This window comes from Nipponia nippon, unplaced genomic scaffold (assembly GCF_047370975.1).
Source record: "Nipponia nippon isolate SJK-2023a ecotype South Korea unplaced genomic scaffold, ASM4737097v1 scaffold_8, whole genome shotgun sequence".
Classification (NCBI taxonomy): Eukaryota; Metazoa; Chordata; class Aves; order Pelecaniformes; family Threskiornithidae; genus Nipponia; species Nipponia nippon.
Genome location: NW_028262402.1, coordinates 1,728,044 through 1,800,132, shown reverse-complemented (window position 1 = coordinate 1,800,132; position 72,089 = coordinate 1,728,044). Strand labels below are relative to the sequence as shown.

Genomic DNA, 72,089 nt, shown 5'->3' with positions numbered 1-72,089 from the left:
ATATAACAAGCTCTCAGTTCTGTAGTTTAATGAGAGTCACAGGAACCGGGTTAGCTTTTGATACGGTTTGATTGCAATCCATATTAAAACTGGTTTCTCTAAATTCCACAAAAGACCACATTTTGCCCTGTGATTTGGCAGTTTGTCTGTGTTTTGGTGGATTTTTCTTCCTCATATTGAATTAAAAATTATTCTCATTTACTGTTATCTTTTCCCTTTTTTTAAAAACAGTTTAAGACAATTTTCAGCCAATTTGATAGAATGGCATTTGCACATTTTATCGCTATACAAACAGAGGAGGTGAAGCTAATAAATTACTGATTAGGCAGAAATGTAGTGAGTGCTTTGCAAACCCAATTAAAATGTGAGAATGGTACTGCTGGATTTTGACATTTGACTGCATTTTTACAATGCCCATCAATCAACTCAACATACAGAGGTGACTGTACCTTAAATGATTTAAAATAGCAGTGTGTGCTCAACTTTCTAACTGTATTTAATGTGCATACCATGACTCAAATATTTTATTCCAGCATTGTAATATCTCATGTTAACAACAGAAAACCTTTTAGTATGGATGAAGATCTGTGAGTGGTGGGTAGGCCAAAAATATTTTGGGGTTTTTTTTGGCAGATTAGTACTGCCAGCGCCATGCTGGAGAGGGATGCCACTGTATAAAAGTTCCCTTAGTAATAAAGATGGTTTATTTTAGGTTGGCTTCATTTGTCTCTAAGTTAAAGATGCCATCCAGGAACACAATCTGGTGCTGGACACCAGTCCATCTTTAACATTGCTCAAAAGTACATATTTGATTAGCCAACATTGAGTGTAAGTGTTAAATTAAGCATTTAAAGACATTAGACAAAACCAGCATAAAAAAAAAAAATGAAAAAAACAACTGTAACACCGCTGTGTGTTAGCTATGCAGCAACCCAGAGCTGGAGGATTAGTAAAACTCTGATGGATCTTTCCTATTTCAATAGCACAGCAGACAGGAGACTAAACCCTCAAGATCAGGGACACTGAATGAATTCATAACTAGATTGCTACTTCCGAAATCATTTTCTAGAGCTAAGGCACTGCAGGTCTCAGCTTTGGGGTCTAGTGATTTATAGAAATCTGGAATGGCAGCTGCAGTCAGATCAAGGACAACATCACAGGGACTGACAAGTGACACCAAGCCTTAGTCTCCCATTATCTCCCATGAAATCCTTTTGGTCCAGCAAAATAGTACTCGTAAGGGGCAACCTACACTTTTCCATACTTCCTTGCTGAAACAGTAATCCAGTTGTTTAGCTCTAAGTCCTTTAAGAACCAGTGTGTGGTTTTAGATATACTGGCTATCTCACTATAGGCTGTATGTGTATTTTACCACTTCTATGCATGAGTAGCAAAATCATATTGATTTCCTAGTTGTGTAATGACTCAATGATGTATTAAACATATCCTGAGGAAGTTGATATCTCTGCTTTGCCCCTCTGCCCCTCTCTGGAATGGTGACAAACATCACAAAACCCTTCAGAGACATTTTTCAAACTATTTTGTGGCAAACTCTAGGATCACTCTGAACTTACAGAGAAATACCACTATCTTATGCACTTTGATGTCCTGGTGAAAGAGTGAGGTGTGTTTATAAACTGCATCTTCTCAAATATATACAACTTCATACAGCTGAATTACCATTTCTTCAAGGTAAAGGTTGTTATCTTAGATATTCAATCGTGAAGTGATTTTTCATCTCACGATACAGCTCACACAAGCAGAAGGTGTGGCCCCACTGGCTCTAAAAAACTGAAATCATCCTCCTAAATCTGTGCATTATTAGTTTACCATCTTTGCCCAATTTAACACAAGCTAGAGCACCACGTGATGAGAGGCAGCTGGTGACACCGCAGCATTTGCCTAATTCCTGATGCAGGGAGGAAGCACGTTGCTGTCCCAGCCAGGCACTGTACTCACGGGACACAAGAGCCACATACTGGTCTTTATTCCAGTGGTTTCCTCTACCTGTGCTCATGCAGTTAGTATCATCTGCCTTTCAGCCCCTTCAGAAACAGAGCAAACTGGACCAGTCAGAAGGCTGTAAACTGGAGGAAATGCGAGGGATAAAATGCAGAAGCAGTAACAGTGTGAGAATTAAACAAAATTAATGAGCTAGGGCTTGAACTTCATAGCTGGGTCAAGCCATGTGAGATGGAACTGGAGCTAGCATAATAACAGAAACGAAGAACAGGATTTGAAAGTCAAAAGGCGCATGACTTTTTTGTGAGATGCTGTCCTCACCTACAGCCACATTGCTTCATCCCCTAAAGAGACATTTTAGGTCTTCAGATTGCACAGTATCTTTAGGATCAATCTCCCACCTTTTATGATGATGGCTCAGTGCCCTTGTTTTTTGATAATCCTTTAGACAGTAATTTTGAGGTGAAAACTGCATAATTTCTATTTATGTCTTTCTGCTGTCTTTCAAGGGAGCCTAGATTATTCTGGAGGGGAGGGAAAAAGCACTCTTCACTCTGCTAGCAACATCCATGGTACAAGTTTCTTAACATTAAGGCAAATCTTATTAGCAGAAAAATGCTCAGTATTTTGAAAAAAAATTGCTAAAAGAGTCCTAAGACTTTGAATTTCAGTTGGATCTTCTTGCTTTCAGAAATATTCTAGTATCTGTAAATATTCAAAATCTGACTCCAGTGCCTACTAGGTCTTTTTATTTCAGAAGAGCTAAGGGTCTTTTAGAACTGTTTGAATGGGAAGTTAATTTGTCTATAATTGCTTCTAAACTTTCTCCATAGCTCCTGTACACAGCTTAACTGTCAGCTAAAATGGTAGCTCTTGGGTATTGTTTTTTTTTGTAAGGACATGATGTTGCAGCTATCAAATTTAAGGCATGATTTATTTTTCTGCATGCATAAAGATGCTGGCATAAAATTGCAGTGTTTACAAAATCTAGTTTTTAGTATTAGCCACAAGGACCTGATAAGTTTTTCTTCTGGCTGTGCTGAGCTATATGCTGGCAATTGCTGTTGAGATGAAATCTATGAAATCTTGCAAGTTTGGGGATGGTGGGATTGGTACATATACCAAATTGGCTATCTTTGTCCTTTTGTTTTTTGTTTTTGTTTTTTTTTTTAATTTGAAATCATGAGCATCTGGGGACTGGGAAAGTTTCCTTTCTGCAGTTGGAAGGCACAATGTCTACCATAGCAATTAACTGTGAAGTATTACTGACTCCTCTCTATAGACAGACTGCTTTCTTTCAGAAATTGGGATGAGGAGGGGAGACAGCCAGGGATTTAATTTGCCTGATTTAATAGGGACTGGTTAAGAGATCAAGAAAGCAGAAATGGTCCTTTTTTTCTATGGTATTTCTTCTCCTGAGCTGAAAACGTGACCCACACTTCTAATGAACCTCTGTCTTCTTGGATCTCCTGGGGTCCGGCCACCTGCGCCCGCAGCAGCAGGAATGAGACAAATCCTTGCAGAAACGGGCTGGCTGGTGCCTCCCGCATGGTGGTCTCTGACCCACTGATCCTTCCCACCCCCACAGCACCCAGCAACAGGGTGAGTCAGAGCTACTTGCATTAACTCCTTTCTGCACTGTTTGAGACCTGCTAAAGAAAAGCAATTAATTGGGAACAGCCACTGACAGGGACCTGATCTAACTCTTCATGTACCAGAGGCAAAAAGGAGGAAGTTTTTTTCCTGTTTGAAATAGGATTTAAGATATCTAAACTTTTTTTCTGTCCTTGGAAAATACATAATTGTTTTTCTGTTCTCTTTCATTTAATGTTTTAATTGCTTCCAGAGTCAAGAGCATTGACGCAGCTGAAGCCTGGTCTGCTCACCCTATTTACCTGAATGGCTTCAGGACAAAAAAAGTCCACCACCAACTGCAGCACACTCCTGATCTTGTGTCACTATGCTCTGGCATAAATGAGGACTGATTGTGGTCACGAACTAAGCGTAATGCACTGTTATGGACTAGAATTTGCTCAATCTCTCCATGGCATTTCAGTTATAATACTAACCTTTCTAAAGCACTCATTGAGTTTCTACTCAGAAGTGTTAAAACATTTTAAAATGGGGCTTTTTCTCTACACCATGTTTCAAAAGTTTACAGTTTTCTTTCTTTCCAGAATCTTTTCCCAAACAAATGCAAGATACAACTAACAAATCTATAAGACTCTCCAAGTTGACCACATTTTTACTCCTTCATCCAATTCAGAAACACTGATACTGACAAAACCTTTGGACTGTGATAATTTTTCTGCAGACATTACCTTGGCTTCCTGCTCAACGCCATAATTTCTTACAAAACACTTTAAAACTCTGGGGAGTTTTGTCTCTTTTCTGTCATCTCCTGAACTTTCCCTGCATTGGGGATCTTCTGGAAGGGAGCACCCTCATGTGCCCTGCTCCAGTCTCTTCCTGAACTATGCCTCGTATAATCTTTAAAAAAGAGGTATCAACTATTAACTAATACATTGTAAAATTATTTCATTTTTATAACTCAGGAAATAATAATCCCCAAACACCACCCAGGCCACACAGCAACAAGGACAGACTTCTTGATTTAAATTTAATTTTAAATTCAGCCATGTGCCTTGGCAGCAGAGTTCCTCACACAGAGCACCAATCCTCATCCTACTTGCTTTAAGAGATACTGTTATCAGCTCTGGGTCATCAGGGCTTTCTGAGCCTGTGTGTAGAAAGGTCGTCCACCTCTCTTAATCTCTTAATTCTGATTTCTGACGTTTTCTCAGTTGTCATAGAATCATGGAATGGTTTGAGCTGGAAGGGACCTCTAAAGGTCATCTAGTCCAACCCCCCCCTGCAACGAGCAGGGACATCTCCCACTTGATCAGGTTGCTCAGACCTCCATCCAACCTGACCTTGAATGTTTCCAGGGATGGCGCATCTACCACCTCTCTGGGCAACCTGTGCCAGGGTTTCACCGCTCTCATCGTAAAAAATTTCTTCCTTATATCTAGTCTAAATCTACACTCTTTTAGTTTAAAGCCATTACCCCTTGTCCTATCACAACAGTCCCTACTAAAAAGTTTGTCCCCATCTTTTCTGTAGTCCCCCTTTAAGTATTGAAAGGCCACAATAAAGTGTCCCCGCAGCCTTCTCTTCTCCAGGCTGAACAACCCCAGCTCTCTCAGCCTTTCCTCATAGCAGAGGTGCTCCATCCCTCTGATCACTTTGTGGCCCTCCTCTGCACCCACTCCAACAGGTCCATGCCCTTCCTGTGCTGAGGACCCCAGAGCTGGATGCAGTACTGCAGGTGGGGTCTCACCAGAGCAGAGTAGAGGGGCAGAATCACCTCTCTCGACCTGCTGGCCACCCTTCTTTTGATCCAGCCTGGGATACGGTCGGCTTTCTGGGCTGTGAGCGCCCATTGCCAGCTCACGTCCAGCTTTTCATCCACCAGTACCCTCACGTCCTTCTCCTCAGGGCTGCTCTCAGTCCCTTCATCTCCCAGCCTGTACTGATATCAGGGGTTGCCCTGACCCATGTGCAGGACCTTGCACTTGGCCTTGTTGAACCTCATGAGGTTCACACGGGCCCACTTCTTGAGCTTGTCCAGGTCCCTCTGAATGGCATCCCGTCCCTCAGGCATGTCAACCGCACCACTCAGCTTGGTGTCATCAAGCTGATGACTTATATCCCAATCGTTTACAAAAGCTAAGTTGCTTACAATTACACTTTCTGTTTTGCTAAGCTGCTGATAGTGCTGTCTTGCCTTGTTTTTGATGTTACCTGTGTAATACAGCAAGGCTTATTAAAGCAGTTAAGAATAACAATACATCTAAAAAAGTGTGCCCTGCCCCTCCTTTGTGAGGAAGCAGGGAAGCACTTTCTGATTACACTCTACCTTGCTCTAAAAACTAATATTAACTCAGGAAGCTTTGAAATGTGTTGTTTCTCAGCACAGAGTAGAGATGGGATTTGAATCTTCAGCAGGGAAGGAGCAAACCAGCTGGGCAGTTGTTGCAATTCCCATGTTGCTAGATCTTACCAGCCTGGTTGCCTTCATGTCCTGCCCACCCCATCATGGAGCAGCACGCCGTGGTTTTTCCCTCCTGCAGCTTACTCCCAGGTGTGCCCCTTGCTCCTTGCCCCAGGGTCACCATGCTAGGAGCTCTGGCTCTGGCGGCTCTTGCTGTATGAAAATGCCAGTGCTGGTGAGTGCCTCTCTGTCAGTGTGAAAGCTGCAACCAGGAAACTCTTCCACAACCTGCCACTACAAGGAATTAAACTGATTTCCATACTGATTATTTTGGGTGGATGTTTCATAGAAGACAAAAAAGAAAAAGAAGAAAAAAGTGGTGTATTTCCTCATGCCTCTCAGATGAAAAAGCACTTTGCTGAATTTTTCGCAACCAAATTTTCCTTCCCTCCCACGGCCAGGTACTGTGCCGGTGCCTTTATCTTGGTGCATATGAACAGCTGCTAGTCCCCTGTGCCACACGTCCTGTCTAGCCAGCTCCAAGTTGCGTAAAGGGTGCCTGCACCCCGCCGAGGTCAGGGTGGAAGGCAGCACTGCAGAGCGGTGAGCACAGGCAGGGGACAAAGAGAGCAGCTGCCATTGCAAGGCTGGGTGCTCACCCTGCAACTCCAGCACAGTGCTGCACCCCTCTGCCTACCCAGGCGAGGTCCTAGCATTGGCTTAGGAAGTGGGGTGGGAACTGTGGTGGCTGTTTGCAGGATCCCAGCACAGACCTCTTTAGTTGAGGTTAGGGCGCTGTCATGCCAGGTCCGCGCTTGTGGAAACACCAAGCATGCCCCTAACCCAAACACCCTGAGCAAACAGCACCCAGCTTCCATTCTGCTGGCAGACCCTGAACACCTCTGACTGGGCCTGCAGAACAGAAGGAATGAAAACTCAAGTGTTATGTAGATTGTATTTTATGTTAGGCTTATTGTTCCGAGAGATCACAAGGGATATTTGAACCGGCATTGTGCCCAGGTGGCCAGGAGGGCCAATGGCATCCTGGCCTGTATCAGGAATAGTGTGGCAAGCAGGACCAGGGAGGTGATAGTGCCCCTGTACTCGGCACTGGTGAGGCCACACCTCGAGTACTGTGTTCAGTTTTGGGCCCCTCGCTACAAGAAGGACATGGAGGTGCTGGAGCGTGTCCAGAGGAGGGCAACGAAGCTGGTGATGGGTCTGGAGCACAAGTTTTATGACGAGCGGCTGAGGGAGCTGGAGTTGTTCAGCCTGGAGAAAAGGAGGCTGAGGGGAGACCTTATTGCTCTCTACAACTACCTGAAGGAAGGCTGTAGCCAGGTGGGGGTCGGTTATTCTTCTCCCAAGTAACAAGTGATAGGACAAGAGGAAACGGCCTCAAGCTGCGCCAGGGGAAGTTTAGGCTGGATATTAGGAAAAACTTCTTCACCGAGAGGGCAGTCAGGCACTGGAACAGGCTGCCCAGGGAAGCGGTTGAGTCCCCATCCCTGGAGGTATTTAAAAGAGGTGTAGATGTGGTGCTTAGGGACATGGTTTAGTGGTGGACTTGGCAGTGCTAGGTTAACGGTTGGACCTGATGATCTTAAAGGTCTTTTCCAACCTAAATGATTCTATGATTCTAGGAAAGGTGCCACAGGAAGAACCAGAGAAGATGACAGCAGATGACAAGCCACAGAAATGTTCAGGTAGAAATGAGCCAGGAGATACAGATCGAACTGGCTCACATAAACACATGCCAGCAAAATTAGATTAAAAAATCAGGTGTAGAGTGAACAGAAATGGGATGACAAGCTAGCAATGCACCTGCTTTCCAGTCCTGTCCTGGGACTGCTCTGCCCCATGCCTCTGTGCTGCAGACCTGGGGTTTCTGCATGCTGGGCAGGGCACTCTGCATTTGTCCTTTTTTTTCCTGTTTTGCAGCTGAATATCAAAAAGATGAGCAAGACTTACCCCTGCCAGGCCATCTGTTAGTGTTTCTTACCATCTTGGGGCAGTCAGCAGCTCTGGCTCTGATCTTGCTCTGTTTTTCCTACGCTTGCTGCAAGCCCCCTCCTCTTTGGGTCAGCCCATGGGTTCTGCCCTTGTAAACCTCAGAGCATTGCTCTACCTGCTCCTCTGCCTCAAGGGCAACACACAACCATAATGCAATCTAGAAATGCAATCTAGAAATGTACAAGAAAAAGCAAGATGTAGGCAGATTTACTTTTAAGGGAGGAGTCTCTGGCAGCGTAAGCAATGCTAGCAGGCTCCAGAGAGAGCTGTTTAAATTTGTGGCATGTCCCTGATCAGATAGTTGCTAGAAAAAAATCCATGTGTGGCCAGGGGTACTTTTCCCCTCGAGGGAGACTCTTGTTTTCAGTTTCCCTCTTTGGCAGTGCTGGGTGACCTCCCCAGGACTGGCTGCGGTCCAGGACCTTGCTGCTGCAAAGCCGCAGTGACTGCGTGGTATCAGCTCCCCTGGGAAAAGCCTGGGAAGGCTCAGTAAGTCACACCATTTTTAGAGAAACTGCTAAGAAAGTTCGAATGCCTTTATATAATTATTGTGACATGAACAATTCAGCAGTTCATTTATCTTCTCTTTCTTTTATTTTTCTCTCGTTAGCTCATATATTCTCCCAGTTCAATACTGTCAACTCTTCCTTTCGGAGGAAAACTCTTTAGTTTGCTGCCTGCTAGCAGACACCAAGTACGTAGCTACGTACACAGAGATTTGGGTTTTAAAAGGCTCCCAGAAAATACATGTTTAAAGCCTTGCTCCTGAAAGATGCTGACTGGCTCCATTTCTGAGCAATTTTAGGTTGTTCCTAACCTCCTAGGATACCACGTCCATTAGCCCATGACCTTCTGTGTTAATAAACCCCAAATGATATACACCGATCAATGTACGCCAAGGCAGGCAGGGTCACCTTCTGTGTGCAAAGCACCACATACCCTGAGCAATCCCTTTCCCTGAAACAAGCCAGCCCAACAGGGTGGCTACAGCTGGTGCTCCCCTGGTCACTCCTCTGCCAAGCTGTAATGCTCCCCTGCCTCTGCCTGCCTGTGGCAAACCCTGACCTCAGGTGGACAGCAGGTATTTTGGTATCCTGGACGCATGAACATCCACATGAAGCTGTGGGCCCAGCTTCAGTTTTGCAGATGTAAATCAAAAGTTCTTGTGTTACAGGCATAGGGGTTAGCCTTGAATTGGAAATGGGACCAGGCTTAGGTTGCTGTTACCATAATTTAGATTGTTTTTCCCTTGAATGGTTAAATAAATGCTCTTTTCAGTTGCATCACAGCCTGCAGGTGCTCCCATTAATTTGACCTCATGATGTAGGAGTTAAACTAGGCTGAAAAAGAATACAACTTGAGACGCTGCCCCGGGATTCCCCTGGGACACAGAGTTTACTTCTAGCCACAGACCCAAAGAGGCTCTGTTCTGCTTCACCTTACGAGAGCCATGCGTGAAGAGTTTGCCTTTGCACAGCTCAGGAAAACAGCACCTTTGGCAAACACCACACAATATTACTGTGACAGGATTTCTGAGGAAAGTCCTTGCAGAGCTGATTCGTGTTGCTAAAGGGCAGAGAGTGAAAACAGAATCGCTGAAGAGTGCTCCGATGGAAAGCAGCTGCACGAAACGGAGGCTCCTGCAGGATGCTTTTGCTGTGGCTTTTTTTATTGCTTCCAAAGGTTTCTCAGGCCTCACAATCTGAGCAAGGTAGACATTGTGGCCCTAAAACGAACCCTCTGTTTGTCTTACCTGTGACATTACACAGGAATCTCCACCCCTTGTTAGGCTCACTGCAGCCCCTGGGGTTTTGCACAGGAGGGAGCCCACAAAGCTGTTCTCAGAGCTCTTCCCTACCCAGCATCCTGTCTTATTTCTCCTTGATGCCCAGATGTGGTCTGCAGCTTGAATCAATACCATTTCACACCCTTGCTCTGACACAGAAAACATGTGATGGTCATAAGCTGGCTTCATGTCTGTTGCGTGGCTGTGATTTACACTAACTTGAGGGCATGGTGGCAGGTCACTTGATGGTATATTAAAGACTGAGAGGTGCCCTAAACCATGTCTCCCTGCTTTCATCTTTCCTTCCTTCCCTGGGACCATTTTACTTCAAAGACATCCTGGCCTAGGGAGTGTTTTCCCTAAGAGAAAGGACTTCTTATAAAGCAGAGTTCAGTATCAGTGCAGGAGCCAAACCCGCAGGAGGCAAAGCACACCACCGCAAGCAGAGCTGCGCCTGGCTGGTGGCACAACGCCGGGCACTAGTTCCCTTTCCATTTTTACTGTCTGCCTCATTGAATTCATACCTTTCCTGTGATGAACAGAATGGTGTGACACTCAGCCACAGATCAGGAGAACAAAGGCTGCAGTCAGCAGAGAGAATCACATGAGTGGGATTTCCAGAGATGACCAGTTCTGTTGCCAGATGCAACTGAATGTGGGCTGAGCTCTAAAAAAATTAAACAAAAAGGCTCAAACAAACCAGACCCATACTGGGCTTTGTTTTCAGATTACTGAAAAAGAGTTAGCAACTTCTATGCGATGCTGGATGAACTGATGAAGATGCAAGAAGCGTGCTCTTAGCCTCTATGCTGTAGAAAGACTGGCTGCAGTTTGAAGAGGACCAAGCCTCCTCCTCTCCTAATGGCTTTAGCTGAAACCCTTTCTCACTCGTACTCAGGATTAAGCAGTCCGGCTGTCTGCGGATCTGTTGGATGTGCTCACCCAGTGGTATTTCCTGAACCAAATTAAATCAGATTTATCACAACAATTTAAAAAAAAAAAAAAAAAAAAAGGAAGGCAGAATAGAAATCTCAAAGAGAGGCATGTTTAAGTTTATGGAAAATTTGGTGGTGCTGGGATAAAACTAAGGGCACACTAAGGGAGAATGGGAATTCAGCTTCATATGGCTTCAAAACAGCTTGGAACACGTGTGCATGTTTGTTGGAATACGGTTTCTGCCAGACCAAACCATAAAGATGTGTGTGGTCCCTGACAGTTCAAGGGAAGCAGCTGGAGCAGGCAGGGAGGCCAGGTACAAGACGTGAGGGTCGTGGGGAAGAACTGACCCTCTTCCAGCAGAGCTACTTTGCAGCAAGGCTGACCAGGGTGATCAGGCTCTACTGGCCTTCACAAGCACTTCCAGGCATTCTTACTATGTGAAGAAAATGTAAGACACTCCTGTGAGTCTGCTGGGATGCATTTTTTGGACCTGAGCGTTCATTGGGGCAGCACCCCTCAAGGGAAAAATAAAATTTCTGGCCATGGGGCCTGGGAAAGGGTCTTGTCTTAGAAGAAATGCTTCAGGAGCCTTAATATCTGCACAACATAGCTTGTGGCTACTAATGTTTTTTTCCTAAAAGATGTTCTCTTTGCTGGATGCAGAAAATTCTATGACCTCTCTGTGTTTCTAAATGGCAAAACATGTGCCTACGTGATGAGCCTGTGTATCCTAATCCAGAGGGTTTGCAGTGCTGCTTTTAACAGCGTTGTGCCATGTGCACTACCTCAAGCCTGCTTCCTATATTAGAGTTTGTCTGTTGCTCATCAGCCTGCTTGTATTGTTGCCAGACCTACAGCACTGAAACAATAAAGATGATGTTAATGTTCCCAAGCTAGTATTTACTCTGTGAAAAACCTATGTATAAGGGAATGCCTTAACCGTGCTAGGGTCTCAGTGGAAGAACAGTCATAATCACCCGTATTGCACAGAGTGGGAATGGAGACAGTGAGGGTATAACACTTACCCGAAGGAGGTGAAAGCTGAAGACTTATGGAACAGTTCTATAGTGACTGCTCTGCTGGCATAGGACTCACAAGTACCTCTTTCTGCTATGTGCTTTAACAATACCCGTCCTCTCCAGTTCACCTTTTTTAGAGGTTACTTTTAAGACAATGGCTAAAAGTATCTCAGCAGCTAAGCTCCCTGTATTCAGTTTACCACCCTCCCTCTAGTAAGAGAGCATTATTAAGTGCAGTTCCACATCATACAGAGGTGTTGCAATGAAAAATAAACTACAAGTGCTGTGCAATCAAACATATGGCAAAGGAAGCCATATAAATACATTATATGCAAAGCTAGTGCAGGACACAGGTCTGCAATTGTATCCACCATTCATCCCTTCTCCATGTACATGTATGTATATTAAAGGGACACTGGAAAGCTAATAATCAAGAAATGAATTAGAAAAAAAATCATCGCTAAGCAACCATTTCTGTGGTTTGGGCATCATCCCATTGGAACTAAAGGGAACTGCTCTTTTTATGGATGTGCTTTGGCTCACACACTTTGAGCTGTTCTTTGCTTGACCCTTTCCTGCTGGAGAGTAATAACTCATTCTTCACTTGTAACGCCAGAACTTTCTAGGCCTTTAATTTTCTAGCTTGGGTGCAGTAGCTGTACCTGTTATTGTTGTTTTCAGTTCCTGTAAAACTTCTTCTTGTTTGTAGGCACCACTGAGACTTTCAGCACTTCATCGAGAAAAGCAAAGATGGCAAAGCGGTCCAGAGGTGATCAAAGAAAAGCTGTGCCATGGCAAACTGGAGTGGAAAGATCTTGTGTTTCTTGGCAAGTGCTATATCAAGCAAAAGGCAGGCTTTGAATTTGCAGCGGGCACCTTCAGGGATTTTCTGGCAAGACACAAAGTTTCCCCTTGACAACCTCAAGGGGCAGAATGAAACATGAAGTATCTCCCACCTTCCTGAGAAATCTGCATCAAAGGACATCAGATCAGGTCATTTGGCAATGATCTGGAGGCATGCTGGAACCTGGAGCTCTCCCAGCTACACCTGCACCTCAGCAGTGGTGCAGGTATGCATCCTGCCCTCTCAATGGGCTTTCAGCAGCGCAGCTATGTTCTTAGGGATGTGGTGCTGTGATGTGCTGGTAAAAACGCCTATGGAGGAGTTAGAAAGCCAAACTACCCCTTCTTTTGCTACAATTTAGAAGACTTCAGGGGTTGAAAGTAATTTCATGCAGTCAAAAACCTGTTTATGTAACGGGAAAACCTTTTATCAGAGGCAAGGAAATGCAGCATCAATACATTTATATATGCAACTCACAGAGACCAGCAAACACGCATTCCCTCAATGCCTGTGGCTATAAAGGATTAAGCATCTGCCAGCACAAACACCCATTAAACAAATATTCCTCAAGCACCTTCCTGCATCTCACAGTTCGAAGCTGGTGAAACCTGCACTCTTGGTTGGCTTGGTCCAGCTTTTCACCAGCTCCACTTCCTAGGGAGAGTGTTACTGGAGTGTCGCTCCAGTCCAGAAGTGCCTCTTGAATTACTGTCATGTTCACCTTTACTGGCAGTGGGCTAGGGGACTTCTCCACCTCCCTGTGGGGCTCCAGCTGAGGCCCACTGATGCCACTGTGCCGTTTCTCATCAGAACCACCTTTATCTCATCCACAGCTCACGTAAGCAAGAGCAGCTATTGCTCTTGCCTCTCCTGTTCATCCAGAACAGCTCCAGACATCTCCATCCTCCAGAAACCTAATTTGTAAGGGTGTAGGTACCCAGTTAGATGTTTATGGGCACTTGCCTACCCCCCAGAAGAACTGCTAGCACCTAAATGCCTTAGAGAATATCTCATGGATAAAAAGCCCAACAGAGTAGCTCAGGCTGAGGGCTTGCCTTTGGGTGTGACGATTAAAGCTCAGGTGAGCACAGAGGTGGAAGGGGTACTATGAGGTTCTGAAGGGATACCTTCCTCTCTCCAGCTGTTCCCTTACATGGGGAACACTGTGAAAAACGGTGGTTTTAAGTCACTGGACTATCATAAAGTTTGTACCTGACAAAATCTATTTAATTATTTCAGCAACCTTTCTGTAAAACTGTGTTCCTCCATAGGAAAAGCAGTATTTTTGTTACAAAATTATCATTGTGCTTGACAAAAAATTCCAAAGCCAGTAGAAGCCCTTGGGTATGTAACTACCAAAAACCATTTAAAAGCTGGGAAAAATAACATGAGGCTGTGAAACCCAGCTGTATCAGATTTTAATCATTGGCATTTCTCACTTACGTCAGCACTTGGCTAAATCAAAGTCACAGTCTCAGGGAGACCCTACGTGGTGGGAGCAAGGCCACTACAGGTCAGTACTGCCAAAGCCGGAGCTGTTTTTTTGGTCCACCAGCATCTCTCAAACAAAACAAAACAAAACAAAACAAAACAAAACAAAAGAAAACAAAACAAAACAAAACACAAAAGGAGATACTTTATTTCAACTTACAATGTTTAAAAACTCTTTTTTACTAAAAAATGTAAGTTGTGAAAGGGGAGGGGGGCTACAGTGCCAGACACAAAATGGATGAGGGATGGTAGAGTTCCACACGGGAACACAACAAGACATTGGTCCCATGAGCATCAGAGGCTGCAGCTGGTCTTTCCGTGTTACGTAGCACAGACTCGACCACACTGTGCAGTTCCTGCCCAAGTTCGGATCATGGCTGTGTTTGTACCTGCAGATTGCTAGAGCACAAGCACTGGCTGTGTACTTGGGTATAAAAATGGCACAAACAAGCTACTTGTCCAAAAAAAAAAAAAAAAAAAAAAGAAAAAGAAAAAGAAAAACAGAAGCAGCAGAAAGCCTTGTTTCCTTAAAGGGACCACAGGGACGTTAGCGTGGAAAGCACTGGAACATGATTTGCTGGGTGGATGGGGATGCACTTTCTACAGTTACTACAAAAGTGTCTAGGATTACAGTATTCAGGGCCTTCTGCAACGGGATAGATTCAAGTTGAAGCTCCTGTTCTCAATGGGACAAAGAGAAGATCTGACTTTTGACGGATGGCTGAACAACCAGGCTAGAAAGGTGTCTACTGGTGCCTGCTTCCCCCTGAACTTTGCAAAATTTAAGTTGGGAAAAACTTCCCATATTTCTGGAAGGGAAAAAAAAATCCCAAAGTTTTCAGGGGAAAATATGGTCTGGCCTCTAACCTAAAGGCTGTTTCAGCTGTCCCCACTCCTCCTACTGCACTATTTTTTTCTCTGTAGGTAAACATTTTGCTGGGGAAATACAGTTTCGCCTGCTCCCCCCACCAGCACACCCAGAGTGACCATGATGTTGCAATCGCTATGCACATGCTGCTGACTTGCAAATGACCTGTCAATTTGACAACTAAACATGGCTGGCTATGATGGACTGCAACAAAGATGGATATTGCAAAAAACAGCACAAAAAGCAGAAGTGGTGCATTCATCTCTTGCTAGATTCCGTCCGCTTTCTTTTCCTTTATGTCTTGTGCATGTCATTCCTCTCCTTACTCATGTTCTTGTGACAGTTTCCGCTCCCTGGCCTCTCTCCGAAGTTTCCTTCAGTGATAATTGTCCTTTCCCCTAGAAAATGTCTTTATTTGCCACCAGTGATTTTGCTGTGGACCAAAAAGGTGATTGATTGTCAGCCACAGCTTAGCACTGTTTTGTAGTTGTCAATGAGGTGTTTCTTATAAAGCAGGAGAAAGGAAAAATTGAAGTTTGGTTTAAAATTTAAAATTTGGCTGCATTTATTGTCCTTACTCCTCCGCCAGCCGAAAGGAGTTTCAGACATTTGTCATGCAGTAGCCACAGTATTCAGATCACAACTGTTTGCTCAAAGCCTAAGGTCCTCCTAGTAGATGCTTCTGGTATTTCTAGTCTCTGCATTTATTAGCTTGTACCACACACCAGCAGACAGAGTATCAGAGAGAGCAGTAACTCCATCGAAGTCCCACAGCACGTAACGGCCCTGTTCTGCCTCTCACCACCCTTTTGGAGTTGTGGAAACCAGGGTACTGTGGGTTTAGCTGGTATCCAACTTAAAGCCACAGAAACTGCAAAGGCCACAGCATGGCTGAGGGGAACTGCACAGGTAACACTGCCTGCTGTGGACACAACCTTTACAGAATGCAGACAGGTTGCTCCACTTGTAGTTTCTTTATCTGAGTAAGCTAACAGATCTAGTAGAGGTCTATGACCTCCTCCTCTTGCCCAGAACCAATATCAGGCACACAGCTAGAGAGTACACAATATTTTAATACTTTTTTCATAGATATTATACCCTTCAGTGTAACATTCACACATATAATTTTCACCTGTTAAAAAATAAATAACACATGAATTCCTACAGCATAGAATATTTTTATTTTTCATCTACTCTCAAAATGTATTGCTCTAATCACGAGCACAAAGGTAGCTCAACATCCATGTGAAATACCCCTATGTAACCTTCTCATTCACCGAAGTAATGTAAACCCAATCTGTATCATGTTACTGAAAACCAGGTCTTGATCACAGACAGGTATGTGTGGCAGAACCACCTTCCAAGCCATAAAAGGTAGTTATCAAAAGAGAAAGGGATAGCATTGTCTAAATCAGTGCTCATGATACAAAACTGCCAGTCAAACTACAACAGTCCTAGTTTTATGTTTTACCAATTCACTCTGCGGCAGCCAGTACAACCCCTAACTTCTCTGTTCCTTACCGTTTCTTACGGTAAAGTGTTTTGAGTTCTTCAGGGAAAAGACGTTGTGTAAAGAACAGGTAATGAAGACAGGAATAGATTGGCAGGCATGGGAGTAAGATGATTATCTACATTCAGAACCAGAGACAAGGTTCTTCATCCCAGTGAGATGCACACTAAGATAATTAACCCCAGCTAACCAGCAGAGGAAACATTATAAAAGTTTTGTTGTACAAAGGGAACAAAGAGCATTGGGTACTGACAAGATTTTTCCCAAGTACAAAAGAGAAGCAGCAGTTTAAAAACAAATAAAGAAGTGAATACAGCAATGCCTAAAAATGCAGTTTGTCCATACCATCTATGTTTCTTTTTTTTAAAAGCAAAATTGGGTGATTTAATAATGTTTTGTAAACAAACCTCCATATTTGTTTTTAAAAACCTCTGACAAGATATGTTTTTTACCAGTATTTTTCCAATGGATGAATCCATAAATGATTCAAAGGGGTGCCAGTGCCTCAGTCACACAGAGTAGCATAAGCAAATGTGCAAACCCTGACCACAGATGCATATACAAGTCCCACGTCAAAAACACTAGGGCTCTCCTTTTGCTAAAGGTACACGCCCCAGACTGACCTTGCAAGCAAAACTTACCAGCACTGCCTCAGTGCAAACCCTAATTTACTTCAGCAACATCTTAAAATCTTGTCTACCTTATTCTTTTCCTTCTTAATCAAGTTTTCTGATTTTTTTCGAAGGGAAGTGAGGAGGGAAGGGTACAGAGTTTTGAAAAGAAATCTAAAGAAGTTAGGAGACAAAGACTCTCCCTGAGCCAGTCACAGCACTTTTAGAAACCATAGCTTCAAAATTACAGCAGACCTTCAATCTTCTCTCAGAAGGAGACCTTTTTTGGACAGAAATGTTCAGTCTTCACACACACACTGTTTTTCTTAAAAAGATCAACAGTTACACAAAACAACTCTAATGGGTGTCTCTTTATTTAGCTGGATCTCTAATTCTAACTGTGGTAATGCTTCCCTACTGACACATATGAAAGTTGCGGTCTGCAAGGCAGCCTTTGGCAGCCTGAAGTTGGAGTGAGCACAGTGGTTCTGTCATTTGCTCCACATTTCACTTGCTGATCCCTTGATTAAAAATCTACTGGTGAAGGTTATCTCAAAAGCAAGTAGCTGATAACTCTTTCTGCCAAACATGCTAGAAAGATTAACAGCCAGCGGATCCTGTGATCCTGAAAAATACATTCTTAAATGCCATGACAAGCATCCTAAGAGTCTGCAGGGAGCCATGATAAAGGCATATCCAGTGACTGGCACCAGAGGAAGCGATTCTTTTGCAAAATTCCAACAGCAAAAGAGGCAATTCCTTTTGGGATGGTGTTCCCAAGCAGTTTGGGACAGTTTGCCTCTTCACTGTATTTTCCCTAGAATTTTTTCTTAAATCGATCATTTATTGTGAAGAACCAAGTTTTGTTGGTGTCAGATTGCAAGACAGGGATTGAAATTATATTAACAGTCACTTTTTTCTCCCTCTGGTGTTCCTGCTGCAGGACAGAAAGTTCCAAATTTAAAGTGTATCTATGCACCTTTTCTTCCTTGATTTGAAATCCGAGAGGAACAGTGCAAAAGAGCAAATGTCACAGCAAGCACATTTGAAATCCTCATCTCTACCTCAGGCTGGAAGACCTTTTAAATACAATGTGTTTCCTAGGGGTGTAACTGATGATTTTTTTGTTTCCCAACAGAAAAGAGCCGTCACTCCCCCCGCCCTACAAAGAGAAAAAAAATGGAATCATATGCTCCCATAGGATGTTGATTCCATTAGGAAAAAGACAAAGGGAAATAAATGTGACTTATAATGTCAGAGAAAATGAATACCAGATAAAAAGGTAACAAAGTGAAAGTCAAAGAACAGTATGTTTGCTGAAGGATGTGAAAGGCAGGAAGAGAAAGATTTGTATCGGTTTTGAAAGCTGCTTGTTTACTTGGAAATACAAGGACTGATTATAGTGCTTTGCACTCGGGGATGGCTGGAAAGAAACCTGCTGCTTCTGCAGTTTCAAGGCTTGTATCTGTAGCCTGTGATTTCCCAGCAGCTGGTAGCCAGATTTCTACAGCTGTGAGAAAGGCTAAGACTGAAGTGGAGACTTCTCCCAGATTACTCATTTCTCATTAAAAAGCAGCAAATTTTTGCTAGAGCCAGGCAACAGCAGAATTAGCATATCAACTATAAGCTGCAAAAACAATAATAAATTGCAGCTAACACACACAAGCACCTGTAATCAGCAGCCTCTAATACAGAGCTGTGCAGACTCAGCACAGTTCCTGGCAAGAACATAAATGTGTAGAAGGATGAATGTGGCGTGAAGAGAATGGTTTTAGAAGCCACCTTTAAAAGCCCACTGTAAAAGTCTGAGACTCAAAGGCTTTTGTTAACTGAATCTAATCATTATCTTCCTTCACATTTAAAGTCTTCTACACTGCTCAGTTCGTTACAGCATACCTGCATAAAGCTATCTGCTTCCTCTATTCAGATGAACATGAAGATTTGGCTTGTAAACCTTCTTCTATGCACTGCGTGTTCACTGGATATTGTTTGTCCTGTGTCCCTCTTTCCCAGAACACCAGAGCACTGGGAAAACACGTTCCTTGAGGAAGCCCGAGTCTGCCTGTAATCTCCTTCTTCTGCTTACATGTCATCATTCTGGACCAGCAGGTATCGGATTAAGACCTACTTAAGGAAAGCTTGCACTTGTATTGATTTTTTTTCTCTTCAATTCAGAGCAAGTTCAGAGAATGTCACTGCTCTTTTCTAGTGAAAAACACATCTGTGATTCTCTATGACAGCCGCCTTCAGCGCCACTGATTTTCTGATGCTCACAATGCATTTTAAGAATTAACAGACTGCGAATGAGTACTGAAAAAAACCATTGCTCTATAATTGTTTTAATCTGTCTGCAGAGAAAAGCCTACAGGCATGCTGAAAGAGTTTAGATAACAAACAGATCTGTGAACACTGGGCTCAACCAAGCCTGGCTTTCCTTGGATTTGTATCTTGTGATTGACCTTAATTTCTAACAGAACTTGAGCATTGCTGTTAAATGAGCTCAGGTTTTAGCAGGCACAGGAGACTAATCACATACTAAGCAGTAAAAGATTTTCATTGCTGTTTGCATGCAAGAGACAGAGAGAATTGACTGTGCAATTTATTCTTCTGTATTGCATGCTTCCTAAAGCACGGACAGAGCATTTGTAACATCGTTTACTTGTGCAGTGGATTCTCTGGTGTCTGACAAGAATAGAGGCTGGATTCTAGTCCTTCTCAACTGTCTGCTTTCGCCAAACTCACAACATGACGATTTTCTGATTCCTGTTGCTCTTGAATATGCCCTAAGGGCAAAGACATTATTAGGGGGAAATGAAGAGAGTTTGTGACAGGCTCGTTTGTTTAGAAAACAGTAAAACTGTGAAACAGTACAGTAACTGATGCAGAAGGAACATTCAACTAACACAAATGAACTTGGACAAACTGATCCCAAGCATAGAAGTGAGGGCAGCAGAGGGGGAGGCGCTGATCTCCTCTCTGGTGACCAGCGACAGGACACGAGGAAATGGAAGGAAGCCACATCAAGGGAAGTTCAGACTCGTCATTAGGAAAAGGTTCTTCACCGAGAGGGCGGTCGGTCACTGGAACAGGCTCCCCAGGGAAGTGGTCACAGCACCAAGCCTGTCAGAGTTCAAGGAGCATCTGGACGATGTTCTTCATCATATGGTTTAGTGTTGGGTAGTCCTGGGAGGAGCAGGGAGTTGGACTCGATGATCCTGATGGGTCCCTTCCAACTTGAGATATTCCGTGATTCTATGATTCTAAATCTTGACTCACATGGCACTCACAGTAAAGCATAGCTTAACAATGGAAAGGGATATAGAAGTTAAGTTCAAGGCAAGTGCTCCAGGTTCTTTGAGACTGCAGAGCTAAGATTTTCAAAAGGGACTGGAAATATTACAAACAACAAAAAAAAAGAAAAAAATAAAAGCACCTAATATCCAGAGTGGAGAGCCAGTGCTGTGAAATAATGTCTCTTCTAGGTATCGCAGTTCCCACACACTGTACCAAAGCACTTCAAACAATTTTCACCAGGCCATTATTCCTATGGAGAAGCATATCCTGACTGCAGAGACTTCACCCATACAGAAAGAGCATTTCGGGATATGACTAATCACAGGAAGCAATTACTCAATACCCAAAGCAGACTTATGAGGAAAATATCCGGGAAGGGAAATTCCAGGTACCAGATAAAACTCCTGGAGGCAAAAGTATTTCACTATCATACAGATTTACTATCATCTGCTGGGACATGTTTATGGATAAATGTGAAACAGAGTGACATCTAAATGGGATTAAATTGGATCACTTCTCATATTAAGGTACTACTCTTGTGTGCTGATACTCTACAAAGTATTTGGGTTCATCACTCCCGTGATTACAAAATATCACTGTTATTTAAGCCTTACTTTGTTGCTCTAAATGCAATCCTTTTTCAATGCACGAACTCTGCCTTTTGTTTTGGAGGGTGAACCTGGGCAAAGACAGAACTGGTGCTTGCATTAAGTCATATTATCAGATAAGAAATACTTGTTATACCTCATCAAAGACGGCATGGCTTTTCATTGCAAAACGCCCAAAGCCAATACATGAAAATGTGTTCAAACAGCCTGGTCTGCTTGAAAAATACGAATCAGTCCTGCTGTGGTAATTATCAGGATGTGGGATGAAAAAACAAACTCCCAGGAGTCCCAGCAGAAAGCAGAACAGATCAACAGGATCCTTAACTAACTCAAACAATCCTATTTAATCTCAAATGCTGTTGGACAGACCAACAGAAAAATCTTTTAAGAAGGAAAAAAAAAACTAGGGTGAAATTGCATCTTTGAACAGGAAAGGGAATCGCCACAAAGGAAATGTGCAGCTGGAGATTCCCATCTACCTTGCTTCACACTGAGCTCCTGTGTAGACAAACAGTGGATAAATAACAGCACTGCTGAAGAGTCTTTGGATACTGCTGTGGCCATACTAGGAAACATTCCTACAGCTACTGCTTTCAATCTCCTGGAGAAAAAGCACAATGTATTCATCTCTCTGTCTCCTCTTTCTGTCTTGAGTTAAAACATAAGAGCAGATTCTAAACTAATGTAAATATATATCATCACACTAAATTTAGAAAGAACCACGTGAAGTGGCATGGGGTAAGAATCTGGATAATTCTGTAATTTCAAGGGAATTTCATGAAAATCTGGGGCAGAAAGTTGAATTCCTCAGAATATCTGGACATATGCCCAATTTTGAGCCTGTTTTATTGTAATAAAAATGAACATCTGACAGATTAAAGCCATGAAGAATAAAGGGAGTAAGGTAGTATTTAACAGAACTGGAAGGAGCCAGATTTAATTTAGCCACAAAACACTCAAATCACCATTCTGAAACATGCTGCATAATCACATAATAATCATTTTATTCATTTGCCAGTAAGAGACTAATATACTGCAAAATGCAGAACTGCTGTTGAAGCACTATTTCCCTGCCTCTCAGCAGATACTTAAAATTGCTACTCATCTGGCATTCCACATTCACCTGGCTCTGTTTTTGTGTGCCTGAATGACTATTCCAGGTTATAGGAAAGGACTGGCCAATTGTAGAAATGGAAATAAAATACCTAGAATGGGTCAGAATTCACAGGAATGCAAAACAAAATGGAACCTTCTAATATCTTCATTAGCCAAGAACCAAAACGAGTAGGTCATTTTACACAGCTAAAAGGGAAAGCTGAGAACTGGCTTATACCATCCCTACATTCTTGTTATGTTAGCCTTTATCCAATGTATTAGCACAGTTGATTTGTGCCCATTAGCTTGAAACATCTTCACCAGACTACTCCAATCCATTTTGCTCTCTTTTCACTTCTCCCAGGATAGCTGCAGGAGAGACTTTTATATGAACTGTCATCAACGTCAAGCTAAAACATTCTGGGCTAAAAGCTGCTCAGAAAATCTGGGCCTTTGGAAATTATTAAGAACTATTCTATTAAGAACTGTCTTCATTTCTATAATCCTTTCTCTGTTGCTCCCCAGTCTATTAACATTTTGTATACTCCTGGGGGCAGAAACTGAACTTCCCCACCCTTGCTGTGAAATTCTGACTATACCTTCAGTTACTTCTTAAGTGAAATGGAAGAAACAGAACAAACCACATATATATATATATATACACACACACACACATATATGTTATACATATATAATGTATACAGTTTTTCACAACATGGTGATCCAACAAGGACATCAGGGAACATAAAACATGAACTGGAACTGAAATACATCAGTTGTGCTGCCTCAAGGTGGGAAAACACCAATAAAAGGTCACTTTTCCTTATTCAGCTGTGAGACTGCAGGAACAAAAGCAGCATTTCTGGAAAAAATACAAACATTTAGGGAAGGCGGGGAGAAGGAAAAACAGAACTTCAGAGCAAGTCCCCCTTTTTTTGTGACCATAAAGGTGCCATTTTTGTTAGCCCCAAAATGGAAATAGCTCCATAATAGCCATATCACAAATACCGTCATCACTCTCTGCCTCCTCAGACCTCACCTCTGCCAGAGCCAAAAGGAACAAGTGTCTATGCTGTCCACAGTGTCACTTCTCCTGCTGCCAGGAACGGCAGTTGTGGAGGTGCTTTTGCAACGCTGACACTTGTTCCTTTCCACTAGAGCTCAGCACTGAGACCACCAACTAATTTCAGTCTCCTCAGTATGTCAACCGAAGGCACCAGCTCTGTCCTTAAAAGCAATGCGACCGTTAAGATTTTTCAGACTTCCGTAACTTCCTAGCAATGCTGTCACTAGGAACAGAAATGCTTCCCTCTGGGCTAGAGATCGTAGATCTGCCAGCTCACACTGGACTTTGGCTGAATTCTGTTGAATATGAAATGGCCCTGCAAAACAGTGCAAGACCTGGGAAACGGGAGCGGTGATTGAGAACAGTTAAATCTGAGATCACATGTAGAAACAAGCAGCATACCAGTCCACATATCCAGCCCTGTAGGTACAATTGATTGAGACTATAAATACTGAAACAAACAAGCCTGGATGGCTTCTGGCAGTGTCTATCAAGCCCAGAGCAAAGAAATCGCACCAAAAGATTTAAAGGACCCACCAGTGACATGTAGTAGAAAGTGTATTTTACAATAAAAGGTTTTTCATTTGACATACCATCACAATTACATGCATAAATGCTGGATTTTTACAGGAACCTGCATGTTATCTCACTATTACAGAATAAAAGATAAAAAAATAGTTTAACTTAAGCTTACACAGAATAGATAAACTATTCTGGGCTAACAACTTCCTGTTTCCTCTACACACGAAAACACTTCAGAGATAATGCAGACATTGGTATGTATCTAAACAGAAGAGCTTCTCAACATAGCACATCACAATATAGCACCATGAATGGGTACAGATCAGCAGTAAGAGCAGAGCAGCTTCAGTTGGCTTTACCTTATTTGACCTGGGTGTGGAACACATATCTGAGGAAGCAGAGCAAAAAACATTGGAAGAAAAAGGAGAATTTCAGCATCAACTGAAGGAACAGCAGTGAAAGATCATTAGAAATGTCTGTAGGATTTCTCAAATCATAAGCGTGTGATTATCTCAATGTTGCAAATAGTTAGGGAGGATGCTACGTATAAAATACAGAGCCACTAGGTCATTCGATAAACTTGAGTATAAGGATTATAAATCCGAGTAACAAAGTACCCCTACAGACACACACTTCTAACTCCAAAGTCCCTTTCAAAGTGGCACCTGCTAGGACTATCTTCTCCTAAGAAGTACTTTTGCAAATCAGCCATCTGATCAGAAGTCTAAAAGGTCATATTTGCAGTGAAACCCTTTCTAGCATAAAGGCATATTTCCTTCTAATGAAATGTCAGAGAACTGGCCTTCATCAGCAGTACCCTTAAACCAGATTAATTTCGCTGTACAAGCTTGTTTCTGTAACAGACAAAAGTAAGTACAGCCACTATAATTTCACGTTGTTCTTTTTGTCCAGTCCTGTAATAGTTGTTCTGAGTAGAACTTCTAAGAACCTTCTTCTATTCTAGCTACTTCTTAATTCCCTACTCTTTAAACCTTTTTACTTTCCCTAAAAAATAATTAAAAAAATAATTGGAAAGCTTGGGAGCAAGAGAGCAATGTTTCTGAAAGATAGAGGCTCTAACAAACGAACTGTTAACATTTGCACAATTATCTGAGGAGGGCAAGGCTAAATTATTTCTCTATGCTTCCCACATTAAACTGAAACAGATGTAGATGGAAGAAAGGTAAGTACGTGACAGATGAAGACAGGCTCACAGCCAGAGGTAGGTCTGCCAAGAGTGACAAAGGAGGCAGAGGGAAAGAGGGAAACTTGCAGGACTGTAGCTGTTTTGTAGAACTTAAGACGGCAGGGAGTCCTGCCTCATCGCTTCTCCCTTATCGGTCCATTCCTGGGTGTCAATATGCTGCACCGTCTGCTGTGCGGAGATGTCCAAATGAGTCGTTAAATACATTATGGAAGTCCCACCAGAAGTGTGGATGTTTGCTAAGAAGAAACCTTGCTAGGAGAACTTTACATTATGAAAAGACAAGCTAGGTAAAGAAGAGGCACACAGAAATTACTTGTTGAAGGTTACATGAAGACCTCCAACTTTCCAACTACACCCACTGACAAGATGGACTTTATGTTCCTGGTCCTGTATAATGTACTGGAACACTGCTGAGCGTAGTAAAAGGTGAAAGAAGTTTTCTTTCTCAGAGGATGGCATGTCTGTCTCTTTAAATCATTTCCCGCCTCTCCAGCTCTCCCTTATTCAAGAACAGCTGCCCATGAACTCTCTCACAGGACCAGAGCAGCAGGATGATCAACCAGAAGGAAGCGGTGCAGTTTGTACCGCTATGCCAGACCTTGGCAACCTACTCCATTGAGAAAGGGAATTACGAGCAGAATGTGCGAGAAAATGAATTCCGCAGGAGAAACTGGAAAATTAAGTAACAGTAGCCCAGTATGAACAGTTAAGTTGTTCTTTCTCAACCAGCGAAGGAAAACATTACCAACTCTTAATCACTAATGTAGACAAAGGTATTCTTACTCAGCTACTAACTACTGACAACTTACTAACTTGAAGGGCAGATTTAGTAAGCAGAGGAAATGCTGGATAACAGGAATGACATCTGCCCAGACCTGAAAAAAGCACCCCCGCGTTAGAGGCAGCAGCTAAAAGCTCTCTCATGTAACTTTGATTGTAATTCCTCTCTGCTACCAACTATGAAGTCTGCTGTCACAGTTTAAAATATGCTTTTTAAACACCGAAAAAGGAATTACACATCCTAGAGAGACAGAACATCTAAAATTATAAAACCAGCAGGAATCAGAAACATTTAGAATTCTAATAATGGGTATCATATATTTAAAGTGGTAAACCACAAAACATAACTTGGGAAAAATGACAAAACTGAGTAAAAACCAACACTCTTGCTTCTTTATTTCATCAGTTAACAGAATGATTTTACTAATACATCTCAAAGCAACTTCTGAACAGGAGTGGAAGTAACCAAAGGCACTTGAGTCTTTCTTACAGAAGGAAAAAATATTAACTGAGTATGCCATAGGAAATTCATTAATTTTACTTTATTAAGTGACTCTAACCAGATGTTACACAGCAGCTCATTAACCAATGATTTAATGGCTTTACTCGGCTGTAATTACAGAACAGATTAACAAAACTGCACTTAACACAGGTAGCTCCTTATTTAAATTAGTTTCAATGCCATTAAAGGTACTCAGCTTTTTGGCAAACTGCAGTTTTAATGATTGGTATATTATTTGTAATTATTGCTAATTGCTGTCAGCAATGATTGCAATATCTCTGGAACACATCTGTTGCTGACACTAGTTAAATGTGACAATTTGATGGCTAACAACTCTGTACACGTTATTGAAGTACCATTACCCGTAAGTGACTGATGAAAGTCTTCTACCTTTATACCTGGACATAAAATAGGCACTTTATCTGATATAAGGATTGATCTGTATTTTCTCTCTGTCAGTTTGTCTCCCCTAAGGTATCTAAAGGTATCCTCAGACAACCTCAACTGGATCAGGGGATTACTGATGTAATAAAGTACAATACAGACACTCATCATCACTCATTCATCTGGCTGGAATAAGTGAAAGCCTGTGGCCGACACACAGGATGCATGCTAATGCCTCTGACACAAACTCATTTGTGAGGGAAGGTTCTCCTTTACATACCACACCATCTGGAAACAAGGGGAGACAATAAACATCTCACTGCCAGTAACAAACACATTTCAACTGCCCATGCCATACCATAGATGTGCCGTGCAGATATGTCCATACCCGACCGACGCTGGCTTTGGTAAGAAGAGTGCGTTTTCTCTATGCTGACTGCAGGGGATAACACATCAGAGACGAGACACATTTTCAGTCTCTAGGAACAATGATGTAATCCCCGTTTGTGCCACGTCCGTTGTAGAAGATAAATGTACAGCCTCGTAGGCTAAAGCAGCAGGCGGGGAGTGCACTGTGCTGTGCAGATAAGAGCTGGACAAAGAGAAAAAATTCCAGTTAGAAAAAAATACTTAAAAACCATTCAAGACTCAAGCGTGGACCTGATGGAGAACGGGCATCACTCATATTGATGGCATAAATGACAGAGTTTCTGATGTTGTTTGAAGACCTAAGGTGCTGGCATAAATTCTGAACATGACAGGCAGCGCGAGATGGGTAGGCAGCATAGATCCCCACAGGGTCCGATGACTACTTGACCTACGTTAACTTTGGCATTGACAACACTCATGCCCAATGCAGATCTTCAGAAAGCTGAAGTTTTGGCACTGTCCTTATGCATCTGAATGGGTATCATATAAAAGGAAGCAAAGGATTAGGAGGACTGAAGCAAGCTGAATGTCTGACAAGGCACCTTAACAATAACAACTATGGGTTAATGCATTTTTTTAAGTGAAAAAAATTAATATTATCTAATGACATCAGCAGCCAGGCTGTGCACTTTGGGAATCCAGTGTCAGACTTTTACTCACTGAGGGACAGTTAAAACTGCTGTCAGCAACCACGCTAGTGGGAATTCACAATCTGTCCCGCTGCGGTAATATAATCCCTGAGACAGCAGACGTGTGGCAAGCTGGTGAGCACTTGAATACAGTCGTTCTTTGTGACAGAAGCTGCAGGACAGGAAACCTTACAGGGACCCCAAGAAATAATCCAAGACCATCCACGTGACACCATGACAAGATCAGCTGTAGCTGTGTCATTCCTGACAAATGTTTGTTTAACAGGCTCTTGCAGATGTCCTGGTTTCAGGTGGGATAGAGTTAATTTTCTTCTTGGTAGCCGGTATGGTGCTGTGTTTTGGGTTTAGGATGAGAACAATGTCGATGATACAGCAATGTTTTGGTTCTTGCTAAGTAGTGCTAAGCTGTTGCTAAATAGTCGCCAAGCAGTGCTCACACTGGTCAAGGGCTTTTCAGCTTCCCATGCTCTGCCGGGTGCAGGGGGGGGGGTGGGGGGGTGGAAGGGGGCACAGCCAGGGGGGCTGACCCAGACTGGCCCAAGGGCTATTCCATACCATATGACGTCATTGCTCAGTATATTAACTGGGGGAAGAAGAAGGAAGGGGGGGACGTTCGGCACAATGGCGTTTGTCTTCCCAAGTAACCGTTACGCGTGATGGAGCCCTGCTTTCCTGGGGATGGCTGAACACCTGCTTGCTGATGGGAAGTAGCTAATTAATTCCTTGTTTTGCTTTGTTTGCGTGTGCAGCTTTTGCGTTACCTATTTAACCGTTCTATTTTTATTTTACTTCAATTATTAAACTGTTCTTACCTTAACCCATAAGTTTTCTCCCTTTTACCCTGCCGATTCTCTCCCCCATCCCACCAAGGGGGGAGTGAGTGAGCAGCTGCATGGTGCTTCGTTGCCACCTGGGGTTAAACCACGACAGCAGACCACCCAGAAGCCATGGTTTCACAGCATTCACAGCAATCTGTTCCCATGCCTCCCTTCCCTACTGTTCAGAAGCACATGGGTATATTGGCCATGGACAGTCCGTGTATGGGCACTATGGACAGGAGGAAGTTGGTCTTTCTATAATGGCTTTTTGTATATTTGTATATCATATTTCTTGGCAGTCTCTTCTCTGCCAGGCTAAGCAACCTACTAGTAGATTACCCTACTCGCAGTTGGATCAGATAGATCTCATGTCTCTCTTGTCGAGTTCCTCTGTCTCTTTCTCCTGATGGGCCACATCTTTCTTGGAGTTCAGTGCCTAGAACAGGACCATGGCTTTACAACTGGACAGGGCAGAAGGCTGACTTCATATGCTTTTTACAAATGACATTCTTACTCAGAAATGCATTAAACTGATGCTTATTTAAAACTAAGAGTATTTGTTATTTATTAACATTACAGCTATGTCTTGTGAGCACTGTGAAGGGTCTTATCACAACTGACATCTGGGTTTTCCTTTCTCTGCCTTCTACTGGGATGGCGGAGCTTTAATTTCTGCCAAGGATTCTGTCTGATGTTCTCTAAAACAGGAGAATGGATTCAAGAATTTCTCTGTACACCAAGATCAAAGCCCTAAAAGATGCTTGTTGGATTATCAAGCCCTGGCCCCCAACATTACACCACATTACAGCATGACCCCTGTCAAATGTACTCAATGTACCCAGGTCCCTCAGGATGTCACCTGAGGTTTTTTTGCTCTCACTTCTTTTAAAAGAAGACTGAAATGGAAGGTCAGGACCTAATCTTCTCTACACTCATTCGCAACTGGCTCATATTCATACATGATTCTTCCAGTACTGTCTATGATCTTAAATAGTTCTCCTATGACTGTGATGCTAAGTGATTTGACATAGTTTTAAAAAGTATTTATATCCTTCTGTCACATTTTTGCCAGAGAAACTGAAATAACTGAGGAGCCTTTCACACCATGACAGCCCAGGGATGCCCTTCCTCCTGCAATAAGCCCTCTGCCAGAGTGCTAGTTTAGACACCAAGACAGTTACAGCCCCTTCTGCCTCACATGTCAAAGCTGACTCTGACAATGTTTTTCAAAAAACCAAAAACAATCAAGACTGCAAGCTCGAGTTTACCACTGCATCCTATTGCCAAGAGAATCCTGAGATCCCTTTCTTTAATTACTTAAAGAAAAGAAAGACACCGTGGAACCTTTATTTTGGAATTTAGATTGCAAGAACTGATTTGAAATTTAGACAACTAGAAATAATCCAAATAACCCTACTTTCTCCAGCCCTGCATAAGACTAGCTCCTTCTATTTCTGAATGCCAAATAAGACAACCAACCAGTGCTCTATACCTCACAGCCCCCAAGCTGCAGGCTCCTGACCTTTCAAGGGATGTAAGTCAGAAGACTATTCTTAGAGATAAACATATTAAAACAGGAACAAAGATGTATTTTTTAGTCAAGAGATTTTAAACATACATAGATATTCACAATTACTTAAAGGCACATGCTTGTTTTACCTTTGAAAGGAAGACAGTCATAAAGTTACTGCCCCTGCATGAAGGACCATGAAACAGAAAGAAATTAATTCCTTCAAAATTTCTAACATGTTTTTATTGTGTCCTTTAGCTAATGATCAACCACTACTGAAAACCAATCCTTTTAGGCCTTTTGAATAAAGCTGGGAAGACTAGAAATTGGCTCCTTACATAAGAAAAGTATATCAACATTTCTGTTGGTATGACTTCACTTTTAGAGTAGCACAGCATATAAACCTCATTTATTTAGTTACCATTAAATCAAAACACCTCTGAACTAAATTCCTGGTGCTACTCACTGTCTGAATCCTTCCTTTATTATGATGAGCCCCATACTTTTCAGATGTTTCGCCAGTGATTGCAAAGATATAGAGGGCATTCAGTTCAAGCAATGAACAGCATTAGTGGCCACTGAAGGAACTCTTGATAATAGTTTCTAACCACTCAAGAGGCCTAAACCAAGCAGGCTGGCAAGAAAAACTATCTGAAAAGAAAAACATGTAAGCCTGGTGCAGGAGGACTACAAAACTGGAGTTAATAACAATACGTACCGTGCTGCTGAGAACGACAGGAACAGTATAAGGCAGACAGCAGCAACTGACCCTAATCCAACAGCAGTCATGTATTGCAGACTGGGTGATAAATCTGAAAGAAAATATCAAACAGTTCAAGCAACCAAATACCGAATAGTGTAGCTTCAGTCTGGAGACTGATCAACTGAGCCTGCTCAAAGCTAAAGTACTGTAACAAAACTCAGATGTTAGACTTACTGCTCAATCAAGTAGTAATGGAGCTGACTAGCTAGCAGTTACCATCCAGTTGAGGAAGTAAGATTAAATGGTGTATTTCTCAAAAGTGATTATACTTCGCCATCCCTCAGTTTCTTGCCTTTTTTTTTTTTTTTTTTTTTTTAAATTCAGATACTCGGTGTCAACATTTTCCCCTCTCATCACTGGCAATTTCAGTCTAAGTCATATGCCAAGGTGGTCTCTGGTGCCAGAAAATCCTAGTGCTTTATTAAATGGCTCAATGCATCTCCTTCAAAATTTTTACGATCTGGGCACGATTTCTTTTCCCCATTCTTTTATTTTTTTTTTTCCCCAAGTGACAGAATAGAAATAAACCTGGCAATGACAGCCTTACCCAAGCCCATAATACCAGAAGCCACCCAGGGACAGAACAGAAGGCTTACAGTGATTTGCTGTCAAAACCAGAATTACTAAGAACTACTGGTGAAAGGAACCTGTGAAAATAGAAACTCAATCCCTTCCAGCCACCTCTATCCCATTTTCAGCATTAGTCAAAGGTTACCTATTTCTTACCGGATTTCCCACAGACATCTAGGATGCTGGATCTTATTCATGCAAGATTCCACAACTGTACTTGCTGTTAAATCTTGCAAGCATGAGTATTTAATGTTTTAGCAAAAATTTAACTTCTTGCAAAAATGGTACTTATTCAGTGAAATTACTGTATATATCCACAATGAGAATCCAAGTGTCTGAACATCAGAAAAGCAACTTCTGTTACTTAACCTTTTTTGGCTCACCTGAGCGTACAGGCACAAAACTGGCTGGGCATTCACCTGAAACACTTTCAACAATTAATGTGAAGCATAAAAAAGTCATACAGATCCATAAGGAGAACCTGACCAGTTTACCATCTTTGCCAAACACTGCTCAGTGAAGCAAGGCTTTTATCTGTGCAGCGCCTCTAACTTACTGTGAGCCTGGCAAAATAAAGAATTTCAGACAGGACCCTACCAGGAAAATCCGTTCAACCTACAAGCATGTTCAGTTTTGGTAAAAGTTATACCTGTCCTTATATCACTGTAACACCAGTGTCCATAAGCAAGTTATGCATCTCTAGGGCAGATGCCAGCCCTCCACAAAAATGACAGAACTGTCTTCCCTAAACATTGTAGAGTACGTTTGGTGAAAAACCCTCAACACTCATTTCATTTATTTGTGACGGAAGGAAGCACGCTTTTAACAGCTTTCCACCACTTTTTATGATGATGATCTATCATAGAATGTGTAGCTTTGTCTAGACAGCATTTGAAACAGGCCCATTTGGTTTAGATTTAATTTACAGATTTGCCTTCCACACAAGTTGAATTAAGAAATACTACTCAAAGGATTCAGTGAGCCAAAAATACTCTCAGCCTCTCCAGCTGCAGAAGCACATTAGGTCAAGGACACTGTTTGGCTAGAAGTCCATTCAATATAAAGGCAAATGGATTTACAACAGAAAGCCAAAGGCCTGACCTGTCCTAGTCCCGTCTTCCAATGCCCATTTTTTTCATCCCAAAACTCAAATCCACCTATATGTAAGACAGCCTCTGATGATGCTGTATAAGCTGATGAATGACAAATTCAGAAGAGGACAGTTTTCTGTCTTTCCAGAGCTATTTTACAGCTCGTGCCTATACAGCTCTAGCAATAGAGCCCTCAAACCTAGGGAATACTTGATCTTAGCTGAGTCTCCACAACCACAAACTGCCTAAATTATATTCTAAGTGTGGTGGTAAATGAACTAGGTCACGAGAGTAAACAACAAAAGGCAACCTAGAAAGAAATACACAGTTGTCACCAGAAGATGAGTAATAGCAATAGTCAGACGTGGGTTTTGTGAACAGTGGAGGTGATGCACCTCAAGCACTCCATGCACCACATGATTTATCATCATTCCAAAGTACTGTCTCACTCTCCAGTGTCACTGCATTTCTTAACTCCAATTGAGTCGTTCAACTCAAAAGCAGAATTTAGAATTTGTAGGGGACTCCAGTGGTGCCACTTTCTTTGTCAGGAGAGGCAAATTTTTGCCTTTTGCTGAAATATGATGAAATGGGTGGAGACAGTACTTTCTGTCACGGTGAAAAGGAGGCAAACTTGATCTCTAGTGGATTCCAAACTCCTCTGAGGTAAACTCATTCAGTGGAAACATTTTATAGTCAAAAAGAAAAACAAAGATAAAACCACGCTGAGAAATTCACTGGCTTATAAAGTTATGTCATTACACTTTTAAGAAACTGTACTTACAAGTACAAAAATTAGCCATATTTTTCATTTTTGCATGGTGTCTTTTATTTTCCTAAGTTCATAAAAGGACTTAATTCTCCAAGGACCACTTGAACATACCAAAATAATAATGTAGCTTCTAAAAGCTAGAAAATGTTTTTTTAAAAAAAATCTTTAAGCCAATATGAACTATCTTAAAGCAGGCTTATAAAATTTCACATCTTCTGGCTTCAAATCCTTTGCGCAGAAAGTTGCTGTAAAGATTTCGATGTGATGCATAGAAAAGATAATTTTGAAAACCAGGGAGAAACCAGAGAATCCATTTTAGAATGGATTACTGAATCCATTAGAATGGAATACCAAAGTGCAAGGCAAATTTTCTGCCTCTAACCTTTCCAGTCCTCAAAGTCAACTGACCATTAATGGCAAATGAAGAAACAGCCACAGTAATTATTAGTTTATGCTGCCAAGCAAAACCATGACAACTTCTGTTTTCTCATTGAAGGAAAAATTGACTTACTTTTAATTTGTGCCCAAACAGCACAGGACTGTGTTCTCACCTGAAAATGAAAACATAAAAATCACTGTTTCTCATGAGAAAAATTTATTATCACTAACACCCTCTGCAAGAGCAGCCATCCACAACATACTGTATTTTATTACTACTGGGAATGGAGTTTGTTATTCCCATGGTAGCAGCCTCTAGCTTGTCTGAAAAGATTATAAACTATAAAGATAAGATTAGAGATAGAGCTTTGATGAAAGGCTGGCTCTAGTCTTTTAGATCATCACTCCACCTTTCTTTCTACAACCTAGGTATATAAGTAATATGGAAGGATCTTTGAAGCTGCTTGGATAAGAATTCAGAATTTGTGAAATGCTAAGATAAGGCTGAATATGCTGTAATAACTCTATCCCTATGTAGAATATATATCTTGAAATATGGCACTTAATGGCCTGTTTTTCAAATACTAGACGTAGGGCTTTTTTCAGTTATGACAACTTGCTTGGTAGTTTTTAACAACTTTTATAGAATACTTACAGTAGTTCATGTTCACAGTAGTTGAATAAATGTTTACCAGACAGTCTGCTTTTGCAGACTTGTTTAACAAGTTTGGGGTTTTTTTACAGTAAGATTTGGTCCCTGTAGAGCTTTTTTTCCTCAGCACTTCACACTCATACATATACCAGAACTTCTGTTGTCTATTGTATAATTCCTCTGAAGTCTATTTTTGTGGTGCTTCTATACGTACTTTCCTGCTAAATTACTTTCACAGAATACATAAACATACATTTTTCATGTTTTGGCAAAATGTGTATTACGTTGCTCTGGATAACAGTATGTTTCTATGAAATTGAAGGCTACATTTTGAAGCATTTGCACAAAAGGACAAAGGCACATTTGTATGCTTAATCTTACTTTTCTGTGTCTGCATGCTGAATTGTGGAATCTCAGTGTTTCTTAAACTCATTTTTTATAAGGAATTTTCTGGTTATTTAAAAAGACAAAACACTGACAAAGAAAACCCTCTTTGGAAAAGGAGAATAAAGAACAAGCGGTGGATTTAAAAACTCAACCAAATGCCAGATTCTGGAGGCACTGGGGCAAGTGCCATCATCTTGAAATAGCTGCCTCCATGACACACTTTAGTTTGCAGGAAATCAGTCATCTCCTGCCTACCAGAGAAGTTACAGTGCTCTCAGGGATCTCAGCAGCAAAGTTCACTGCTCTCCACTTTATACTAAATCAAATTATAAATCCCCTCCTCTGATGAATTAGCACCTTTCCAGAAAGTTATCGGTGAAACTACTCCTCCAAATACTTGAGTATTCATAGACCTCAAAGTCTGTATTTCAACCTGGATATTCACAGGTAGCTAAACTGGAGATAGAAACCTCTTCCACAGCTGCACACTTAGAAGAGTTCTGGAGAAAAGAGAGAACATTTTGACATGCATATACACTTTTCTCAGGTGAGTTTTATTAGGCTAATTTTAACAGACTTTTTCTCACAGTAGGGGTCATTTTGATTCCAGTTTTCAGAACAACTCATAGTTTTCTTCCTGAAAAGACTGTGTGTCATCTTCACCTTTCACAGCCCCACTCTTACTTCTGTTACATGCACAAACTGTTTGATCCAAAAAAGCTGATGCTGACACTGAACAAAAGCTATGCTAAAGAAATTAACCTCAAATAAGTTTAAACTCCAAACACTTTTTTTAGTTCTTGCCCTTCACTATGAGCCTTGGCTCTCTGCACAGCATGGAATCCATAAAGTAATCACTGGAGATTAAAATAAGTACTAGATGGGCTTGAGTTATTTAATTAGCAGTATCCTTCATGGAGAAGGACAGTCCCAAGGGTGGACAACTTGTTCCACTTAAGTAAGGTTTTCATAGTAATGACAGTAAATTCTTGTTTGTTCCCAAATCCTCCCTTGGTCTCCATCATCGCTCTATTCCAATTGCCAAATCCATCATTATGAAAAATGGTAATGTCCATTATCTCCGACTTCCTAACTGCTTTCATTGTACATCCCCAACGATCTCCTCAGATCATCTGACCAGTCTTTTAACACATCTGAATGTCCTGCACAAATGAAATATGTTTTAAATCCTCCACCTTGAAAAATAAACAGAAAGTAAAAACCGCAGAGCAGACACCTTTCTCAGGACCTCCAAATCTGAGCAGGGGATAAATGAATGTGGACTCAATAAAACGGAACAGTTTACTTGTCTTAACTGTGTCTACACAATTTTATCTGAAGTGATTTTCCTACCCTTAGCACAAAGAAAATACGTCAGGTATATTGAGGAAAAATGGCAATAAAAAGTCACAACCAAGCCATGATTTTGCAGCATGTATGATACAAATTGTACCATTCTCAGCATGAAGGGGTCTGGAGCCAGAAGGAACTCTGGAGGATGCCAGAACATAAAAGTACAATAATGAGAACGTTAGTTAGAAGTCTATGACATATATTTCTAATGTGTCTGTATTCAAATGGAAATGTGTTCACAGGTAAAATATACTACAGAAATGCTGATTTCACATGTATCAATATTGAGGGCCAATTAAAGAACAGATTTTTTAAAAAGCAGACTTTTAAATATTAACTAACTCTTGAATCCAAATTCAGTTACTTAAGTAACCAAATTTTCACAAATTCTCAAAACCCAACAACCCTCAATTTATAATTCTGAATTTCTTTAACTTCTGAATACTAACAGTTGCACAAAATACAAGGGCATGAGAACTGGAAGATAAACTAGTACTTTTGAGCCACAGGTCTAAGTTCCATTTCAAAGAAGAGCTGGGAACCAAAGCTGTTTGGTATTTGCAATCCTAATAATGATTTATAAATGTTTAACTTTGTGTACTTCATCAAGTAACAAAAGCCACACATGAAAGTGTATATTAAGGAGCTGATGCATTCTAAATGGAAGGAAACGAAGAGTGACTTCTACAAGTAACAGTAATAATATTGCATTAAACCAGTAGCCTAGAACACATATCTGCCAATGCTAGAGATGAAACATCAGGAAATCATCTATATGAAAGAGAAAGAATAATGTAAGTTAGAAGCAGTTTAACAGCTGGCAGAGATGCATAAGCAGTCTGCACTGTTCCGTCCAAGAAAAGCCTCAACACAAGTAACAATAGGAAACGTTCCCCAGTATCAGAAAATATTGAAGGGAAAGAGCTAGGGAAATCAATGCATAAAACCCAAGGATACATAAACTGAGTTCAAGGAAGCATTTAGGATTGCTTAAAGAGGCTAAACTTGTATACATTTGACTCATTAACAACCCTACTCCATAGAGTAAATTTTTCTAAAAAATACAGTTTGTTGTCCAAATTCAAGGATATTTTGGGCTAACTTAACATTATTTATGAACTGAATGCCTTCAAATGTCATTTCCCTACTTATTCCCTCACACAATTAGGAATTTATGACAAACAACAGACTTGCATCAGGATCAGAAATCACTTTATCTGTGCTATAAAAACTTCTTAGACTACTGTTAAAATAGATGCCACACAAAACACATGCTGCACAGATTAGCAGATACTAGTAACAGCTATTACATGTACTTGTTTTATTTCACTCACTTTGGACTGAGGCAGAGTTACATTTCTTAACAGAAGCTGGTTTAACTTACTGAGAGTTGGGTGCAGGCTTCCAAAATTGTAGAGAATTATTTACAAGTGACTCACAGATCAGTTTTTGCATGCCTCCTTGCTTTGTGCTGTATATACAAAGCTCTAAAACTCTATTTTTTCTTTTTTTGGGTGGCAGAGTGAGGCACTGTTCAGGTGTTTTTTTCTTTAGGAGGGGTTGCTTTGTTCTGTTTTTACATTTGACGTTCAGAAACATGAAAAGTCTATCACCTGGCTCATCTGAGAAAAACTTCCTACTGCTGAGACTTGTATTATGAAAAAATTACAAGCTGTTGACCCCTGAGATAGATAACAACTGGAAAACTAGTGGCATAATGAAATCATGGGAGGCAGGACACTGGAGCATGAAACAGCTGAGATGTACATTTAAGAAACTTTGTTTCTAATTGAAATACATATTTACTTTAAAATGACAAAAAATGAATGCTAGTAATACACTTTTTTTCCACAAGGCTTTCCCAAGGAAAGTGAAGTTGACATTCACTGCTACATGGAAGCTAACACACATGATAAAATACATTTTTTCCTTGTCATTTCCTAGTATTTTTCATCACTAAGGAGTAATTCTCAGATTATCATACTAATCTCTTTCACTAAATTCTGGCCCAATAAAGACACCCTCAATTACTGAGGGCAGTGGTGGCCCTTCATTTTTAGTTTTTTCCGTTGTTTGCCTTTTGGCATTGAGAGTTGCTCCAACATTACAATGACATAAATATCTATAAGGAATGACAAGAGAGTTATTTAAAGAGCTTCAGATTTAATCTAATTCTGTCAACTAACAGATCCTTGCAACATCATAAAAAATTTAACACAAAGCTAACATTTTCCTCTTTTTTCCCCAGCAACGTTTCATTCAACAGGTGTAAAGAAAAGGTTTTAAAACATCCATTACCTTATTCCACTCACTTATTATTCTCAAAAAAACACAATACTCTTCTCCCAGCTTTAAAGGAGCATTATAAAACTTCCCGTAGTAATGTCTGTCTCCCAGAGCAATTGACATGTTATCAGCAACATCCTTCGCCTGAAATTCAGCTGCCACATATCCTTTAACATCAGTGGTGTTACTAAAGAAAGTTGCAGCAGCAAAGGAGTCACAAATAAAAGTGCTTTGCAAACCCAGAGGAAGCACAATCACTTGATAAAGACTAGAGTGAAACAAAAAAGATAAACGTTAGCCCTCACTTCAATATACTAAGCATCAGACAATCATTAATTCACATTGCCTCTTAACTGCTTTTTATTATCAATGTCCAATATGAATGCTTTTTATACTAAAATATTTCTCTGTGTCTGTGTTCCACTACGTTTTGGACCAAAACTACTGCATGCACAGCTTAGAGCTGGTTCTCCTCATCACATGCACATTAACTTAACATGTCTATTCATGTTCAGAATAGCATCAAACTGAGTTATTGCAGGCTATCTCTTGCTCCTCTCATCTAACACATAAGTTCACCTATGAAAAAATACATCATTGGCCTCTAAAAATGATTGATAATTTCCCAGAAACAAGACTTTTTCTGTTTAAAGAAGGAGAGGACAGATACCATTTGTAAAAAATTAATCAAATCTGTCTTCAGACCACTCAAAACAATGTTTAGCCTATGGTATCCAACCACAGGAAGACTAATTATTAAGGCTGTTAACACTAGTCATTTCCTGAAACAGTAGTAGCTTTCAAATATTTTCTGCTTTAGTGTAATGTTGAGTTATAATTATCTTTTCCTTCTAACACAAACAGCACTTAGTAAGGTATAAATCCTTTTTCTCTAGAAATATATTTTGGTAGTAATACACTACGAAAACACTACTTCAGAATATGCATAAATATAGACATTTTTCACTATCTCCTCCGGCTCCTAGGAAAAAAAAAATGTACTGGCTGAATGAGTTTGTTGGAAAAGAAAAAATCACACAGGTAGAGCTGTGCTTGGATCCATCAATAAAAATCTACTGTGACTTCACAGTGGACGGAGGGGAAAAAAAAAAAAACAACAAAATCAACAGTGAAAACTCAGAATTATCAAAACCAGAATTTTGTTCCAGAAAGCAGGGAAGAGTCTGAAGCCAAATATTACTCTGCTAAGGGAGGAGAAACTGGGAGTTACAGCTTAAGTTTTCTCCCATTGCTAACAAAAATAATCTAACCCCCACAAAAAGTTCCAATATGTAAGTAACATCAATCTGCAGAATGTTTTTTGAAAGGGTGAAGAGTGCACAGAGACAAACCTGATCGGTCCATTTCGATCTTCTGCTTTACGGAGCGTGAGCAAGGGTGCAGGACCTTTTACTGCAACAAATTCTACATCTGGGAAAGGGGGATCTAAAAAATAAACAAATATCAGTGCTTCAGAGAGGTTTTAGAAATATTTCAGGCATGAGGGTTCCTAGCTATTTTTTCCCCAAAAACTTCCTCTGTTAACCGAGTCCCAAAACCCTGACGGCTAAAGTCTGCAGGCAACATAAATAGTCTCGTCAAGAAAAACAGAGCAAATACCTGCATGACAGCATGGCAGCCCCAACTCAAACCCCTGTATTGAAGTATATCTGCTAGCTGGGAAAAACAGAGATGCCCAAAAATGATGGTAGACTACAGAGAAATGAGACAGGAAAGATTTGTTGCAAGAAGCAGTATTATTTATTAGACTAGCTGAAACAGTCAAGGAGAAGAAAAAGATGAAACTCCAGGCACACCGCCCACTACAAGAAATAAAATGGTATGAATAAAGGAGAATCTATTAGCGCCAAAAGCACTTCCAAGAAGGCAACTTCCTTAGTTACTGCTCACAGTCAGCTAGCAATATCCAGCCCCTTAAATTGCATTTCAATATGGGTACAGAGTTCTAATTTGTTTTAGTGGGAATTTGCATCAAGGCCAAAACTGAACAAACACTTCTGCCTCTAATTTCAATGGCAATGATGACAGCTGTACACTGACAGAGACTGGTGCTGTGATAATGGAAATTACCACTCTCAGCTTGGAAGCAAGAATGAAAAGAGCTTCAGTGTGCAAACCAAAGGGGCAGAGTGTGAAGCATGGATACTATCTACCCCAGAAGTCTGAAAGAACTAGCACAGATATTTACTGGTACAGCTAGGCTGTTGGAAAACTGGTCTATCAAGCTGCTGATGTGGTATCTGACTAAAGAGTAGCAAATGCAGTGCTTATATACAGCAAACCAAGGCTTCAGAGCACCGTTAGAAAGAATAATCAATGTCATGGAAGCAAACAAAAGAAAACCAATGCAGGTTTGTTGAAATTAAGTCACATCAGGAAAAATCTTGCTGACATGCATAGGTTTTTCAAACAGCTGGATAGCAGTACATACATGTTGAAACACAGAAAATCATTAGTTCAGCAAGAGAAAATGAGGCTTGGTAGAAAAACTGTGAAATGGATAAATAACTGGTAAATAGGGAGCTAGCAAAATACAGCATGTTGGAAGAAGTACTGGGGCACAGGAAGGTTATTAGAGGAGTTCCTCCAAGACTAAACAAAGTAAGTACTAAGTCTGGCATTTTGTTAACAATCATGGTGCAAAATCCAGATGCGTACAGATGAATTTTGTTGCTCAATGTTAGACAGTGTAAAACAAAAGCAGTATGGAGACATTACGCAAGAAGAACTGAGTCACTTTTACAGCTGCTGTTTTGCAGAAATGGGATTAAATTCACCAGTATGAAGTACAACGTACAAAAAACAAAGTACAAACTTAAGAACTGCAAACCCTCCCTTAACTTCAGTGGTTCCTCAGAGCAGACATTGCCAGTGGACAGAGTGATATGAAAATATATCTGTCAAGGAAATTAATCTAGTATGTTTCTCCTATCTTCCTTTCCTTTGGCATCCAATACCACCAGGAGAAACTATTATTAATTTCTCTTGAGAATTTTCCAATTTCCAAGACAAACTTGAGAATTTCTTCTTTAATGCCATCCAGAATGTGCATTGCATGCACAGTTTTGCATCTTTTTTCCAGATAGGCAGTGCAAGGGGGGACAGGGGACAAAAAGACTGCTGACTAAGTTCATAACAATTACATTTTTTATTTTCTATAATTGGACAGGAAAAATGCAAAACATGAAAATAAATAGCTATCCGGCAATGACAGCCCTAGTAAGCAGGCAAAAGAGAGAAAAATCTGAAGAAACACACAGTGCTTTTAAAGCTTGGAGTCTTGGCAGATGATTTCCTCCCTACATAAAAAAAAAAAAAAACAAACACAAAACCAAAGCCACATGCTCAGGTTTTAATCACTCCCCGTTCCCCATTACATACATCAGAAACTCCCTTCTTTGCAATATTCATGCTCTGAAGCTGCAGACTGTAATGGACTGTCTCTCTGGAGGTGCATGATGTGCTGTCTGAGTAAGAGCTGTCAGATTACCACATCTCCAACAGTCTTTCACTTCCTCACTGGAAAGTATATTTGGTTCTTCCCTCCTTTTCCAGACCTTAAAGCAGTCCCTTTATGAAAGAGTGAGTGTAAACCTTTTCCATCATACAACAGAGCAGAACAATAATGTATCTTTTATGTGTGTGGGTGTACATCCATGGGTGGGCAAACAAATCAGACATCACAACCGCATCTGTATTGTAGTATGTTTTTCACATACCAAGACGAAAGTGCAGGGCTCTATAAGATTATACTTAGTATGTGATGGAATTCATTCTTCTAATTCAAGTCACTTTCTCGACTCCTTGCTTGCGAGTCTACTTTCTGACTTGTGTGTTCATACGAAGAGAGAGAGGATACACACACAAGAATAAGTGGCCTGCAGGTATATCCTGGACTAAAACAAACAGAATAGCAGCTGAGAAACACAGGAACTACTACAACTGTCTGAGGTACACAGGCTCAAGATCAAACCTACCCAAACCCACTGGAAAGTGCCTGTACATATTATGTAAGAAATGGCAGCACGTGTGAACAGTGAGCATAGAACAAACTCAAAATACACCTTGATCCTAAGCAAAAAATCAAGAGGAGGAAGAGTAATGAGAAATCATCACTGAATCTAATATGAATTACTTTACAAGAAGAAAAGTAATCCAGTAATTCAGGCACAAAAGATCTATTTCTAGTGTCCAGAAAACTTTCTGTCTTGTAAGTATGATGTCTTACGTCACAGTGGTCTGCTCTAAACTAAAACAAGCTAGCCAGACACTGTAAAAAAGTAGGCATTCATGAACTTCCCAAAGACCACAATTCTGTCACATCCATCATTAAGAATCTATCCCAAAGCAAAGCTTGCAAACAGATTCAAATATCAATAGTATTTTAATGCAGCTCAATTGAAGAAGTTACTCTTATTTAGGATATTAGAAGCAAAAGGAAAAGCATTAGCTCTTTATTATTCTGTTTCTCAAGCACTTGAAAGTGGTTACAAAATTCAGTCTTCTTAAATTCCTATATGAAAACAGATAATGAAATTAAGAACAATGCCTTGACTGAGCATGCCTTTCTAAATGATCTTCAAAAAGGAAAAGAAACAGAACCATGTGTAAGTAGCGTAATCTCAACAGAAATAATGAATGAGGAAGTACACCCACAAGACATTCCCTTCCTTTCTTGGAAACAGATACGAACTCCTTTCTTGCTTGAAAGACAATCTTGCTGCCATCTTTTTACAACTACAATATAATCACTGCCTAATCATTTTTCATAATTGACTCAATTTTCTATCTCAAGTAGACAGGTGCTGACAGCTTGTCTAAAATAAGCTAAGATGACATAAAAGACTCTGCAAGATTCCTGTTACTGGAAGTATGAAAGGAACAGAATTTCAATGATCCATGAAGCATGTGCGAGACTACATTTACCATCCACAAGATGATGGGTAAAACCAACTTTGTGCTCAGCACAGAACTATTTTTAAAGGATGATATTTGTCAGGGAGAAAAGCAGGCTTCTAAAGTCCCAGGCTTTTCTTTTTTTCTTTAGAAATACTATGGATATAATATATCCTTATTCAGGAGATATATAGATATACATACAGATATAGATATTCAGGATATACAAGTAGCTTTCTTAACTCACGTTTACAAATCTTCCTTTTTGAAAAAAGACTGAAACTTATTGCTAGCATTTACATGCTTATTGTATTCTGCAACAGTCTGTAAGAATTTACACAGATGACTATCCTTATCAGCAAATTAAGTCTATTAGGCAGTGTTCATCCAACCGTCTGGGACACGTCTCTTCACACTAGCTGAAACTCCAGAGTTAAGGTTTCCCAAACTCCCAAAATGTGGGAGGTGTGTGGAAGTCAAGAAGATAAAACATCTGGATTTGCCCCCAGCTGGGGAAACAGACCAACAGACTGTGCATTTGTTAAAGGATGCCATATGAAACCTTGGACAACAAATGAGGCTACCTCCAGTACATTAACAGTAAAACACTTTTGTAAGACTCAGCTTCCTTAGAGCCTCTGTGCTTAAGGCATATCTTGCATTTATACATTACCATTTAGCCAGAAAACCACCAGAGCCAAAAAACACTTTTCAAACCTAAGCTGGCAGATAAACTGAGATCATTCCACACACCATGGAAACACAACCATCTGGTTTAACAACGTACATGATTACAAAATAACCTGACAAATGAAGAAGAAAATTATACACCTACTCTAAAATTATAAATAGTTTTTCTATAAATTAAGTTGCCTGTACAGATAATGCAATTCCTGAAACATAAGGCACAGAAGTCAAAGGGACACTGCCAGAAGAATTATTTTAACTGTACCCTTTTCATCTTAAATAAGCTGAAATACCAACAAATTTAATATCTTTTTAAAATTCTCATTATTTGGTGACCTTTGCAGCATGATTGCTGTTGGCTTTTTCACCGCAAAAAGACCTACTTTTATTCTTTGGCTTCCATTAAAAGAAGCACAATATGAAGCGTTTGCATGGCAAGTTTTGGATGAAGACTCCTAATGACAGAGCAACACCTACCTTTTATTGCTTACTGAAAAAAGTAACTACCAGATATAAAATGGCTTGTGCAGCAGGATCTTCTTTCAAAATGGAAATGACCTAACTTTTACCAAAGACCTTTTCTGGGGCTATGCATGCGCATTTGTTAAGCATTAACTCAGAGGAGAGGGAAACATGCCAGCTGCCAAGGCACAAATACCACTTCACACAGCACCTGCTGCTAAGTGTTCTCTAGAGTTCTGCTGAGTAAGCGACCTGATGCAATCCTGCACAGTTTAGGAAATACCACAGGATGACAGAGTAAAGAGCTATGCCTTTACTGAGTACGTATGTAGAAATTACCTCAGTCAACTAAACTCTGAGACAGCTTATTAGTTTTTACAAAGCTACACGTACTCATGAACTCATGGACACTACTTTTAAATGACAGCTAGGAAACTTCTGAAAAAGAATTATGAAATCATTACTGTAATTTCATTTAAAAGAAAAAAATCCAGGCCATTGTATAGCCTAAACAGTAGCTTTAGGAAACAACCGATGTTTTGCCTTTCACAAAGCTTAAAAACCTTAGATTTACTATTAAAAATATGGTAATACTATCAATTTCAAAACCACCACAAATGCCCAGTTCTTCATAAGCAGTCAGAAGAGAACTGGTTCCATCTAGTGGCTGAACAGGGTTACAGATACTGAGAGAGCTTTCATGTTTCTTACCTATTCCAATTTGTGGCCCCAACAGGAAGAATTATACCAGCACCAAACACCGCACTTCACTGTGTAATAGTGATAAGATACACAAAGTCTGACAGTATACGCATAGTGCAAAACTGCTCTAAACAAAAAACGAGCTAGAAAATGACAGATGTTTTTATCACAGCATTTTAGTGCCATACAAACATCTTGCTAAATAGCGAAGCAGAGACTCTCCCTACAGAACCTTATTTGTTCAAATGCCTTTTATGTTTTGTACTCTACCAATTAGAGATGAAGGCATCTGTCTGAGGTACTTGCAGGACTCGTGTTTTGGAGACTTTAGTGACATCTGTTGTCACAAACACCCATATGAAGTGCAGTTGTGCTATTATCTCCACTTCACAGTGGAGAGATCGCGTACTGACTTAGCTTCTCATAGGGCAGGGAATTTAACACAGCTCCCAAAGATACCAGTCTTGCGTCTCACCCACCAAACTATCTTTTCCCTGCTGTGCCAAAACACTGCACCCCCATTTCTCTTTTCCTTCTGCTGTCAACCCTATAAAATCTGTGAAAACAAACAACGAACAATTTTGAGCATGGAAAGAGCACTTTGACAACCCACCATACAACACTGAGATGAACAATGCTGTTTCACTTGAGCCTCTTGCACCCGATAGGTGCTTTTGTAAATACATAAAACAAATGGCAGGACCTACCTCTGATTTGTGTTGTCATGGAAACGAGCAGTGAAAAATTCAAATTCATGGAAATATTAACAGAGTAATTGGTTCCTGGCTGCAAATCAAAACAAACTTCCGGAGCCTGCTTGTGTGTGGTAAGGTTGAAGGTCATTTCATGAAAGAACTCCTTCTGATACCAACGCTGGCCTTGCACATGAAACTGTAACAAGACAATCACAGCATGGAAATTGCAATGTTTTAATATATCACTTGCATTCAGTCATGTCATGCTCTAAATTAGAAGAAATAGCAGAAAAACACATCACTGCATACAGAGTGCCAAAAATGTTGGCACTGACAGTTACTCAAATTCAAATGCTTCCAAATTTGACAGGAACTGCAGTCCCTCTTGATCAGCTCTGACACTGTTCTAGTTCTTTCACTTCTCCTCCTCCTGGTCTATCCTCTTTTTTATTAGCACTGTAATTTCCCCCAAGTCTTGATTTTCTGCTAACATGTAGGCTTCCAGTAAAAGTGCACTTTCATTGTAGTATACCCTCATGGTGCAAAGTGATGAGTTATAAAAGTAACCTCACATGAACACCTCTCTGGTTTGACTCTGAAGATCAAGTCAAAATCACGTCATTTTGACCGATGTCAAAATGCCAAGTACCCTCCAGGATCTGCCTATAGACAGCTATATTTCCAGGCAAACTTACAGACCCATGAGGTTTTTTTGGTTTAGTTGGATTTTCTGTGTGTTTTGTTGTTGATGTCCCAAATGATCATGAACTTATTAACTTAGGGCCTCTCCTGATCATTCCTCTGTTAATGAAAACTAAAATGCTTGCTGTATTTTAATCACGCTAATTTTCCTTTAAACAGATCCTATGCCTTTAGATAATCTCTGCGCACCTCTTAGCACACGGAGATTGGAGAAAACAGCAGGTGGTCAAGAGTCCTGGCAGAGAGAGTTCATGGAGAAATGCCCTGCTGGGACCAGGGAAGATTGAAGGCATATCACAAGGCAGAGTGGACTGACTCTGCGGAATTTCAACAGCTGTCTGAGTCTGAACATGACAAAGTTGAAAGTACAGATAGGGAAGGCAAAATAGAGTAGGACAGGGGAAAAAATAAGCAAGAAACAGGAGATGACAAAAGCGCATGGTGGTTTCTTTCTTTTTTGAAGTTTGCTGTGCAAGCTTACTCCCTGGGTTTTTATGAGAGATGTTCTTAGAATGAGGAACACTGCTAGCAGTGAGTGTTTGAAAAACTACAGGGTTTTTTTTTTCACATAGGTGATTGACATAAATTGTTTTCTAGATTCAAAATACAGATTGTCACTTACTGAGTATCTATCTTCCACATCAGTTCCCCTGACATTTCTCCGCCATTTCAAGCAGGTATCATTAAAAATTAATACATTATTGAAAGCTTCCTTTACTGTGGAGACGACAAAAAAGGCAACAACTTATTACAAAAACTTCACACCTTCTTCAACTTAATTGAATATGAGTAGCTGAAAATAAAAAAAAAAAAAGGGTTTTATTTTGATTCTCTTCTGAGAAGGAGGTAGAATCTCATTTCTTTTGGAATGAACAAACACAGTAAATAAAGCATGAACATTTTCCAGAGAAAATGGCTTTCAGAAAAACCCAAGCATGCTGCTCAGGAAATCAAGATAGGTTTTATTTGTCCAGACCTAGGGAGGTTATAATGACAGAAAGATCCAGGGGTTCAGACCTTCTGATGGAAATAAAGTTATCACAGAAGAATTTGTCACAGTTGATGCCCTTTAGGAAAAAGCATGTCAGAAAAAGCATTTTTGTGGATTCCAAAGGCAATTATTTTTCAAGGTCTGTCTCATCAGAATTGTATGTCAGAAGGCAAGCTTAAAGTTCCCATGACCAAAATACTACAGAAACCTGCTGTTAGAACATGCCTTCTCTACACTTACTGAAAAACTGCCAGAACACTGCTCATCACTGCTAAACACAGGAACATTATCTGTAATGCTCACATCACTAGATTAATATCACACAGCTCAGCAATAGGGAATTCTCCCACAAGCAGAGAATCCGTTTTCAAGGCAAGGAATGGAAACTAGTAAGCACTGCACCATGGACTGAAATTCCAGCATGTAGCCAGGAATGCCACGGCACCAGTACTGCCTCAGCCAGAAGACAAATCCTGAAGTAGCAAGTTTGCCAGATCTTTCTGAAGGGCACTTACTGCCACTGCTCTGTTTGCTCATAGATTCAATGGCCACAGTGAACAGAAAGAACAACATCTCGCAAAAAAAGAGGATGCTGATGGTGGCTACGTGTGTGTAGTCAGCATAAAGAATGATATAGTCTAGGAGACAGCCTGTTATCCTGTCTGCTAGACTCAAAACAGCGAGCTCTGCAGCACATGAGTTCTACCATAAGCACAGAGAATACAAAACACAACCTACCCTTCGTTTGAACTGCTACTGTAACTGAGACAGTGATGTGTGTGGAAGAGGTGGTAGTAATATTCACCACGTAGTTACTGCCAGAGTTGAGATCTAAACACACCTTTGGATTATCTTCACTTGTAGTGATGTTAAATATCGCATCTTCTGAGAACGTCTTCTCATCCCATCTTTGGCCCAGTATGTGAAACTATTGAAGAATTAACAAAAACAATGGTGCAATTGGTTGTGGCTCTCCAAAATTCAGAATACTAGTTCAATTAAGGCTTGAGAACATAGGATTACATCTGTTGTAGAGTATCAGCTCAATCGAAAAAACAGGTTTGTGACTAACTGTTTTGGTGCAACAAGATGGCTTAATAAATTAGATCTTTAATTTCTTCTGGTTGTTAAAATGATGAATATTTTTTCATATATTTCTACAACAAATAGAAGGAATCTATAATGTGAACCCTACAAACACCTCCAACACAAATAGTAAGTAAATATTCTTTCTTGTTACAGCACACAGATGGAAATTACATCTGCTTGCTACTTTCTTTTCTTCTTTCTAGTTTTTCTCCCCTGCCCTACAGAAGCAGTAGTAAGATTGAACACCAAACAACAGTAAAAGACAAGCTTCCCTAAGATCATCCCAGTGCAGTGAAAAAGAAACCTGTTGTTTTTTATGAGATGAAGGGACAGAAAAAATTTACCTAGGTGAGCTCCAGGCAGTCCAGACTGTGTTCTGAACTTTATTGCACGCATCCTCAGTTTTGACTATTCTAAAGTGTCTTCCAGATAGCTGAATTCACATAAAAGCATGTGCACACAGCACATTACACCAGAGATCTACAGCTTGCCAGTTACTACTGGGTACATGGAAAGCACTGGTTTTGAACTGTTAGGGTAACTGGGAACTTGTTTTTTCTATCTCAGCAGTGCTCAATAAAAGCACTCGAACTAAAAATACATTGGTTTGTAACACAGGAGGAGAAAGATAGATTCTCTTCCAAAATTATCATTCAACCTTGAAACGTATTTTCCACATGAGTCTACCCACCCTGGAGATACTAAATAATCCCCTTTTTCTTTTTTCCCTATTTGTACGTACTCAAAAAAACAACTTTTCTTGGGAGATTGTCATTCACAAAACATAGGAATTTTTATCATGTTGTTTTGGCTTTAAATAACACTGACTGAACTATTTGTTTCTAAGAATTTATATGAACTTTTATTCTTATGTTTATAGATGGGAAAAAAAAAGGTAGTTACCAAGGTTACTTTCAATTTCCATGAAAAACAGTTCTAAAATGTTGAAATATAAGGTGTTTGAATTTCTTGAGCGAGGCACAGTATTTCAATATACCTTGCATTTCTAAAACAAGTTACATCCCGTATCTGCAAGTGATACACTGTTTACTTGAAATGTTTGCATCACAGATAGGGACAGAGCCCAAGTTTTGCAATATTTTCTATGTCAATGTGACCTTGAGCTCTACAACGGAACTGCACTAAAACATAAGCTTGTGCTGAAATGCTTCTTATAGTTTCAAGCAGATGTTTAGGTGATTTACTAGAATGGGGCCCCAACAGATTTTGAGTTTTTCACCTAATTTCAGGACAGGGATTTGTTTCTCTCCTAACCCAGCCACCTTGAGGTTTCTAGGCAGCTCACTGGAAAGACCGAGACAAATTAGCACACAAACAAAACCCACAAAACAAATCTCCACTGCTGATTCACCAGAATTAACCAGGGCAAAACTACTCCCAGTCTCAAATACTGCCCCACTTACTGTGTATGTTTCCTGCACTCCCGGTCTTCCAGTTTTCCTTTGCCACTTCACACACGTTTCATTGAATATGGACAAATTACTGAATAATTCCTCCTCTGTGAGCAAAAACATGAACACAGAATGAAAACAGTTATTTTTTTCTCATGCAAATCTTAACGTGTTTGGAGCAATTGTTTATTTCTTCCTTTTTCTCTGTGGGTTTTTTTTTTCAGGAAAAATAAAACAAGGTAGGCAGAAGTTAGGTAGTAAGTTTTCCCTTAATTGTGTCAGCTGCTAAAATTAAAATACAAGGCTAACTGAAGAAGCATGTTCTGAGCTAATGACTGTGAAGTCCTTAAACACACAGCCAGCATTACGTGATCTGCCATGACTAATGAAAACAAAATACTTTGCTAGGCTTGCAATTTTAGTTCTAATGACTTTACAGATCTTGAAGAGAACATTAAAACTACGTTACAGTTTCCTAACAGCAAAGGAAGAAGCTCATTACCTCCATCAGACTGCTGATATGTTCCTATATATGAAAGCATACATATACAACAGCATTTTTTCTTACACAAGGATCTTCTGTATACGCTGTACTGAAGACTAGAATCTTTCATACCAGGTGACCAATCCAGGCAAAAGAGCCAATGAGAAATTTTGCTCTGCTTCAGACGTTCCTCCTAGTCATAATACATTAAACTTGTACCATGTATAAGTATTCCTGTATTCCTGGTCAAAGTCTTTCATTAAAGTGAGCTTATGACACTATTAAACCACCAAAAATGAAGAGCAACAAACAATGCCCCAGTTCCACTACTTCTGCCACCTGTTCTATATTCTCCTTGAACTTGGCTGCCAGCATCTGGATATCGTGACATACAATGGTCTGTCTTCTAAAGAATCAGCAACTCACAAATCAACTTGAAGATTTTGTAGACCATTGGATCTCATGGATTAGAAGTCTCATTAAACTGCAAATAAAAAAAGTCAAGCAGATTTAAAAGAGCTGTCTGTAAGAAAAAGAGGCTACCAACAAACTTAGAAAAAAATGCTCTTCTGAATACAACAACCTGCATTAAAGCATTCTAAGAAACCTTCTGTGTTAGATTGGAAAAGAGCTTTTTTGTAGCTGAATTAATATTTTCGTTCATTATTTGTTTGGGTTGCTTTTTAAAAGGTGTTGATATTTTTCCTTGTTTTATAATAAATAAAATTAAATAACACAGCCACAGTAAAACACTTTCCAGAAGAAACACTAGATTAAAAGAATGAAGCCCAAAGAACTAAGCATGTAGGGAATACAGCTGTAGCAACCAGAGAGACATCCCCCAACATACCTGTGTTAATTTACACACTTCTAAGAGCTGGCTTATGCCTCAGAGAAAAGGCGCAGCCAGGAAGATCAACTCCTCTGTTCTTTCTTTAGGCAGTTCTCTCACTGCTGTCATCAGACACAGAGCAGTTGCCTTCACGTGACAAAATAATCGAGTAACCTTCCAGAGCTAAGAACAAAAGCTCCTTCTGGTCACAAGTCAAATTGATAGTGAACATATTTGCTCCTCTTCTTTGCTTCATCAGCCTTCAAATAGTCATTCCTTTGTCCTGATACTATAGTATTACATTCACTGCATGACCAAGGCGATACAAATCCAAGCTCATATAGATTCTAAGCTGAAAAACCCTTACTAGCTGCTGAAAAAATGAAGGGAGTTTATAGGACAGCCTTGGTAGATACTTCAGAAGTATTCACACAATACTTGGTGTAATGCCCTGCTGTAAAAGCAACCATAGCCCAGGGCACTCTTCCTCCGTATGGAAACTTCATTACCATTTCACAGGGCCCCCCTTGCAGCACACGGACATGAAGCTGTCACTGAAATATATGAATACATCGATAGTCTCCAAAACTCCTATATGTAGGCAACTATTTAGAACTAAAGTTTAACTGTTCATGTATTTTGCAGCAGTTGATTTTCTTCTTCCTTTCCTTTTTTTGATTATTAAAACTGTCATAAAACCGTTTTCTAACAGTATCTCCCTCTCCACATATTCAACAAATAGATGCCTCACTCACTAGATCAGTTTATCTACCAACTGATTTTAATTTCCCCATTGCAAACTGTCATTAAATATGGAAATGCTGTTGAAAGCTTCCTCTTTTACAGAACAGAAGAAGAAAAGCAGATTAATTTGCATGTCCTCTAAAACAAATTTCCTTACAAATGGCTGTGTGATTAGTTGTATTTAAGTGCTGCTTATCATTATTGTTTTCTGTTTCACGGTAATGTCTAGAAGCTCCGCAGTATTAAGACTTCTGTACCAACACAGAGCAAAACAGTATGTTCAGTTGTTGTATTCTTTAAATCAGATACATTTTTATTAAAAGACTGGATAGCAAAAATGACTCATTAGAGCACAGCCAGAGGGGAAACATTTGCGTATCCATGAGATCTGAATTAAAATGTGTAACAAGAAAGGAAAAAAAAAGTAATCTCCAAGACTGTTCAGCGAGAAAATCAGGCACTTGATTTGTGATACAAATGGCCTTATACAGTGGCCTCCTTGTAAGAAAGAAGGAAGAACTAGTAGCATTTTCTTCTGTAACTACATCAATTTTTCTGTCATGCTTTCTGAACTTTCAGAGGGACAAGGCCACCATGCTATTACCATACATCCACAGAATAGCTGGCAGACTTTTTCTCAAAAATTTCCACTCTACATGGGTAGGAGTGAAAGAGGACGAAAAGCTGTGACACACACAGAGCAAACACCACAACAAAGTCCTGGGCTTTCTGAGGAGACAGCTTTTCCTCACGTACTCTTACTGGTCACACGCTCTTTGTTTGGACAACCAAACGTACAGTAAGTGCTTAGTTTACCATTAATCCCAGTAGCATAAACACAGTATCCAATAATAGCACAAAGGTATATCTGAAAAATACTATTCTCACACCTAGAGGGAAACAGGTTCCCCGACAGATTAGTTCTCCTGTGAAATCTAATGGTGCCAGTGACTTCCAGAGCTTGGGAACTCCCAATGTGAAACGCGCTCTACGTGCCTGGCCTCAGTGTTACGCCTTAGCAGACAGCAGCATCCAGATCTTCAACATATCTGATTTTGATCAACAGCTTTCACTCAAATTCACAAATAAGATGGGAAAAGCGGAGACCCTCAGTTTCCCCATACTGCAGCACTATAAATTTCAACTTGTGATTAACTGAGAAGGGCACTGGATGCCACTGCTGCTCCACTGACCTCCAGGTTACCCTCACAATCTCCTTCCCATCCCAAGGGAAAGGGTCCTAGAAACAGCATGCAAATGCCTGGAGACCAGAGAAGAGGGGAAAAAGATCCCAGAGAAGTCAAATACCAAAAGGCAAATCTGGGAGAGGGTAGAGAGATGCAAATAGCACCTGGCTGTTAGCAGCCAGGAAAGACAGGTGCTGGTAGGGGGAACACAAATGGCAGAATACGAAAAGTGAGCAACAAAGTGATTCAACAGAGCCAGTGAGTGTCTGAGGGGGAGAAATCATCAAGAAAGCCAGAGAAATTAATTCTAAGAAGGAAAACAAGGAGTGAAGGTCTCAGTCGTCTTTACTCCACTTTTAAAAGATCTGCTAGGCAAGAGGTCCTCTCTCTGTGCTTGAGTGTGGGGGAAAATCTTCATAGTAATTACAGCCAGTGCATAAATGGCTGTACTGTCATGCTCTTCTGCCTTAACCCTGTGCTGTGAGGACCAACCTTAATCGTTTGCTTATCAGCCTCTGCGAGTTCAGGTCCCAGTACTCAGTGTTACTGTTTGCTGATTCAGGAAAAAATCCTAACACACAACTCTATGTCTAAACAGTCATTAAAACCACATGACTTCTTCCACATATACAATCCCATAGTCCTCAGCTGAAGGAGCACTTGACTACCACAGACCTCAGCTCGAGATACATCTTATCAGTGAAGTATTTTTGAACTTGCACGAAAGAACAGTATTTACCAGAAAGCAGATAGAACCAGCTCCAATCTGACATTTCATCTTCTGAAACTAGCTAAAAGAGCATCCACACATGCAAATTCACTTAGAGTTCTTCCCACCAATCCCCATACACACATGCAATTTAGGGGAAATAAAAAATCCAAATACTAGCTTTTTTTTTTATGTTTTGCCTGTTAAATTCTGTGAAAACTGTGAATGATGCTGCAAATGCCATCTGCTACTAACATGCACCACACATACGTTCAGACACAGAAATGAAATGAGAGCAACCAACACTACAAAGAGAACTTATGCTCAGACTGCTTCAAGGCACCTGTTCCATAGCCTGCAGGCAAACTTCTCTTGCACAGTAGCTTTCGCAAGTATACATGGAATTTATTTTACAAAGACATATCTTCAGTGTTTATACCTTTTAGGGTAGCATGAGAAGTTTTTATGAGTTTTTCACATTTTAAGTAATATACTTGCTTCCAGTTTAACTAGGATTGCAGAATTTCAGCAGGTTATCCCCTTCAGCCCCAAACTTTACACAGAGGAAATCCACAAAGAAACAGCAAACCTGTAGGCAGAGACAGCCATGCAAGAAGGAGCAGACAGATAGCTAATGATTTACTGCTTCCTTTGGTCTAAAAATGTTACCGGGAGACAATCAGGAGCAGAGTAATTCATGTATTTAACCAGACTTACAAAAACGTAAGAGATGCAACTGTGAGCATACTTACAAAGGAAAGATGTATCAATCAAGGGTGTCAGACTAGACAGGATTAGATCGGCTGGGATTAGAAATGCACGTGATCTACTCCACAACTGAAAGAGGTTCCCCACACTGGAGACTGGTATTTTTCATCACAAACTGGCTAATTATTAATTTGGTTTCAAACAAACAAACTAACAAAAGCCTAAATAGCCCTGCAAAAAGCTACACTTTTGTTTGTTTGTTTCAATTGTCACTGGGTTGCATCACTTTGATCCAAGTAGCACCAAGTAGCACAGGCTCCACCTGTGTTTTTCCAGACAATTAAAGAAATTACCAGATTACCACATCTGGATTTAACATACCAAATTAGGCCTTTATAAGAACTCAGACCAATCAGATCCTTTTCATTGATGACTATAATTATCCTAATTGTTTGATGGGGTTCTTCTTCCTACAGAACCACGGGTTTTGAATCAATGCCCACAGATGTGAGTGACACTTTTTCTATTAAGCTCATAACTGTTGACATGAATTATTTACACATGGTTGGGAATAAAAACTAGCAGTGTGACATTCATTGTTGTGTGGAAATTACTGACGCTGCCACCACAGAAACATTCCAGCTGCCTTTCTGTATCATCTCTTATTGTACAAGTGAGGATGTAAAAACTAACACCCCAGAGAGATTTCCCCCAGCTAGAGGGTAAATCAGTCACTGGGAATAGGGATAAAGCATAGGAGAAGGGAAAGTGAAAGCAAAGGGAAAACAACTCTGGATTAAAAAGAGAGTAACTAGAACCTCTCAGTTGCATGGAAATTATGTTTGCTATAGGTCTACAGTTAAATGACATGTAAAGGATGACCCTGTTCTGTTTATTCCAGACTGGATTCAGATTTCACTTTTTTTTTTTTTTTCCATAGAATCATAGAATGGCTTGGGCTGGAAGGGACCTTAAAGATCATCTAACCATGGGCAGGGACGCCACCCACTAGACCAAGTTGCTCAGGGCCCCATCCAACATGGCCTTTTTTTGCATTATAAAAGTATTCTTTTCCTCTTCTGCAATGTTTTAAAGTGCACAGCATAGACAAACTGCTATGCCTTCTCTGGACTGATTCATCAAACCACTCTTCCTTCTAAACCTTCAAATCTCTGAAGCATGTATTTAGCAAGTATCCTTGCTCCTCTTAGGAGCCGTTAGGATTTTCAGTTCTGGCGTGCAACACCTATTCTCTGGGAAATGGCTCAAAACCAACTAACACCTTATTCTCTTGATGCTTTGAAGGTACTCCTCACTACCATAATACCCAAGTTCCACATGATTATCTCAACAAAATCTCCAGAGGTCAAGACGTGCAGCTAAACTCTGCTTGTGAATGGTGAGTCACAACACAGAAAAATGAAGCATTCTAAAAGAGAAAATTAACCTTTAGTGGAAGATGGACAGTTCACATTGCATTTAGTTAGAGGTAATGTAAAAAAGAGCATGAACGCAAAAGGTTATGACACAGAAGCTCCAAGCTCAGGATCAGAGAGCATGTGCACTAGTGTGAAGAATGATTTTTTTCCCTGTTTGAGTTCCAGGTTCACAATACATTGGGACTGGATGATCTTTTCCTCTATACACCACGCACATGAAGCCTACGATCTGCTGACAGCCCCTACCGCCTAACACTACTTTGGAAGGCTCTCAACTGACCAGTAAGATTACTGTGCTGTCAGACTCGGCATTAAAGGGACACAGACGTCAATTTTCCCTTTTGACTACAACAGCTGTTTCCCACTGCCCGAGTTTTGGAATGCTTTACCAATAACGCGTATTACCTTTCCACGCAGGTCAGATTCACTCCCTCCTGCAGCCTTTTTACATATCCATGGACTTTTCCCACCTACATGCAGCAGTTGCTTCTTTTGCAAGGACAGTATTTCACTTAATACGTCAAAAAACACTTTAATAAATGCATTTCTAATAATATAGTGAATAGTGATACTGGACACTTATTTAAATACTGAGATGTTATTCTTTAATGCAGACTTGTATTTTCTTTTCCTTGGATAAAAATAAGGAAATTGGACAAACTGTTTGTCTTTCTTAAGAGACCATATTGTTGCTACCCATACCAATAGACGCTAAACACACTGAATACTAACAATCTCCAAATAAAACAGACATAGAGAAGGAGTTTTCTAGAGGATTTTTCTAGGATCAGAATAATGAGCAGCAGCCAACCCAGCCTATGTGCTTATAGCTGGGACTAGAGCCAACCGTTACAGAAAGGATAGATCAGATACTGTGAAAATGCTCTTCATGACAACGGTATCTCTAGGATTTGGGATTGGGAAATTGGAAAAAGCTTGATGAATAGTAGAAGGAAGGACTCTGCAAACAGGACAAAGAGAGCTGCAGTAGATAAAGGGACTATTTCCCTCCAAAATATCCCTAGCAATTGTCCAAAAAACACAGAAAACTGCATCAGACACTGCCCTTTTTGTGCATGAACTGACCTCTTCATAACTGTGAAGATGACTGGGAAAAGTACCAAAAAAAGTTTTAGAGTTGCACATGGTATTAAGAGCAAGGGAACCCTGTAAGCACCCTATTCACCATAATTCATCTTAACTTTCCCTGGGTGCCCAAGAAATAAGTTCTCAAAAGTTAAGCTCTGCATGTGTGTATGTGTGTACATGCATGCACATATGCAATCCACACATATTATAAGGGGAAAAGATTTTAATTCAGCATGTATGTTAGCCCTTCCTGACATTTTACTATCAAACATTTGTATCCAAGCTCAATGAAAGACAAAACCAACTCATTTACACATTTTCATTTCAGACACGCTCCAGTTCTTCTCCCTGCCCTTCTCAAAATAATACTCTTCATGGGCTTGGTAACAGCTTACAATATACATTGCACACTGTGCCGTTTGCAAGCGCAGATTTAGGAATAAGCATCTCAGATAGACAGCCAAGGCACAAATCACCTTTTTTCTGGCCTTCTTACAGCCATGATAAATAAAAAACCCACCTTATCTGTGGAATCCACTCAAAAAGAAAAACATGAGTGAGAAGGCTTTGTTTCATACTTTTCACTTTACCAAAAAATGCAACTGTAAGTCTCACGTTACCTTATCTCCCATTTTGAGCCCACACCCAGAACAATGTCTCTTGGTAAGATGAATATTACTACCAAAAAAGCTCAGGTTGACAATTTCTCCTCAAACTCACAACGGGAAAACTGAGCTTCTTGTTCCAGACTACCTTGGATTCCACCACTGCATGCTATAGCGCTTTATAGCCAAAACCCTTCCCTGAAACAAACTGAAACATTATTCCCACAAGGGGATCTTGTTTTCACTCTGAAAAAAACTTCCCAGATTTGCCATGAAATCTCACCAGAACTGAACGGAATGTGGCCTGGAATAACAGCGCACCATTGCTGCAATGAAAATAAATGAAACCACGCATTCCTACTCTGCAGGGAAAAAAGTTCTTCCAGGACAAGCTGTACAGGATGTCCAGACTCACACTGAGCACACTGGACAGCAGGTATTTAATTGCCGGTATGTTCTCTGCACTTTAGTCTCTTGAATTTAGGTATACAAATCAAGGGTTGGGTAAGGAAGACTGTAATCCAGCTGACTATTGCCAGACTTCACTGCTGATGGCTTAATCCAATCATCATCTCTCAGTAAAATTCATTTTTTTAAGCAATTTTTTAATATTTAAACCAGCTACTATTAAAGGTACTTACATATACATACACACACACACACACATATTTACTATATACCCCAACAGACAACGCAATAGACAACGCCAATAAAGGCATTCCATAGCAATCACTGCCTAAGAAATGAAGAAGTGATTATCTGCCAAAGGGAACATGCTCAGGGGAAATTCTTAACTTCCTTACTTCTAATGAGGTTTTTCAGGCAGTACAGAAAAGACAAATGGTTTTCTGACTTCTATTCTAAATTATTTTGGAATGGTACATGATTTTCTCTCACCTTAATGGGAATTACTGATTAATTACACACACCCTTAAGATCATATACACCTGAAAGGTATCGTTACTGAAACAGAAATTTCCTTTCATTTGCAAACCATTTGTTACCTCCAGTAAGTATAAAAAATGTAGAAGTTAAGAAGCTGAAGACCTTTGTTCTAATTTCCTATTCATGACTTTTTTTTTCAAAGGAGCCTGGACTAGTTAGGCTATTTTTTAAAAGTTTTTTTTCCATTCTACTTGACCATAACTCTGACTTTTTTGGCCCTCTGATCCAACGGCCAGAGCTGGAGTCTACATTTTTGCCTCTGGCAAAGCTCTTGCTGAAATCCATGGTAATCCTGTGAGTGCAGCCTGCAGGTTCAGGCCCTTCAAAGTTTCAGAGCACTCAAGACGGAACTCTTGGCATTGCAAAGACTGACACACCTGATTAACTTAGCCACTCTACATAATGCTGGCTTCAAAACCAATTCAGAAAGAACAGCTATGCAAATTGCCTAAATGAAATATGAATTATAACTTCTAACAACAGCAGTTCCATTTTTATTAGGGCACTACAAAAAACGAAAGAACTGCTTTTCTGCATGTTCATTTTATTTGACGTCACATGCTTTATATTTGCAGCAAATGCTCAAGACACCAAGTGAGGCATGAGAGGCATCAAAAGTGGCAACCCTCTGTGTAAAGGCTTGGTCTGTGAAGTGGTAGCAGTCAAAGTCACACTTCCAGTCCTTTTGAAAAACATGTGGATGTTACAAAGCTACAGGAACATTACCATCTGCAAAAGACAGCACTGCTACTTAAGAACAAGAGATGGACAGTCGTATCTTGTGACACCTCTTTCTAAGGACACAGAAGAACACTAAGAGGCACAACAGCCATAGTCCAAAACATCTGCCATTTTTTTGCTATTATTAAAATGTCAGTAAATCCTGTCTTCAAGCCCACAGTATGACAGCACCTTCATTACAGATCTCCCTTCTTAGAACTCATTCTTTTCTAAGAAAATCCTTCTGGACTGAAATTCAGACAACTACATCTAGGCTGGAAAGGCAACCATGAACAAATTTTACTTTGGGTATTATGAGAGAATAAAAAAAAAAGGGGTTTTGAATTCCATTGCCCCAACTTTCATCGCAGTGCACTTTACAGTATTAGGCCCACAACAAAACGTCGTTAAATGCCTTCTGCTCATCTGGTGATGTTCCCCTGCCTTTTAAAGCTGAAGGTTCTCAGTGCAGCAACGAAACTCCAGTTGCATTAGTCCCTTTCTGTTTGAAATAAAAAGCAAGGCAGCTACAGACAGATCCGTGGCATCCACTAGAAACTGTTGCACAGTTAATATTCTCTTCCATGACCTTTCCATCCAAAAGTACCACTATGTTCCCTACATCATAAATTAGAAAGGTATTTCTTGCCTTCATCCTTCCTCCTGTTCCTACCTTCAGAACAGGAATGAGAAACTATTTAAATAGCACACCCCACAGCAACTTCCTACAGTAATATTTACCTTTGCATATGTCTGTAATATTCTCCCATGACTGATCTATTGTGCATTCTGAAAAATTCCTGTCTCCATTAAAATAATATCCTTCTTTACACTGATAGTACACTCTGCTCCATAGAGTGGTAGAGTTGTGCCACATCATTTCTGTGTGTGGAATCAGCAAAGGTTTGCCACAGTCTATTTCTGAAACAGAAAAACAAGGTAACAAAACCTGAAAATTAAAACAGACAAGGCATATCAAAGTGTTTAAGGAAGAGAGATTAATTGTCCCAGCGAGCAACACTTCACTTTTTTTCACTTCCTAGTGATTTCTAGAAGTCAGACCAGCCATTTAGAACCCGGAATCTTGTGAGTGGAGACTTTCTAGCAGAGTGGGGCATATGTCCCTCAAGATGAACCATAAAATAGAAGAGTGTCCTGTTTAGAAATGGAGAACAAGGATCTCTAAGTAAATTTTTACAAGTGGATCTGTCTTCCCACAACACCGTCTTATCCCCCACGTGCTATTTATTCCTTTATTTTACCTATCATAAGTAACAATAGATCTGAAAAACAACGCACGGTCCAAGGAGTGACATGGAAGAACAGCATCAAGAAGGTTATGTTCCTTTGTCAGGGGATTTAATTCAAGCTTTGAAAAACAGAGAAGCTGCTACAGCTAAGCAGAAAGAGCACTTCTGGGGAAAATTTGATGGATTATTCAGACCACTTTAGAGATAAGTAGAGAGCTGGGGTAATGAACTTATACATTAATTCATTTGCTCAGTTGCTTTCAGGGGCTTCATAATAAAATTAGGGAACAAAAAAGAATAAAGAGTGAACATCAAATCAAGGGAAGAATATTATTTAGGGTTAAAATTCCCTTTCAAATCCACAATGAACGTTACACCCCAATAAAAGATTCTGCATCACTTCGTTTATAAGAAGTAAACAATGTAAGAATTAAAATTTTACCTTCACTAAAGCTTATATGCAGAAAACAAGTGCTTTTAAAACTGTTCAATAAATAATCTTAAGCAATTCTGAAATTCTACTCAAAAAAAGGAAAACAAAGAAGTAAAAAACAAAGTATATAGAATCATTACCTCTACAACCTTTAAAGGAGAAGTTAAACATATGTATTGCAATGGGCAATACATCCACCATCATGACTACCTTCCTTTTCATATCCCAATGAGTATGAATGTATGTATCTATTATAAATCATTAGAACAAACTTTAGAATAACTAATGCGCATGCAAGGAATATGCTTAACTTATAGAAGGACAGTATGTGATGAGATACAAAAATTACTGCTGCCTAACTCCAGCTATCTGCTGATGGTCATCCTGTAATCAGACTGAAAAGCAGAAATGCAGAACTACGTTTCTGTGTAGACTGGTGACCCACAATAAGAATATTAAAGAAGATCCTAAAAGTAGAGAGTGGTTATAACATAGACATGGTACACTGCAATAAAATGGAGTAATTTTTTTGAATGAACAGAAGACTCAGTCCTGCTGGATCAAGCTGAAAAGGTATTAATCATTCAGTGAATGGAAAAGTGAAGTTGTGCCAATGTAAAAACTGACTAAAAGACTGTAATTATCCTGAGGTGACACTACTTAACAATATGAGCTCAGAGTAACAATACACTAGATATTCTGTTGGGCAAAATGCTTTTCAATGTGCTTTTGTGTTTCTTCTTATCAAGGAACTTGTTAGGTTATGTTCTTCCAAACCATAGTAACAAAAGGGATTTATGACGCATATCAAATAACAACAGCATGCTTGAGCAATCATAGTTTACAACTGGAAGCTGTCCAAATATGGGAATTTTAAGGGGATGCTAACTGCTAATACTGGTTCAATTTCTGAGTAGTGACTTCAACCACAGTGTAGGTACTGAGGTAGAAAAATGGCAGCAATTTAGGCTGAATTTTCAACTCATGGAAATCCCCGTGCCTGACATGCATTGGGATTTTGTCCTTAGAATGTTAATTTTTAACAGTTAATTGCAACGTCATTAGCAACACAGATAAAAAATTCCATTTAATATATGGCTTTTGTTTTGTGACTGAACTTCATATGCCAGAAGACTGTGTAAACTGAATGCCCAAAGAGGATGTCTCTATTTGATGACTCCTGTGTATTATGGTGGCTCAAACAATATGCTAAATAAGTCTGAAGGCAGATTTGATTTACCTTTGCACACCAAATCAGTACGATCCCACTGCCCTCTAGCATTGCAGACTGCAGTCTGATTGCCGCTTGCAATAAAGTAACCATGAACACAATTGTAAGTAACTTCACTTCCGTACGTGGTCCCACTTAGAGATGCTGGACGTGCATTTAAAACAGAAGGTGGAAACCCACAATCCACACCTAGGAGAGGAAGAAAGAGGAAGATAAACTTGTTAGTCAAGCAGTAGAGGTAATGCCAGCTGCACTCCCGTGAGTATTTCTTTCATTGTTATCAACTAACCCTCTTCTCCTGTGGTAATCCAACACTCCCTCACGTCCTCTGCGATATCCCTGCTGTGACCAAGAGTGCTGCAGCTACTCTAGAGCTGCTTCCAAATAAAAGGACTTCTTTCTGCCTTTCTCTCAATACGGCATGCTAAATCTTCGACACCTTCCTCAGCCTAGGTGCTAGTATGCAAGAAATGTCCTGGGGTTTTTTTAATCTTTAAGATTCTCCTGCTTTTACAAACCCAATTACAGGTGGCAAGCCGGTTCTATACCATTTGCAGGTGAGCAATAGTCAGAGGCAGGCAGATGAGCAGAAACTGCCTCTAGGAAGGAAAATTTTAGAAAGTGCACAAGGACCAGAGAAATGCAAGACCACAGAAAAGGTTACAACATAAAACACAAAAGTTTCCTGTTAAAGCAAGAGTCTACATGGTGTTTGAAATGCATTGTAATAGTTGCTCTATTCACAAACACACCAAGTTGTCATTTACAAATGCATAGAATAGAGATGTCAAGTAGCACAAAAACCAATTTGATAGAATGCCCATTTTCTAAGGTAAGCAACCACCTAAAAGGCTTTAATTTTAGCATAACACAACACTCACATTCAACAGTTTAACTACACCTCTTCATGTACATCATATCTTCCAATTAAACTATCTGATTTTTCATCTTAAGACAATTCTTTTATTAATATTCAAGGGAAGCTATACTCTTCAAAGACATACTACATCCATATGCTTATATTTAAATTAAAAAAGGGGGATCTGCTCCACTTACAGTACTCTGGTGTTAGGTTACACATCTTACCAAGTTTGACCTACCTTCAATGGTCAGTTTCACCACAACTATATAAACTAAACTCCTAAATTACCACAGGAAGGAAGACAAAAGGCAAACTTACTGATTTTCCTGAAAAAGAGGACATTACACCTGGCCAGGAGAATTTCTTAAATTAGCGATAAAGACTTACCAGGGAAACTCTCAGATTTTAAAGAATTATTTAAAGATGCCTTTATTAACATTAAAAAAAAAAATCAGACTTGCTGGTTTTACAAAAACAGAAGTCCTAACTGAAATCCAGGAAAAGAGCTTGCAATACAAAGGGGAAATAAGTTTGTCATTTCAGACTCATGGTCTGTTTCTTGGCGTTTGATGTATTTTATTTCAACTAACCATGAGAGATGTGCTCAGAAAATCCAACCCAACCTACTGTGTGATTGCAGAAATTAAAAAAATCACATGAAAAAGCAATCACTGAAAGATAGTAATACAAAACAAATGTATGAACAACCCACAAGGACTGCATTCCACAAGCTTTCTTTAGGGACCTCTTGAGACCTTGGGCACTTCCTTTTCTGTTTTCAAATTCATTGGCCTTTATTTATTTTTGGGGAAAAATGTTATTTCAATTGTTTTATTTTTGATGCCAATAGTTTAGTATTAAATTGTTTTATCTTTTCTTTCTTACGAATTTTCTAGTGGTATTTAATATTTCACTTTTCCCAACCACACTGATGTAGCATCCTTATACTAATTTATTCACTTCCCATAGACACACATACAAACATTACATTTCTATCCACTCTCAAAGAAAAAAAAAAAAGGAGAAAGAATTAGAAACCAAGAGGGCTTTTGTATTTTGAAAGAAGGAACTTGTCTCACTGAGTGATAATTTTCAGGATGACAATTCTCCCCTATAGAACTATTATGCACAGTGTAGTTTCTGTTAGCTAGCACTTCAAATGTCATGTAACTAACATACAGACTTTCTAACTACTCACAGGAACACAAAATCCTGCACTTGTACGCAGTGATATTTCAACAGAATGGGTGATTAGAACACCCAAGCAAGTGGAAGTTTCAAAGATGCTCACGGGAAACTTTACACTTCAGAGATCTGAAAGTGTTTGCTCGTGCACAAATGCTCTTAAAATCATGAAGACTATCCAGAGATGTGGGGTGGTATGATGCCTCTTTTTTGCATCTACAGTCAACCTTAGGAAAAAACTTCACAAGCTATCAGAAAAATTGTTCTTTTCATGATAGGTCACTGATGGCTTCCAACTCAGTGGCCTTTCCCATTAAATGCTACAGAAATCTAGTTGGCTTTGGTTCACAGGCACAAGCATACGTTGCGGTTCCTGTAAAAATGTGAGGATTAGCATCGAAAATGTCATACCACTTAACAAGAAGAGGTGGAACAATTTTATAACCTGTCCTTTTCTTTTTTTTTTGCAAGTAGTCAGATCTTGAAAAATTATCCTTCAGATTGAGGAAACAGTCTACTGTCTTTCACAAACACACTTCACCATGCATAAATCCCCTTAATGAAGAATTTAAGAAAGATTTAAGACTCTTTTCACCTTTACAGCTTAAAGTGGCAGGTTCCCAAGTTGCATTCGCAGTGCAATATGATAACTTTCCCTCGTTGCTGTAAAATCCTTCTTTACATTCATAATGAACCGCACTTCCTGGTAGCAAGCTGTAGTTCCCCACAATGTAGCCATGCTTCATTTCAGGAGGGGAACTACATCCAATTTCTGCAAAGAGATTGTGTTACAAGATCTCACAGTACAAAAATCACAACACACGACCACTTTAAGATGAGCTGAACTGGATGGTCACATCACAAAATACACCCAATCTGATGAATCTGAGGGGTCGCCAAAGGAGTAGAAGATTAGAGTTGAAGAGTTGTACTGGCCACGGTTGAAGGAACACGGTGATCCAGGTACTGAGCTACATCTTTATTAACATACAGCTGGAGTCATTCACAACACCAAAGAGGAGATACTGCAACGTGATGGTGCTTTGCATGTGCCAGTCTTGCTACAGCAATGGCTGAATGATCCTTCAACACCAGAGGAAAACGCACATTGGAAAAATGGCACACTGGAAATGGCCCCAATGCACAGCTTTATTTCCCTGTGCGTCGGAAAGGCGAAGCACTGCAGATAGGCTGAAATGAAATGGTCTGCCCCTCAATTCCCCCATCTCACTGAAACAGCCTGCACAGAAAAGCTACATTCCTTCAGCACAGCTGCTTGACAGGGCTCCCTTGCCTGACTCCGCAAGCGACGCAGTCAGTACGGACACACTACTTTACCACAGCATGTGAGGGGGGAAGTCGGTGAGATAAGCGGCATTATCAGCAATTCTGGCAAAATGAAGTGGAGCGCTCCAGTCGGAAACACTGGACAAACCACAGGCAGTGAGCTTCACTGACAGTTCTTGCAATAATTCAGAAATGAGAGCTGGATATAATTGAGGCAGTTTCTTCCACCTGGGATGCCTGGGTTCATTACATACTCTGACAGCCACAGCTTACACTGCTAGCGCTTTGCATCTGTGAAAACCTACACTAGAGAGGAAAGCAGGAATGGTTTCAAACTGAAATTTTTTTTTAATGGCAGGATAAATAGAACAGTTTATTTTTGCAGGTGGCACAGCATGTAATAAACAGCTAAACTATTACTTTGTTATGCCTCTCCCCTAGGTTTGTTTCATTCATCTGACCTCTCTTACCCGCTATTTATCCTCGCTTCCCTTCCCCTTCATCCAGTATGATTATATAAGCAAGTGCCTTATACCACACTTCCTTCCTATTCAGAAACTAACTACATCACCTTCATGGCATTATTAAGCTTCTCTGACCCTGCACACCTGAACCACTGCTGAGAGCCTGTAAAAATCATACCCGGTGTAGACTCTACCATCCAGACATCATTGGAACAAACTGAACCCAAGAAGAAAAGAAAAAATCGTTCAGCAGGCAAAGTCCACGGAGAGGGCTTCTGCCCTGCAGACTCAAAAGCACAGGTCAGAGCAGGCACCACTATCATCACATAAGATCTGATTTTTATCTGCTAACAAAAAGAGCATCCAAAGACTCTCACCTTTGCATGAAACTATGTTACCATCTGGATGAAAAAAATGCTCTCCATTTTCTAATTTATAACCATCATTGCAGTAACACTTGTAGCTTCCTTCAGTATTCACGCATCTTGCATTGTGACCACACAGCCCAGACTCCTCACATTCATCTATATCTAAAAATTCAGATAAAAATATATGCACTTTATAACAGTATTTTTTTAATTAATTAATGTAGGACCCAAGCTTAAAACAAATACAGCATTCCACGAAGGGTTTTACATAGCTTCTGACGGCTCGTCTGGGAAACAAAGGAGCTTAACAGTGCCTAGTGTTCAAGTATCCAGAAGGGAGACTCAATTTTGTAGCTATCTTTCAAAGTGTTTCTGTTTTACCTGACAAATAGTTTCCAATGTTATCTCCTTCTACAACAATCCCAGAAAATTCCCTTACCTGCAAGTATCTCAATCAGTTACAACAGTTCATTACTGTAACAAGGAACTGGCTAATATTCTACACTAAGCACAAATATGACATTCTGAGGGAAAGACAAGTATCATTTTCTTTAATCTAGCTGCTTCTTCTGGAAAGATTACTGCTTGAATGTGACTGTGAAGCAATGATTTCTAACACAGCAAAGAATGTAAAATGGAACTAATTCATAGCTGTTAGAATTTAGATATTAAATAAGTGTTTGCATCCACAGCAGAAAGTGCTCCAATATAGTTTTAGAAAATAAGCTCTGAAGTGATGGGAAAAAAAGATTTGTGTAGTAGGAAATTAAGTTCTGAATTCCTGGTGGTCAAGATTCTTTGTGATGTCTACCTGTACAGTTCGTGCCATCATTGGGAATAAATGTCTTGTTGTTGTTGGAGGCTCGGTATCCATCAAGGCAAACACAGTAAAAACTTCCATGTGTATTATGACACAGTGTATGATTTCCACAGATCTTGCTGGCTCCAATCTGGCATTCATCTTTATCTGTCAGCACATTTAAAACACATCAGAGAGAGATTAAGAAAAACAGAATGTCCTTCCCTCCTCACTCATTCTTGTGTAACCAGACTGCCCCTTACTGTTTTTCTTTCTAAGTTATTTGGCATGTAAACCCTGCTAGTAAGCTGGAGTATTTAGACCAACAGAGGTTGCTGTCCCCGGATGAAACTGTGAATAAAGTTTCATGACACAGCTTGAGTTGATCTAAGAGATGTTGAAACCAGAGGGCCCTGCCCCTCCTTACAGCATGCACTGGCTGCAGCACTTGATGGAGCTTCTGCTGATCTCACCCAACTCACTCAACTGGCGGAGAATTAACATGGCAAAAGAGGCAGCTGATCTTCTCCCACAACGAGGAATAACTGAACCCTGTGCAGGGCCCAGCATGTGCCAGTGCTTGTGAAGGAAGGAGAAGAGACGGGAGGGGAGGAGATCAGAGGTGGAGGACCTTCTCCTTTAAGCAGTGGCAAGCTATTACATACACTCAGACACAGCATCTGACACCATCCTTTGATTCACGTATTGATTTATCATGTATGAGATAATATTAAAAGGACACTACCAGCTACAGTAATAAAACAACGCTAAAGAACACTTTGCATGTAACAGACATTTGTACTTAAGAAATCCGTGTTTATATGCACACTGTTATTAAGAACAGACCTTCAACTTATGAAATTAATTTTTAGTTACCCAGTAACACGAGATAACTGGAAAAATCAGCAAAAAAGCGCTAATTTTAATTGTCAGTTTTATTGTCTAGTTTTCAGTTCAATGGTGCATAGGTTGAAAATAAAAATAAAGTGAAGCCCACCATATTTAATTTTTTTTTGCTGAAGCTAGGACAAAATATATTAAATAAACCATTCCAATACATTCTATTTAAAAAGTAAATGTTTGATAAAACCCTACATTTTCTAAGACAAAATTAATTTAAATCCTTCATTATATAGCAGAAACTGAATAAAACAGTTAAGCAACTAAGTACAAAACAATACTTACATCAAGTACAAGTAAAGTACAGCTCATGGCTAGCCGTTAGAGGGGGAAAAAAAAAGAAAAAGGAAAAACATATTCCAGGTTTTGGAAATTCTGCCAAGAAATGACAAAGCTCTTACCGCATTTTGAAGAATTCAATAATATTACTCGAGAAAGAACATTTTGGGACTGTACACAGTTTCTCGCCATTTTACAAACAGGCAGCCTACCTTGACAATGGGTTCTTCCATTGCCTACAAATCCATAGTTACAGATGCAGACACTTTTTCCTTCAATTTGGTGACAGGTAGCATGAATGTGGCAAGTTGCACAGACATCTGAAACTGATCTCTTCACAATTGCTTTAAGAACAAAAAGACGCAATTACTTTTTTTTTTTTTTTAATAAAGGACCATAAAGGTGGTCTGGTGTAGGTAACTGGCACAGAATTTAAAGCGGAGATAAAATCCAGATTAAGACACATAGAATAAAATCCCATCTCATCCCACCTCATTTTCAAACTTGCAGGAAAACCATAGCCATAGTATTCAGAGACCAAAGATAAAAAAACCCAAAACATAAAGGATTAAACAAAATAACTACACTGAACAGTTTACTCCGTCCATCTATTCTTTGACAACAAAACAGCTTTTCAGCAGCTAGCAAGGCTTACAAGACATACAATAAATAGCACTATCCAATATTATTATCTTTTCTCCATATTAATTTTCTTTCCCTTTTGTCTTGATTTCTGTTTCCTCACTTATTCTATTATTTACACATAGGCATTTGGGCTATTTATCAATCTATCTGTATCTTACATCATCAACACATATATGGTACAAATGCTATTCATAAAAATGATGTTGAGAATGCTGCCGCAGGAAAATGACTTAAAGTCAAGTCATTTTAGAAACAAATTTATATTAGAAGTAATTTAGCAGTGTATGACACACAACCTAATCTGCTGTAATTTGACAGGGCTATAAATTTACATGAAATTAGAATAAAATACGAACTTATTATCTTAATTGTATTCATACTTTTAGTGCATTATGTCAATTTCTCTCCATTTTTTAAGCTCTTTTTGTTATCTTCACACATGCACTGGCTGTCCAAATGATAAACACGAGAATGGATGGCTTGAATGTAGACAAAGCATGTGTATGTTTACACCCTTTTTACATTTTTAAAGAAATAACTAATACTGCACATGCTGATGTTTTCTCATGATGCTGGACATAGCACTATGGAATTTTTCTCTTCTATGACAGCTAAGATTGCTAAGGATGGCGCGGTTCTTACAGAACACGGATCTTACTGTGTATACAGCAGCTCTGACAAAATTCTGCATGCCTTTACATGGCGTCTGAGCACATAACTGTACCTGGAAGAAGAAGGCAGCCGAACACTCTAGCCAGCTTTTTTTAACGCACCAAATTTATCGGTGTGATAAAACGGCCCTTCCACACGCACAGTGTTTCAGTTTTACTCAGTGCATTTCTGAGTGCCTTAAGACTTGCGGGAAGCATCACAGACTCCCACTCCTAATTCTCAGTGCTTTTATGTACCTTTTTTGGTGTGTGTTCCTAATAAGAACAGAAAACAAAAACCGTCGGCATGCAACGGCAGCCAATGCAGACCAGAAAATTAAATTTAAAAACAGCCACGGTAAGAACTTTCTCATGATACCTCAATCTTCTGATAAGACAGGGGAGCATCCTCCTCAGATTGCTGCTCCGGGAGATAAAAAACGGTTTTTTCCCTCCCTTTACTACCAGAGATGGAGCTTCACGCCTTGTTTCTCCCTAGCAACCCACGGTTTTCCACTCGGGCCCTGAAGCCGCCTCAGGGTTTCAGTCCTGCCCAGGCGCTCCGGCAGGCGCGGCTCCCGCCCAGGCCAGGCCCCCTCGCCCGGCCGAGGCCGAAGCCGCCGTCGCCCCGCCACAGCCCGGGGCGCCAGCCTCTGCCAGACGGGGCGCCCACCCAGGCCTGGCGCCGCCCGCGACCGCCCGCAGTCCTCCCGCCGCCGCTCCCCTCGTCCCACGGCCTCCGTCCCCTTCGCGCCTGTCCCGCCTCGGCCGAAGGCCGCCGCCCTCACGGCCCGAGGCCCTTACCCCGCCGCCGCCCCGCGCACTGCAGCGGCGCCAGCAGCAGCAGCAACAGCGGCCCCAGGGCCCGGCCGCCCCCCGGGCTCATGTCCGCGCCGCCGCCTCCGCGGCCCCGGTGCCTCCGCAGCCTCCCCGCGGGGGGTAGGGTGGGAGGGGAGCCCGAGGGGAGGGCGAAAGGCCGCGGCCCGGGCGTCGCGCTGCCCGGGCGCCTGCCTCCCCGCGGGGCGGGGACGCCTTATCGCCGCCGCCGCGCCCTCGGGGCCCCCCGGCTTCCCCCCCAGCAAGGCCCCCTTCCTCCCTCGGCCGGAGAGCCCTTGCCCGCAAAACCCCCTCTTTTCTTTCTTTTTTTTTGTTTTTTCCCTCTTCCCTGGCACAACCCCTTTCCTTCCCCAGGACACCGCCTCTGCCCCGGCCGGGCGAGTGGCAGAGCTGATAAGGGCTGCGGCCGCATGTAGCTGCCGGCCCTCGCCCCGGGGCGGGGGGAAGAGAAGTGGCGGGAAGGGTTATTTATGACTCCTGGGAAAGGCGACTGGAAAGGTACACCCGTTCGTATACATGGCAGCTGTGCCGCTCCCCGCCTGCCCGCCATGGGGCCCTCCTGCCCCGGCAGCAAACGGGACAGCTCCTGGCTGATGCTGTTGGGACTGAGTGGCACCTCCTGGCTGATGTCGTTGAGGAAAGGTGGCCACTGGCAGGTCCTCGGGCCTGCTGGGGTGATGCCACGGCCCCCGTGTCTGGAAGGGGCCCACGTCCCCCCTTCGCACAAGAGGGAGCTGCTCAACAGCTCTGCTGGACCCGCCTGCAAGCTTGCCTGAGGTTGGCGCGTCAGTTCTCCAAATGCATGAAAATTGTGTAACTGTACACCGCCAGCCCTTGCTATTTGAAACTAGGTAACGCTTTCTCGTTGTAGGCCTTCACAGCAGTACAGGTGAATCCCAAACCTTCATTTTTAATTGGTACCAGCAGCACTGCCTGAAGAGTTTTCTGCTGTAGAATGGTAATCCTCCTAAAGCTCATGCTCCTCATTCAAGTCTGTGAGCCTGAATTTCAGAAAGTGGCATAAACTTGTATTTATCTACAAATGCAGTTGCCCAGTTATCACAACTACAACGGAGGAGTGCCAAGGAGATGGATGGGTGAAGCCTAAAACAAATGTAGATTTAGGCATCTTTGATATGCCCTAATGAGCTTTGCAAAGAAGTTTTGCTCATGTGCGATGTTGGCTTTACATGAATGCCCTTTAATGCTAACACAGTGAAGTCCTCCATCACGACTGCATTTAAGTGACATAACCTGATCTTTTACTGCTGTGTCTGCTGTGTTATAACGACAAAGACCAAGCAATCTGTGTCTGATTTCAACAGAAACAAAACCCAATTTCATAAAACTATCAGCTTTATTGATTTACTTTTATTTATGCAAGTTGGTCTGTTCCAGTGGGTTTTAATTACTGTTCTGTCTACTTAAGCACGTTTACATTTTCAACCAGCTTCTGCTCCCCTTATTCATCTTGACCAGGACACGAAGTGACCTCATTCTCCAGCTGTGGCCAGTTACATCACAAGCGACTCTGCTTTTGGAATAACACACTACAGATGTCAATACTGCATATTTCTATCTTAAATTACTGAAATTGGAGGCATGGATTCTCAATGGTGGTAAGTA

The 72,089-nt window shown here is 40.6% G+C and overlaps 1 protein-coding gene across 5 annotated transcripts; it reads right to left on the bottom strand.

The window, feature by feature from the left end:
- Positions 1-23,267: 23,267 nt before the first annotated feature.
- Positions 23,268-70,694, bottom strand: SUSD1 (sushi domain containing 1). Of its 5 annotated transcripts, none has more exons than XM_087742200.1 (17): positions 70,431-70,694; positions 68,544-68,675; positions 67,165-67,320; positions 66,363-66,515; positions 64,830-65,006; positions 62,197-62,376; positions 60,015-60,194; positions 49,824-49,918; positions 48,049-48,238; positions 46,942-47,036; positions 45,630-45,813; positions 39,507-39,600; positions 38,167-38,422; positions 33,610-33,649; positions 30,621-30,714; positions 30,052-30,085; positions 23,270-27,087 (listed from the first exon to the last, which is right to left on the bottom strand). In XM_087742200.1, the coding sequence occupies exons 1-17, from the start codon at positions 70,510-70,512 to the stop codon at positions 26,968-26,970; spliced, it is 2,262 nt and encodes a 753-aa protein (XP_087598326.1). In that variant the 5' UTR covers positions 70,513-70,694; the 3' UTR covers positions 23,270-26,967. The 5 variants fall into 5 exon arrangements, with proteins under 5 accessions (XP_087598330.1, XP_087598329.1, XP_087598326.1 ...); XM_087742202.1 differs by lacking the exon at positions 23,270-27,087 and adding an exon at positions 28,143-28,828; XM_087742204.1 differs by lacking the exon at positions 46,942-47,036 and having other exon boundaries at positions 23,268-27,087; positions 48,152-48,238.
- Between the last annotated feature and the right edge of the window lie 1,395 nt (positions 70,695-72,089).

Excerpts from the sequence above, each read along its gene's own strand:
- SUSD1 (XM_087742200.1), bottom strand. The coding sequence starts at position 70,512 with ATGAGCCCGGGGGGCGGCCGGGCCCTGGGGCCGCTGTTGCTGCTGCTG. Across the intron at positions 66,516-67,164 it reads TGATGGCACGAACTGTACAG|ATATAGATGAATGTGAGGAG; the intron begins GTAGACATCACA and ends CTGAATTTTTAG. Across the intron at positions 33,650-38,166 it reads TAATAAGTGAGTGGAATAAG|GTGAGAACACAGTCCTGTGC; the intron begins GTAATGGATGTT and ends TTTCATTTTCAG.